The 72,089-nt window shown below is 35.2% G+C and overlaps 1 long non-coding RNA gene across 1 annotated transcript; it reads left to right on the forward strand.

Annotated features, from left to right (window-relative positions):
* The first annotated feature begins 17,150 nt into the window (after nt 1-17,150).
* On the forward strand, nt 17,151-43,103 carry LOC138918763 (uncharacterized). The gene is made up of 2 exons (XR_011428486.1): nt 17,151-17,294; nt 37,581-43,103. It is a non-coding gene; the product is annotated as an uncharacterized lncRNA (long non-coding RNA).
* The last annotated feature ends 28,986 nt before the right edge of the window (nt 43,104-72,089 follow it).

The raw sequence follows: 72,089 nt of genomic DNA on the forward strand, positions 1-72,089 counted from the left end.
CAGCAAAATGAGCCTCTAAAACTAATGATTGAGGCTGTGGCCTAGTTCTATCTCTGCAGCATTTTATGTTAAATTTTTAAGATGACTTATTGTAAATACACTCTCTAATGGCATTTCACTCTAGTCAAGTATACCAAAACTGAATTTCCATTATTTCCACCACATGCCTTCTTGAATAGTCACAAAATAAGAGGTTATACTTAAATATAAAATTGATCATAAGAAAAATATTTTTGGAAAGAAATCTTTCATATGAAATGGAGGCTGTTTTCTGTATTCATTTTCAATGAAATAATCATTCATGCAAAACACATGTTCTTTTTATATTACATGATTTCTGAAGAGTCATAATTTGATGCAAAGCACAGAACTTGTTAGAAAAAACTTGACTTATTTCATATAATATTAATTTCCACCTTTGCTCTGTTTTAAAACGTGCTTTGAAAAAAAGAACCAGAAATCATTTAAGGTCTTATTTTTCTTTCACACACAACAGAACATGATTTGGACAAGAAGTAATACAAAAACAAATGGATAGAAAGTGCCAAATAATAGTGATAAAAACATCTATTGTATTCAATCTATAATGACTAAGAGAGAGTTTTGTGTACTGATAGCGTGTACAAAGAACAAGGGCCATATCCTATTCATATAAAAGAATAGCTGAACTTTACCCCCATACAACCCAAATCAGTTCAGATTGATTGAAGATGAGCTCTAACTTGTTGAAGGCATGAATGTTTCCCACAAGGAAAATAAAACAATGCAGCTTCCACCTAGATAAAGACCTGTCCATTCATTAAAATAAGCAAACAAAATAAGAACATATTTTGATATGATTCCATAAAGAATAAACCCTTGCTCAGGCTTATCGTGTAGCCATTCCTGTATGTGATGCATGAAAACAGTAAGGATGGATTCTATACTAACTACCGGGCGCTTACTCTCCTTCAATTATAATCGTCTTAATGCCTGTTTTAATCAGTATTAACTACCAGCAATAACATGCTTTTAATTATGTTTTAAACGAGTCCTTTATTGGGCTGTTTTGGGAAGCAAATTAGTCAAAAGGAGCTGTTAATCAAAAATGTGTTATCGGCACAAAATAAATGTTCATTTAAGGAGCCATTTGAAATAAACCTGGCTCATTGCCTCTGACAACCTGCAAGGACACCAAGGCCTCCGGAGGATAACTCCGTCCATACTTGCCTGGATACGCCTTGCTGCTCAGAAGTTATAAGGAGAAACATTAGGCAGTTTAGGTCATTCATCAGCTAACTTTTACTACTGTACTCAAGAAAATGAGCCTCTTAGGAACTTCACAGCAGATCTATTCATTCATTAGCTAAGTAATATTGAGAGAGATGTTCCTGTCACTGCGAATGGAGAAATCTATTGCACTGAATTTTAGTGGTATCCCTTTTGTTTATGAGCTGTCTTTGCAAATTCCAAGGTATTTAGGCTGAAAAACTAGCATAATTAGCTCTGAACATTTTTCGTATATATTCATTTCCTTTTGTTGAACGATCTCCGGCCAGAATGTACCACTGGGCAAAATTATATATTTTATGTTGCTCTCCAGTCTTAGGACTGAGTTTTGTCACTATTATCCTTTATTAGCAAGAGGCGAATTGAAATACAACTTTGGAAAAGATCTCAGAGCAATTGTTTTGATGGTTTAATTTCTCAACATTAAAATAACTTAAAATGCTATGAAAAAATATGTCTTGTCTTGGTGAAAACATTCATTTTAAAGTTTATGTATATTCACTTGTTAGCTAGTCTACTCGTCCTTAGGATTTGTTTACAATTCACTATTCTTTTCCACCCTTCATATTTGAAGGTTAAGACTACTAAAAATTAGAAGTCCCTGAGTGAATTTTTTCTTCCCATATCATAAATAATTTTGGAAATCCAACTTTCAAAGTAGAACTACTCCTTATTATATTTGTGGACACTAGCACACACGTATGGACAGTTAGCTCACCACAATGCCTGGCATGCAGTAAGGATGAGTGTTTGCTAAATGTTTGTTCAACATATACATATATGAAGCACCTACTGTGTGTCAACTATTGTGCAAGGCATGAGGGGTACATAGGGCAGAAGACACAGCAGCTCTCCTCACAGAGCTCTGCAGTTTAATGGAGGGTTTAAACAGTTTCCAACTTTTTCAACGTTCAACACTAACCCAATACAGCTTTAAGAAAGCTGAGCAAGACTGCCTGAGGGTGTCACAATCTGTGGTATCTATTGACCACTTTCTGGATTTCTGGAAAGTGTTGCCATATTCACAGACTTTCTGCTGTGGATAGTTTTTGTTTGTTTCTTTCTTTCTCAATTGTTTTGTGTTTGTTTCAGTTTTTCTGCTTTGACTTTTGGTCTTTGAGTAAGAAGAAACAAACAAGAGTGAACCTTCCTATACCCACGGGAGTGGTCCATTTTGCTGACTGGAAATGAAAGGCTGAGAGTGTGTGAGGAATAAAAGCTTGATGGGTCTCCCAAGATGGCTCCCTCTAAGGAAACGGAAAATGTAAGAGCTGGTCTTGTCTATCTCCTCATTCAGGAAGATGGCAAGAAGCTAAGGCAAAGATACTCTAAAATGATTCCAGGATATTGAGATGTTTGATCAAAAAGCAGAGCCTGACACACTTAAACTCTCCAAAGTGATTTCCCCAGTCAGATGAAGAGAAAAAAGTCAGGAAAGTTACTCTGAAGGAAGAAAAGGCAGTCAAGCCAAGACATCCTAAGGTCGACTTGGCCTCCCCAGAATTAACAGGCGTGACAAGGAGAGAGAATCACTAACAGTATGTCCAAAGCACAGCACAGGTATAAAGAACGAAGGTTTTCATATTTACAATCAAACACCAGAGGCTGCAGTCTTGGCACATGTGAGACAAAGAGGGCAGAGGAGGTGGCGGCGCTGTAAACCTGAAGTTTTGCTCCCATAAAGACTAGGAGTGACAGAAAGCCTTGCAACCTCCCCAATGAGTTTAGTATTACCTGACACCCTGGCTGACCCCAGAAAAAGAATGACTCATTAATAGAGCTCATGCTGTGTGCTATTTTGGTGCAAAATGCTTTATGCACATTATCTCATTTAATTTTCTCTCTAGGTACCTCCTTTGCTTTTCGTCCTCAAATTACAAATGATGGAACGGGCAATTTAAAAGATTAGGTAGTTTCTCAGTCACGTCTCAGAGACAAAACTTGAACCCGGGTCTCAAACTCAAAGTGCCAGCTTGGAGAACAGCTAGGGAAAGCTACAAGATCTACATCAGACTGACGTGAGTTAGAAAGAAGCCTTTATTGTGTAACTCCAGTGGGATGCTGTGGTTGTTCTCATTGGAACACAGCCTTTCTTACCCTGAATAATACAGAAACTCCCACCACATCAGATACTCTGTGCCTTCTAAGTATCTGTGAGTTGGATGTGTGGATGAATAAATGAATAAATAAATATAGGCACCTACCAGGGGTTAAAATCTTTATTATCTAACATACTGGCTAAATTTAATTATGATAACAACCCTGGGGGTATCAGACTAGTCCAGACTTTGTAGTATAAAGCTTTTCTCTGCTGCCTTGGCCATATGTTACTTTCTGATGCCTTATATCTATACAGCATTTTTTCCATAAAAATCTGCTGATGTAAATTTTACCATTCTTTTTGTTTGTTTTGTTATCGCCGGTGAGAAAACTAAGGCTTAGGTAATTTTAAGTAACTTGTAAAAGATCACATAATTATTAAATATCAAAACCTAATTTTAAATGCAGCTTTTCTTCCTCAAAGTTAGTTGTTTTTCTTTTTTAGTTTTTTGCACTATTAGAACTTTCTCCAATTGTAGCTCTTGATAATCTGAACATCCTAGAAAATAAATGAAGGAAAGGTTCTCTTTTTTAAGCCTGGTCTCCATTTATTAACTTGCTAATGTTGCAGTGTGAATTTGAGTGATTTAAAAATCATTTCTGTATATAATGGACAATTAATATATCAAAGGATTATATACTTAATCTGTACCATAACAGTTATTTTAATGAAAATATATGTTTCAATTTAAGTTATGTCAATTTAAATCATGCTCTCTATTGACTAATTGCTGTCCTAATGAACTACTTCTATCATAAGATTTTCCTAACAGTAAAACTCATTTCAAACTCTTATCTCAGAAGGCTATATTCAGACATGAAAGGAGGGCAGAAAACTCAAGTCAGACAGGTGTGAAATAGGAGGAAATAATCTCATAAACTCTATTTAGTTTTCCTTCTTGTTTTCATTGATCCCAATTCTGACTTGTCCATGCGCATTCCTGCCACCATCCCACCCTCATAGCTGTCAAAACAGGTGGAGAGGGAAAGGGCCCTTCCATTCCTTCTGCAGCAAACCATGCAGGACCAAAGGAGGAATGGAAAGGTGAGTTATTTTGCTAGTACCATGTAGCTGCTCACTGATACTTGGTAATTGGCTCAACATAAATGAGAGTTAAGAATAGAACGTGTGGTTTGTCATGAATGGATTGGGAAATACTGATTTCATTGATTGCCATTAAGTTCTATCACTATGCATCCAGTTGGAAAAAATACTTTTAATTATTAAACATTAGAAGTTTAATTCACCATTAAGAATGACTCAATTTTACTATCTATTTAAACTCTTTAAAACATCCTCTCTTAGCCAAATATTTTGACAAAATTGAAAAGTACTGATAGTGTCTTACTATGAGTTATTTAATTTTGATTTGTATGAAAGACCCACAGATATATAAACTAAAATGAAATTTTAAATATTTTCTTTGATATTTGAAGGCTGATTACTTTCTGGAGGAATACTTGAATATATCAATAATCATGTTAGGGTTGTATTAGATGGGGGCCTCCCTGTTATGATGGAGATTGGCCACTTAACTTTTTATATGATCATTTTCCTCCCTAAGTGCTATGTTAGTGCATCCCCAGTGATCATCAAGTTGCACAAGCTACAGGGAGAGATTACTTCTGACTCCACTCCATAATTAAAGGAATTTCCAGGTAATGACACAACCACAGTTTGCCTGTCTTAGACTTCTGGAACTGCAGAAATATGATCTTTGTGATATAAAGTAATTTGTAACCTCCATGTCTATATCATCTGGCACATTTGTTTCAATCAATACTGATGGTAACTTTCTTCTGGTTTTTTTTTTTTTTTGCTGAGGAAGATTCGCCCTGAGCTAACATCCATTGCCCATCTTCCTCCTTTTTTTTTTTTTTTGCTTGAGGAAGATTAGTCCTGAGCTAACATTTGTGCCAATGTTCTTCTATTTTGTATGTGGAATGCTTCCACAGTATGGCTGATAAGTGGAGTAGGTCTGCGCCCAATATCTGAACCTGGCAACCCAGGCCACTGAAATGGGACACATGGAACTTTAACCACTCAGCCTTGGGGCTGGCCCCACTTTCTTCTGGTTTTAAATTTCTATCAAACTCTCCTTTCCTTTGTTGTGGGTATAGAGTCAAACACTTTTCACTGGAGGAATAAGACAGGAAAGTCAATGACTAGGCACATGCATGTCTTAAATCAGAACCACCCAGCATCTACTTTTATAGCCAAGTTGGAAGAAAAGCTTATTTGGGAGTTTTTAATATCAAAATAACAGCTTTAGTTTTTTAGTTTTGGCCCTTCTACATGTCACTCAGAATGGAACCAGATGTTATAGAAATTCACTTGTGAAAATCCTATACAGAATGTTTTTTAGGCTGAGTAACTTAATTTTTAAATCTTAATGGTATTATTTGAATCATTTTTTTGAATAAATTTTCATTGTTTTGATACTCTAAAAAACTAAATTTAACTCTCAGATTTGGAGCTTTTCAGGGATTCTGAAAGGGAGTGATATTACCCTGAAGGGGTGATAATTAGTTACTCGGGAGTTGAAAAAAATCTCACTCTTTTTATGTACATAATGTACAGTATGTACACTAAAATGTCATGGGAAGATCAGATAAAAATGCCTAAAGGCTTCTAAGGGAGCAATAATCAACACAAAGTTGAGAAATACTGTGCTATTCTGAAGTATTTGAAGGTCAGGAGAAAAGTCAACATATGATATAAATTTCATAGCAATTCATAGAACTATTCAGTTTCCAGTTGCTGTATTTTATAAATGAAGACAACACTATTACTTAAACTTCCTTCATTTTAAACTACTTTTGATAAGTTATGTTTCAGGAACAGAAACCTGCCAGCTCTAAATTATCCATAAATAGCTTTTTATTTCCTCCTATGGGACATAGAGTTATAAGTGAGATGTTTATCCACCGTGAAATGTTTTGCTTATATCCTAGATACTTTTTTTAATTGAGATATAATTGACATATAACATTGTGTAAGTTTAAGGTACACAACATGTTATTTTGATACAATTATATGTTGCAATATGATTACCATCATAGAGTTAGCTAACACTTCTATCATGTCACATAACTATCATTTCTTTTTTGTGGTGAGAAGAATAACATCTATTTAATATTATACTTTAATATTTATACTACAGTATTGTTGACTATAATACTATGCTGTGTGTTAGATTTCCAGAACTTGCCTGCTAGTTTCAGGTTTGTACCCTTAAATAGCATCTTCCCAGTTCCCCCATCCCCAGCCCCTCATAACCACCAACATACTCTGTGTTTTTATGAACTCAGTTTTTTTAGATTCCACATACAATTGATATCACACACTATTTTTCTTTTCTTTGTCTGAGTTATCTCACTTAGCATAATGCCCTCAAGGTCCATCCGTGTTGTCACAAATGGCAGGATGTCCTTCTTTCTCATGACTGAATAATATTCCATTGTATATATAGCACGTCTTCTTCCTCCATTCATGTGTTGATGAACATACAGGTTGTTTCTGTATATTGGCTGTTGTGAATAATGAGCACAGATATCTCTTTGATATCCTGTTTTAATTTCCTTTGGGTATATGCCTAGAAGTGGAATTGCTGGATCATATATTAATTCTATTTTTAATTTTTTGAGGAACTTCCGTACTGTTTTCCACAGTGGCAGAACCAATTTACCTTCCCACCAACAATGTACAAGGGTTCCCTTTTCTCCACACCCTCACCAACACTTATTATCTCTTGTCTTCTTGACGACAGTCGTTCTAACAAATGTGAAGTGATATCTCATTGTGTTTTTGATTTGCACTTTCTTGATGATTAGTAATGTTGAACATCTTTTCATGTACCTGTTGTCCATTTAGGTGTCTTCTTTAGAAAAATGTGTATTTAGTCCCTCTATTAATGATAATTTAGAGTTTATAGGCGTTTTTCCATCACCACCCTTCTTTCTAGGTGGGTCACTTATTGACTTTGAATAAGCACTACACAAATGCACATTTGGGTACTACTAGTCTCTAACCAGGTGAAACCACTGATTTAATATTTAGTTTTAAGTGATGTGCTTACATGGGTGTAAATTATATACTTGGAATTCTTAGATAATGGACATACTTATTTCCTTCACAGAGAGAAGTTTTGCTATTCTGAGTCCACATTTAAAATATCTAAGAGTGGCGTTGACTGTGGGGAAAGTAATATTTTAATTCACAAAAATTTGAAAAGAACAGATTATTAAATTACTACTAACTATATACATATAATATATAATAGCTATGTTTATATAATAACTAAATATAGTAATCAACAGCAAAAATAATCAGAACTCTCAATTTATTTAATATGTTTGTACTTAGTCTTAAAAGAAAAAAGGCAAGGAAAAAAATTAGAAATTTTTTAGACTTCGTGACATAGAAATTCAGTCTAGGATACGCCATACAGTCATTATAGATTAAGAAAGGTCCCAATCTCTTTTTACCTTTCTTAGCTGTAAGCCAATATATATAAGTATATATAATATATAAGTGCCAAATTCTCTCTCTCACCACATATATATAACATATGCGTATATATTTTTATAATATATATATTACTTACACATATACATATAGAGAGAGAGGGAGAAGAGAATCGACATTCCTACATCATCACCTTAAGGTACCCATGAATACTTCCTTACATTCACAGTATTCTCCTGTCATACCAAAGTAGTAATGTAATTAACATATTATTTAAATACGAGGAACAATGAATATTATATATGGAAAATAAAAGAAAAATTGAGATGATTGGGAGAATGCAAATATTCAATTTCTCAATGACTGAAATGATCAAAGGTCAATGTGTCTTCTAAAATAGTAAATCTTATATATGAAACTCTGATTAAAAATCTAAAAATTGAAGAAAATGCAAAGTTATCTCTGGATTTTTTTTTTTTTTTTCTGAGAAAGACTGGCCCTAACCTAACATCTGTTGCCAATCTTTCTCTTTTTGCTTGAGGAAGATTGTCCCTGAGCTAACATCTGTGCCAACACTCCTCTATTTTGTACATGGGATGCCACCATAGCATGGCCTGATAAGTGGTATAGGTCCATGACCAGGATCCAAACCTGCAAACCCTGGACCTCCCAAGAGGATTGCACTGAACTTAACCTCTATGCCCACTGAGCGGGCCCTCCCTCTGGAATTTGTTAAAAAGAATTTCTAAAAAGTTTCATGGAAAATATTTTGCACCATCTTATGTGCCAAATCATAAAGTATTTAAAATTGTGGATAGGAAAATTGGAGATCAAGAACTTGGTGAGAAAGCAAGAAAATGCTTTCAATCTCATGTCATGATAAGCAGAAAGTATAATTTCCTGGCTGTAGTTTCTATGCACAGGTATTCTTTAGGGTTAATTACATTGTAGTATGTCTTTGAAGAAAAAAAAGGCACACTTTGCAAAATGCTAAATGACTTCTGGTCACCTTTGGACTCTTTTCATTTTTCTTTTTTTAAAGATTTTATTTTTTTTCCTTTTTCTCCCCAAAGCCCCCAGGTCCATAGTTGTATAGTCTTCGTTGTGGGTTGTTCTAGTTGTGGCATGTGGGACGCTTCCTCAGCGTGGTTTGATGAGCAGTGCCATGTCCGCACCCAGGATTCGAACCAACGAAACAGTGGGCTGCCTGCAGTAGAGCACGTGAACTTAACCACTCGGCCATGGGGCCAGCCCCTGGACTTTTTTCTTAAATGTTCATTAATTACTCTAGACTCTGGATTTAGGTTCAAGAACTGGCATAGGTGCCAGAGGAAGACAAGAAATAACCAGAGAAACCGACATATCCATCAGTAGATGTTCTAGGCAACGAAAGCACCTCTTTTTCATTATCAAATTTATAAGCACGGATTTTCATAGACTGATTTTGTATATGCTAAGGTAAGCAGAGTAAAGGGCCTCTAGTGGAACCATTAATCATAGTATAGGATTTGGTAAGACTGGGACCCCATAGTGTTTTAGTCACTCAAGTATCAAATGTTCTCTCGTATTTTGCAATGTCTCGTTGTCACTAAGGATAGCATTCAGAAAGTCTCCAGGGTATTAAGTATCGATATCAATTCAATAGGAATAGATAGATCCATTATATATATTGATTGGATAAGCAACTTACACTATACCAGAAAAATTATTATGTATTAAGAAACTAAATTCTTGAATAACATTGGAAAATTAGAAAATTAAATGGAAAAATAAATTTATAATTTGATAAATGTACCAACATATATTCTGGATCTTTTTTAAAGCATCAATATTTGAAATAGTATTTAGTGTCAAAATAAAAAGTACTTCAAATGATGATTTCTTAAATTATTACCATCATATAACTAGTGCTCCAAAATTACTCACAGAAGTGTTTTTTATAATCTGAATAAAGCCTCATGTTTCTATATATGTTTAATAATTTAGTTATTCTCATGATCTTGCAATCATATATATTATTATTTTTAAAATTTAATATTCCTGTGGGGACATATGACAAGCTGATCAATACTGCATAGTTCCTGGTTATGATCAAAGATTCCAAATAATTTAACTGTTAAAGTGAAATTATGCGTAGGCTCAGTAGGAAGCTAAGTTACCACTTTAATAGACCATAGCCATGCCATGTGAGAAGCTATGAAAAGTTCATTCCAACCAAAGTGGTACCATATTGAATTATGTATTATCTAGTAAAAATTTTTGCCTAAAGCACTATTTTTACTTTTGTATAAATCATATTCTAGGTCTTGTTATCATTTTATTGTCTCATGTAAATACCAGGACTAGGAATACTCAATAACACCTATTTTACTGAATTATGCAATTTTTCAATAAAAATTTTATCATAATTTTCAAATTTAGATACTTTTCAGAGCTTGTTTTGAGCAAAAAAAATTGCAAGATATTAATGGAAAACTACTTATTGGAAAGAGATACTACTTGTTTGATTTACCTTGGTTTGAACTAGAACTTTCTATGTGACCAGCTTAATGTTTAAAGAAAAACAATGGTTTTAAGGAGGAATGATAGAGTAGAAATTATTTCCTGTAACACACTAAAATGAAAACCAAATTTATCATTTTTCACCCCTTCTTAAAATTTTTCAAAGATAAAAAGAATTGTATTTTCTTTGGTAATCTCTATTTTTGTTCCTCTTTAGTTGTACTTAGTTCCAGTTGAAAGAAACCCTAATATAAATACTTTGATCACATCATCTTTTCACATACTTATTTTGATGCCAGCTTCCTCATTTAAAGAAAAAATATCTGGCCTAAATTATCTCCTCATCTCCCTTAAGTCTATATTGATGCAGGGTGAGGCAGTCTTCAAATACAAGATAGTCACCTGCAAACAGGCATTTACTTTTACATGTAAAAATCTACCATGTCCATAATATAAAGAAGAGCCTAAACAGATCAAAAGCTTTGATGAATTTTTGCAAGACTTGAAGCAGATAGTATATTACTGTAGAATAAACCAGAGCTGCGAAAGTTGAAACCCACAAAAGAGACGGCAGCGGCAAAGATGAAAATGTGACACCTGGAAAGAAAAAACTGTGTGCTCAAGAGAGACAGTGACTTTATCATTGAAGATGGGAGACACTTGAGCATGCGTAATTGTTGATGGGGAAGACCCTGCTGCAAGAGCAAGCCCAAAGGAACAGAATGCAAATTGAACAACCATTTGAGGTTTTGACGTTCATGTTAAAATGTTAATGGTGACAATAACATGTTCTGTTATACAAGTTTTTTCACTTCTGCTTAGTTAGATACTCGGGAATGGGTATAGAGAATAGAGGTAACAGGGTTCATCCAGGTTTGAGTTTTCACCAAATATGATGAAAAGACAGATTGTGGAAGTTGGTTGCTAGCGAGAATGTTTTTTAAATCATGGATCATGAGATCTAAAGAGGATAAGATATGGAGGGGGGAAAAGAAGGGCTGAGGAGTGTGTAATTGAAGAATATAGTGACAGAGTAATTGAAAATGCAACTGAGAAGCCTCCACGACATCTTCCATCAAGGATGAAAGCAAAATGATGAGTTTCAAATATGCCATGATTTAGAAATGGTACTGAAGCACGTCCTTGATCAAAAAACTTATTTAATGGCCTCTAATACATTAAAAAAGAAATCTATGGAAGTCAATATAATAGGATCCATAAAGAAATGGAACTCACCCAAAATATAAAAGAAATCCCAGATAGACAGTTTGGCCACGGGTCTGGAATGTAATCAATATAAATGAGAACAGAAAGCTAGAGGGCTCTTAGTTAAATGTTTTCATGAAGAAAGAGGGAACTTAACAAAAAAGGTGTGATTAAGAATCTGGGCATTCTTAGTCATATAACGAGGAGGGCAAATTTCTTGTCTTAAAAATTACAAAGAGAAAGAAAGGAATTAAAGTTGCAGGCAAAACAGAGTTGCCCAAGATGAATCAACTATGAGTCAGATGGAAATAAGGCACATTTTTAAACATTTAATATATGCTACTTGATTCTCCACTGGATAATATGTAGAGCAATAGTGTTGTCAATAATGTCTATGGTTTTTCAATGTCTATGGACATTAAAGAGTAACAAAACATATATGGTATAAAATTTGACAGTGTAAAATAATATATAAAACTGAAGTGTGTCGGGATGAGGAGGAGACTATAGGTAGATAGATGAGAGTGTAGTGGAAAATCAAAAAATAAAGATTTGTTTTATGACTTAAAATATAAAGTTGTTAGAAGAATTAAAAATAGTAACATAACTAACCAAACTTGAAGTCAGGGAATAATGAAAGTGGGAAGTTACGTATTTCATTTCACTTCCTCATCTTCCATGTAGGTAACGTATATCATTGATCAACTAGGATTCAGAGGTAAAAGAATAATATTTAGGATTATTGTTTTTGTAACTGACAGAAGAACTAAAAACAGAAAACGCTGAAAGTTTTAATATTTTGGACACATGAAAGGAGGCAAGGTGTGACAGAGAGTATTACTTTTAATTAATATCTTTTTTAGTCTTTGGGCATTTGTTTATAATCTATTTGTTTATAGCCTAGTATAAAGATAACACACCTTTATTTCCTGGTTCCTTGAAACATTTTGACTCTATTTTAGTTTACTGCAGGCCATTCTCCTTGGGACCTTCCCATGAAGACCACCCAAGACACAGAGGCAGGAAATGGAATGACTGAGTAATTGCTCATTGGTTTAAGTTACGCTACAGCTTCGCATTCCTTAATAATTGCCATTTTACTTTAGATACAATTCAAGGTATAAATCTATGTTTCATAAATCCCTAAATAACTACACTCTAACTGCTTTTGAGATTGTGCTCCACAGTAGGCTCATTTGGAAAATTATGATTAACAAATGATGAACTATGCTTCTGGCAATTCCCAAATACTATCCTTAGGGAGTTAGAGACAGATTGTCTCACATGAAGGACCCACTGTTGTAGAACTCTCAGACTTGGCCATGCCTTAGCGTCATTCTTAAAAGTGTAGTACAAGATTTTTTCTAGGTTTTGGTATATAACTATATTAGTCAGGATTCTCCAGTGAAATATAACCAAAAGGATGTATGTATATATTATATACAGACAGAGAAATTTATTTCAAGACATTGGCTCATGCAATTATGGAGGCTGGCAAGTCCAAAATCTGCAGAGCAGGTGGCCAGGCTGAAGCCCCGTGGAAGAATTAATGTTGCTGCTTGAGTCCAAGGCAGCTAGAGGCAGAATTCCTTGTTCCTTGGCAGATCTCAGTCTTTTTTTCATAAGGCCTTCAATTGATTGGACAAAGCCCACCCACGTTATGGGGGGTGATCTGCTTTACAGAAAGTCTACTAATTTAAGTGTTAATCTCATCCCAAAACTGTCTTCACAGAGACATCTAGCCTGATGTTTGACCAAATATCTGGCTACCATGGCCCAGCCAAGTTGACACATAAGTGTAACCATCACAATGACTATTATGACTATATATGATGATTTTAATTTTTAAATTACCATTTAAGATATCTACCATAAAAGGCACAAACTAAAAGATTAATTACTGCAAATTCAATGCAAATAGAGTATTGAATTTCAGCAATTACCACAGACAGCACTAAAATACCACAAACATGCAACTAACATAAGGCTTGCTCCCTGATCTCCAAGAAATTTTCTTTTTCTACACCTAATATTATATTCACCCTACTTCTCAAGGCTTCTGGATAAATTTGTAAAGGCTGATTGAAAATGAACAAAGTGAACAAATGGAAATTTCTTCAACTTTTCATTTCTTGCTGTAAATTTTATAAGATTACCATGCTTAGTTTCTCAATCTCTGCTTCTTCTATCCTGTGTAAAAAATTAGCCAGTAAAAATATGTCCTCAAATCAATTCTACATTTCGACTTTATCTGTTCCCATATAATGCCACCTTAAAATCTACACACTTAAACCATAATAATTCTAATATAATTTAACACATTGTTCTAACTTACATTGTAGAAATAAATTTTCGCTGTAAAATTTTACTTCTTAATGTGAAATGAGCAAAACTATTCCAGCAATAAGTGGCCATTACTTTTTATCCATTTTCCAGTAAAATTGACAAAAATTCCCACAGACCTGCTAGCTTTGTTTTATGTGCTAACACTGAAGCAGAGTTTAGATAAGATTAGAGATTCTTATTTACTTTCCCTCATTGCTGACTTTGGTGTGTACTTAAATGGTTGTCATGTTCTGATTCTGGCTCAAGGGAATATAAATTTTAGGCGAGTTAATGAGAGAAGAATGTATGCGCATGTAGTCAATAGACACACATTTTGTGTGTGTATATTCATATGTATATCTATGAAATACATGCACAATGATACTTATAATTTACTTACGTAGTCTCTCTAGCCATTAATGTTAGATGCGTGTATTCCATCTGTGTGTACCCTTTTGTGGAAGAAGTCTGCCTTCACTGTTCCAAATGATTCAAGAAAATATGAAATTGGTGTATAAATCTCTGTATGTGGAGAGAAAACCAGAACAAGCATGCTATCAGATTACTAATCTGGGTATGATTTATAACTTGGGAGATAAAATTATTCAGAGATACATTTATAAAAGGTGGAAGTTTGTAGAAAATATACAAAATATCTTGTTGAGACCACTCATTCTAAAGCCAAGGATTCTGCAGCTTGTAAAAGTCGTGTGATTTTTCCCTGATCATATATGAAGTGAGTGGCAGGAGGGAAATTGGAGGTCAACTTTCTTGAAGATTAGTTCAGACCCACATCGTTGTTCTGCTGAGACCCAGCTTTTCATATTATGCTTCATACTTGGTAGATCCCATGTGCAAAGAGATTTAGAGTAAATCTAACAGAACTTGGGGAAAAAAAGAAACTGTTTCCACAAGAACAGACCGATTTTGGTTTTAAGAATAAAAAACAGATTGGTCAGAAAGATGAGACATAATTAACAGAAACTAGTGAAACTACAGGAGACATAACTAATAGAAAATATCCAAGTGGAAGGATGAAGAGAGATCATTTGTTTGTGTGTGCAATGCAGGTTCTGACTCACAAAGCAGTGACAGCATCCATTGTACTGAGCAACAGTCAGCTCCTTCCTGAAAGGCATGAAGTTTGGCTACAGCCAAAAATGTAGCTAGTTTTAAAAGTCAGAAATACATCAGCATCAAAATGTTATGATTAGTCAACAAATATATCTTGCATGGATTTTAAGTTCTGCAAAAAACTTTCCGGAGCGATTTAATAACTACAGTTTTCAAGTAGACCAAGGGCTCTCATGAAGAAAATGGTGAGCAGCTGTTTTCTAACGCCATATATAGGGCACGTAGTTTTATGAAGATATAGCACAATAAAACAGGCTTAAACAATACCATGAGGCTTTGTGAGATACCTGAAAGACAGAGGTAATAGCAGTGTCTGTTATTTTTTTAGTTTGATGAAGAGAGATGATTCTTCTGAGCTCTTTAAAACTGGAAAAGAATCTTGGTGTGAGGTGGATTAAACATGGTCTGCTTAACGAAGGTATTAAGGATGCCGGCTCAAGCTCCTTTTGACTCTACGATTGTGCCATACTTTAACAGTATTATGTCTCCAGAAATGCTTTTCAAAGGTCTCAAATGGAAATTGAATTTTGTTTGACCTCAGGCAAGTTATTAAACTTTCTGGACGTCAGGTTTTCATGTAAAATGAGGAGGTCAAGTTAGACTGGGGTTTTCAAAATGTGTCCTATTTATCTGCAGGCGAAGATACGCCAGGGGGGGGAATTAAGCAAGGCTCACGGACTCTGTCCTTTACCTGCATAGCTCGATCGTAGCTGCTGGAAAAACTGATTCTGAATTTTGTTTGAGTAAAGATCTCCGAGTTCCCTCCCAGGAACAATAAAGCCCAGTAAAATGAGTTCTGACTCTGTTACAGACCCAGGTTCAAATGCACTTGCAATGGTCTGAAATGGGACATGAGACTGAACGTCTCCGAGTCTCGCCGTCTTTGTCTATAGGCACCCGTAATAGCACCTCTTGATGGCAAAGTGCCGCAGAAAATGGAGAATCTTTTTACTTTCAGCTTTATAATCTATGATGCATTGCTTTTGCTTTTCTCTCTGCCAGAATTACTAACATTTCTCTCAAATGTGCCAAAAAGAAGATTTTTTTAGCCAACTGAGAAAAAATAAAAAAAGAAAAGCAACGCTTTCTCTGGTTACAAGACACAGACAAACCCTGTTTGTTGGTATGAGTATATATCCATCCATGTTAGAACCACTTTAAAATATGTTCTTTGAGGTACTATGGGACCATCTTGGATATAATGCAAAGTAAATCTTTGAATTAACTATTGCAAACATTTATTTGACTACAATACAGCCATTACATGTATGTTACTGTATTAACTCTGTGTGTATAAATATAATACATATGTACACACTTACATATGTCTTCTTTTTGTCTCTCACTTTATTTTCCGAATTAAGTGGCTTGAAAAGCTCGACCTCAGCTGTCCAGTACCTCCAGCAAAAGCAAAAACAGGCAGAGAAAAATGTATATTATTGGTAAAAGTAAAAACCCTAGAGGAACCACACTCGTCCATCCTCTGTGTTACGTTTCGTCCTATCTCAAATCTGCTGTTTATCACTAGTTTTGTTTAACTACAGATCTTCCACAGCCTACAGGAGCTCTGGTGAGCCACTAGTAGTTGGTACATGTATTATCAAACTTGGACCGAACATGCAGAGGCTTCAAAGCTCTGAGCTCCCTGTTAAGTTTTAGGGGAAAAAAAATTACGTCAAGCATTTTATAGAGGGCATAACCAATCTGAATAACTCCAAAAGATCATCACAAAAAACTAACAAACAACCCAATGAGGTTTTTTTCAAAGCCATGAGGGCAGATATTTAATAGAAAATACTAAGAGAGCATGTCCGGAGGGCCTGCATGAAATAGCATTAGTCTAGAACTCCTAAATTTTCAGGAAGTTTAATGGAACCCAGGGTCCTTGGGGCAGCCTCTGCTGGGATCTCTGTTGACTTGGAATTGAATAGCCAATTTATCGCCCCCAGAGGCGATCTCCCTACTGTAGACTGCTGGACTCGAATTGGCGTGTGAACATGTTGATCAAAGTTTTATTTTTTTTGTTTTGTTTTATTTTTTTGTTTTTGTGAGGATTGATTTTAGACAAATTTCATTAATAATATTTGACATAAGACAATCTTAACAGGATAATCTCATTTCTCTGTGTTCCTGCCTGGATTTTTAGGAGAAACTAATGTGAAAGCACCTGCAAATTCTGGCTGATAGTTCAGCTAAAAGTTCACTTCCTCCAACCACTTCAAATCCATTAAACCATGGATCCCTCCTTTCAGCAATGGAAAACTCAGATAACTTGGAAAACTGGCATCTGGTAAGTGCTTAAGAACAATAATTGTTGAGAATATAGATAATTATTTTGTCAAAGTTATAGATATCTTTCCTCTCAAAGAATCTAAAACTACTTTTATTATATAAAAACTACATAACAACATAACAAAAAGAATTTTGGAAAATAGCAAAAGGAAAGAAATCATTTATAATCTTGTTTGTGTAACAAAAGTGGTGCACTTTTTACTATTTGACTGTCAGCATTTTTTCATATGGTCATTTCCAGAGTCAAAGTGATAACACAGTAATTTTCTGTATTTCCAGTATCTCATGTTGTGATACTTCTATTATTATCATTTAAATAAATGTATATTTTTTTTATTGTGCTATTGCTAAATATAAGGTAATTTATTTCACTATTTCAAAGACTATTGCAAAGGATAGATAGGCCCTTAGCTTTTCCCATCTTTACTGGTTTTCCATTGGATATGTTACGACACAAAAATGGCGTTCTCCTACTCAGTGCACACAAACATGCCAATTAATGATGGCATCAGCTTTTGGGAAGAGAAATCAGCTTCATTTTGCGAGATTGATGTGCAGGAGACAGGGGCATGTGCCCTCAGATCTGTCTCCTCTATTCAGGATTTGGGGTGAAATGTAAGAGGTTAGGCAGGACAGTCTAGCATACAGAAATGCTGATGGGACAGGCTTTGATTGGTGGGCTTCAAGCATTTATGGTAAGGTTCTAAACATTTATGATGGGGTTCTAAACAAACATTTACGATAAGGTGGGGAAGAAACTTTAACACCAGATCTTCCTGAATGACGGACCCATTGCTTCTAATAAGAATCTGACTTTTTAAGTTCCGGTCATGTCTTGGTCCTTTGGTTCCCTGGGGAGGAGAATCTTTGTTTCCACAGTCATTTCAGGTCAAGACTTCTTCTTCTGCGCATATCTATCTATGTGACTTTGCAAATTTTCTGAAAGACAATTTCTTAGTCATTCTGTTGATAAGAGATGGAGTCTGTTTGAACTGACTCTAAAAGGGCCTGTGGTTACAGATATATTTACAGAAGTGAAATTATTAGGTTAACATGTGCAAAAATTTATATAATTAATTATATACATCACCAAATTATTTCAAAAATACGTTATACTTGATTCATCAGCAAAGTTCTGAAATCCAAATTTTGTAGAAATTTTACAAGTTCTGAAAATGACAAAGTTTTCTTTACTAATGTAATGGTAAATAATTATGCTTTGTCTTTTAATGTATTTCTTGAATTGCTATAGAAATGGAAAATATTTGTTATTATGAGTTATACTTTGTCTATGGTCATTCATAAGAGTAAGTGATGTGTATGTTTACCAGAAAGCAATAATAAAGATTCATAGTAAAAGTTTTGCACACATTACCTCATTTAATCTTTAAATAACCCAATGAAGATAGCATTTTTTTAAACTCATTTTATAAATATGGACACTCAGACTTAGGAAGTAAAGTTACACAGGTCAAACATGCTGCAAATTAAGTAATTCAAAATTATCCAAGGGTCTAGAGAACGGGATGGAAGGTGTGAGTGAGGACATGCAAACTGAATGAGAATAATTAATTTCCTGGAGTCCGAGAAGTCTCCTGACTAACTTTCATTGCTGCTGTTGTTGTTGTATTTGGCTTGTTTGTTAGTTTCATTGTTTTAAAATTCCTGAATACTCTACAATTATTTCTTGAAACTGAACTGTCACTTGATATTCTAAAGAGATCATCATACAAAATTCTCTTTGCCTTCGTTGGCAATGCTGTAACAATCTATAATAGCCTTCTAGGTGGCAGAAATCTTATGGGAGGGTTAAAAGTCAATGTAGTTATGAATTTTTGGTTGAGTAACTTGAGACCAAGCAGGTCAAGTGATTGGCCCAGTCTCAGTAAGTGGCAGAGTGATGACATTTTGTTACTTCACGTTTCCTTGCACTATCTTGCTACTGATTCTTCTTTGTATGGAAATGTTTTCTTTGATGATGAAGACATAACATCAGAGTCTATGGTAGGAATTAAATTTTATACTCTCTCCCAAGCAAGGTGTTACATTTTCCCATTATTCTAAGGCCTCACCTGTGCATTAAATCCTTGTGAAAAGGCAAGATGTGAGAGAGCAGTACATGCTTCAAAGGATAGAATTAACCCCATTCCTATTTGTAGTATGTGTCACATGGTCACATTAAAGGATTTTATTGTTTTGCAGATAAAGATTGTTTGAGGCATCCAATGTTCATCTTGAATTATTCATGAAATATCATTATTTATTCATTAGTTCCTGAGCAATCTTGCTTAGCCCAAGTACCTATACTCTTTTGTTTCCTCTATGAAGATGTGTTAGGATATTAGCCTAATATGAGATGCACTGTATTAAAGGGCAGCTTCTAATCATTTAACCTAGCGTGGACACTTAGAGGCAGGCCTCACTGGTAAGGAATTTAAAAGGAAATGAAGACATGGGATGCTAATTAAAAAAAAGTCAAATCTTTTTGCACTAATGGGCAATTGTTCAAATGCTAGTGTCTCACAATTAGTTGTGCTTATTTACAATGAGTCTCTGAAAGGACTCCAAGACTGAAGGAACTCAAAACATGAGTTTTGGACAATGAGAATATGCAAAAACCTTAGCCTAGAACATATCTAAATGTTCTCAAATAATGTTTTATCAACCTGTTGGCTTCAGAGTAGCATAGGAACTCCCTGGGGAGAATATAAAAGAGTTTTATGAAGGATGATATACCAAGACATGCTCTGTGTGAATGAGGAATTGAGGAGTGAGAAGGAAGAGGATAAAAACAGAAATACAGGAAATATGAGGTGGGCCGGGCCTCAAAAAGGTGCTTACCAGTTAGAAAATACCATTTATGAGAATAGGAATGACTTACGAATGACTCACACAAAACTAAGCAAATGAGATTATAACAAAAGAATCATATGATCTATTTCCCAAAGTAGTTACACCGGGATGACAGGCGTAAACTAAGACTGCATAAAGGAAATGAGGGCATGTCGTTATCCTAAATATAGCGAACTTAAATGAATATTTATAATGAACAGTATTTTTTATTTATTATACCACACTGGAATCTACTGAGAAATAATGTTCATTAGACTGCATTCAAAGTGAAAAGTCTAAAAAAAAAAAGAATAGCTGAAGGAACGCATGGATCATTTAGCCTGTGTAAACAGAGACAAAATAATCATGATAGTCATTTTTAACTAGTTGAAGGCCTATCACATTATCTATATATCATATTTGATATGGTGTCGTGTTTTAGGAAGTTTGAGTTTCCCTAAGTTGGAATCCCAGCTTGGCTGTTCATCATCTATATGATTTTAGGGAAGTTACTATCTCTGTGTCTCAGTTTTCTCATACTAAGGGAGTGACTTCTATAAGGCTATACATGTAGCCTTCTTCTCAAATTCTTCACTGCTAGCCATGTTGGAAAAATCATTATATAGAGAGAGGTGGTTAGAGCATCAGCCTCCCATTCTTGGTTCACAAGATGTCTCTGGGGCCTCTCTCTCTGATTACAGTTATCATCACACCTCTTTAAAGTTGGACACATTGCTCTTCCTTTACCATTTGATCCTATATGTAGGTACATAGTCTAGCTGATACTGGCTGGATATCTATACAAAACTTGAGTAAGGGGTAGATGTTAAAATAAGAAAGAGGGAATAACATGAAACAAGGTAATCTAGTTTTTAGGAAATCGGATATAGGTTCAACTTGGAGTCCTACGAAGGAAATTCTTGGTCTGCCTTCATTGGGCAAGTGCCATCTTTACCAAGCCTATGTCTATCTCTGGCAGTGTGCCGTCACCCTCTGAACTAAAAGGAAAGGTCATTCCTTCAATATATTATGAAGCAGAGTTTTATAAACTTTTCCAAGCAAGTATCCCTGATAGAAGGAGTGAGAGACTAATGGAACTGTGTGAGTGGGCCCATGAAGATTTGGGGGAGGGTAATGTGTGACAGTGTGTGGGTGTCTGCTTACGTGTTATCAGGCTGAAATGGTCTATCAAAAGCGTAATATTTCTTTGGATCTTCCTATCTTCTCTAAAATCCTTAAAAATATTACATGTACTCTATACCTATCTTGTTTTCAAATAAGTATAGTGATATAAAAATAATGAGTACAAAAAAAGTTGGTGATGGAGGAAGATGTGCAGTTTTTCCCAGGGAATCTCGTACACTTTATATTCCTTACAACGTGCATAACATCTGCCTAGTCAGTTAGGGCTGCCCTAATAGAATACCGTAGACTGGGGGGCTTGTAAAGAACAGTTCTCACAGTTCTGAAGGCTGGGAAGTTCAAGATCAAGACACAGAGAATTGGCGTCTGAAGAGAGTTCACATCTGGTTCATAGACAGTCCTCTTTTCCCTGTGTCTTCACATGGCGTAAGAGGTGAGGGAGCTCTCAAGGGTCTCTTTTATAGGGACACTAAGCACATTCATGAGGGCTCTCCCCTCACGACAAAATCACCTCCTAAAGACCCCACTTAAAAATCCCATCACAGGGCGCCTTAGGATTTAACATGTGAATTTGGGGGAACACAAAACCTTCAGCCTATAGCAATATGCCCAAGAGTTCTTTTAATTTAAACGTGCATCTAAGAGACAGGCATGTGCATTATTAGCAGGTAAAGAGGACAGAGAACCCACCTCCCAATTTTATAAACAAATGTATACACTACTTCATTGGAAAGTCTATTGAGGATAATATTATAGTCTAGAAAAATAAAAACTATTCATTGCAAAACACCAGAAATATTGAAAAAATTATTGCAGAAGAAAATAATCAAAAATAAAAAGGAAATCAAATTCAGAGAGACGCCCCTGCGAGGATGCTGTGGGTCTTCTACGAGGTGTGCGTGCAGCGCGGTGGAATGAGGTGAAGGGGCTTGGAAAAGATTTCTGGTCTCAACAACAATGGCAATTGAGTTTGAAGGACATAAAGAGTTAGGACATGAAGCTTTGGACCCACAAAGAAGAGAAATTCAACCCACCCTAGGAGAGAAATTGATCCCCAAATTTCCCATGTTGGATTAAAATATCAGTGAAAGGCTAGACTAGAAAATATTCATCCACAGTACAGGGAGAGGACAAGAATATATATTCCTTTGACCTTAGGCTCCAAGACAGAAAACAAGTTTTAACCTGGAGTCTGCCAAGTTATAACCTGGAAGTAAAACTAATATAAAAAGGGGATCCTGGCTGGTAACATCCCTTGGGCTGTTTTTGTTTTTTTTTTTTTGTTTTTTTTCCTGTATTTGTTTCCTAGGACTGTCGTAACAAAGTACCACAAACTGAGGGGCTTAAAGCAACAGAAATTTATTGTCTAACTGTTCTAGAGGCTAGAAGTCTGAAATCAAAGTGTTGACAGGGCCATGCTCCCTCTGAAACCTGCGGAGAAATCTTTCCTTCTCTCTTTCTGGCTTCTGGTGGTTTGCTGGCAATCATCAACACTCCCTGGCTGGCAGATGAATAACGCCAATCTCTGCTTTGTCAGCGCATAGCATTCTCCCTGCATGTCTCTGTCTTCACATGGCATTCTTTTCATAAGGACATCAGTCATTTCGGATTAGGGCCCTCCGTGCTCTACTATGATCTTATCTTAACTAATTAGTTCTGAGATGACCCTATTTCCAAAGAAGGCCGTATTCTGTGGTACTGCAGGTTAGAACTTCAACACATCCTTTTTTGCAGGGTGCACAATTCAACTCATAACAGGCTCCAAGGAGAAGTAAAAGCAAAATCTCTCCCAAGTTACGTATTTTCCAGCTAAGCTACCTTGCATTCCTATAAATAAAGCCCTTTTAGGATGAGCTCATTAAAAAAAAGTTACAATAGGAAACAATTCATGCTGAGCAAATATAAGCAGACCACTTGGGTCTCTACTCCATTAAACTGTGACTCCCTGTCTCCGTCTGCCTGTCTTCTCCAATCTTTTGGGCAGAAGTTTGCCCCGTGCTCCTCCTTCTCTCTTACAATCTAAGAAGAGCTGTTGATTTTTCAGTCTGTACAGCTTTTTACTTGTTGTTAAGGACAGATTAGGGAGTGGAGTCAATAAAGATCACCTTCTGCACCAGTTCCCCAGGGACCAGACAGGTCAAAGTTCACAACCCAAGTATTTTAAGAACAAAGTCTGTATTAGACACCTGGCACGAGCAAGCTGCACTGGGAACATGGGTTGATTTCAGTACTGCTAGGGAATGAAAGATGGTAGGCAGATGAGCACAAATGCAATGGTCTTATCAAAATGAACCATTTTTTTCTTCATTGAGCAGTTCTCTGATTGCTCTAGTTCTGGATTCAATTTCAGAGTTACAAAAAATCAATTCTGTCTGTCTTTGCCAGCTTATGGTTATTTCAGTGGAGGAACTGAATCTTTGCCCTATTCTACCATATTTTGTGACATCATTCACGATATTGGTTTTGATTTACTCTCTTAGGAAGGGGAAGGGTCTCGACAGTTTCAGAGGTTTCCATCTGGCCTTTCCTACTATGATTATGCTTCCACAACAGATCAGTGGTCCAATATATGATTGTAGTAACTAATAACTGTATCAGTTCTAATTAAGCGTTGAAGGGTTACAGGAATACCACCACATAGAGTGGTGGATCCAGTGGGTTTACTGGGAGAAGGACTTACTGTAGTCTAGTGTGGGTACTGGGAATCAGAACTCTATTTATCATCTACCTTCTATAGTCCTCCATTCTAGGGAGGCTGTGATAATTCTTTGGGTCTCCAGATATCAGTGTCAACTCAGAACCTATGTTCAGTAATCCTTGAAATGTCTGGATGTTCCCGTTTCTCAGTGTATAGTTACCCAAACAAATAGCTGTAGGCTCTTTTGGGGAAGGATGGGGAAATTATCATTTTATATACCTGTCATGGTATTGCAGTTTCTTCCTTCTAGAGATCCAGTGGGCTCTGGATATGAAAATTGGTTCATCTCTAGGAACTGAGCAAAGGACCATGACTTTTAATTCAGGAGATTGACCATGCTCTCCTCATCCTCCATTCTTGTTTTGTTTTTGTTTGTGCTTTTTTATTATAGATGTCAGGAAGCACCCTTGTTGGTCACCTGTCTGCTTTTCCCTCGATGTTCTATGGTCCTTTTGCATAACTCCATGTGAGTCAAGCCTCGTTGGATGCCTCTACAACCTTTCCAGTCTTTACATTAATTGAGTCCTCCTGGCTCTTGGTAGTTAAGCACAATTACTTCCCCTCTATTGCTTTGGGGATCCCATCAAATCTCCATGGATGGTAACAAGCATAGCATTACCTGACTGCCTCTCTAACCACCCTTCCCTGCAGAGAACCATCAACAAACTTATTAGTGATGCTGGCACCTCTCTTATCATCATATTCTTTATGAATACCATGGTCAATTTTGCATCCATTACGTCTTCCCATTGAACATAACCCTTTGGTGGATCTTCTGGCCTTATATAATATATTCATTCTAGCATGCCCACTTCCTCCAGCCTATTTATTATTTCTTTTACCATCTGCCAGGGTTACTCAGGCATTTCCACTTCACTAAAAGTTGGTCATTATTTTTCCAAGATCATAAGAACAACTTTAAGGGCAAGTTTGCACTCATCCTGTGGGATTTTCGCCAATGTATTAAATTCTGTGATCTGCAAAAGTGTCCTAATTCAATGAAATCTTGCTGGCCTAGTCTTATGTTTTGATACTCTTGGTTATGTAGCCTCAAAAATCCAAACTTAGGAGTACTTCCTTCACTTCTGACAATACATGATGCCAGCTAAATCTTGCAATTTTTTAGAGGTAGAGTCTCTATCCTCTCTTATCAAGTGCAGCACATCCCCAGCCAAATTCGGCTGGGATTTAACCCCAGCTTTCTGCCTGGCAGCCATGAGAGCAGATAGGAACAGCTCCTGAGGGAACAGCTTTTCTCTGTGAGAGAGAGACTTCTGCAGGACCTTCCAGCACAGCTAAGTGCTAAGTCATCCTAAGGAAGGGTGAATCATTTCTGCAAGCCTGCAGGGTCCAGGGAAGTTGCAGAGTCAACATCTTTAGGGATATCCAGACTGATACTTACACATCATATTTCGGGATATCAGATTTCCCTCACCCTTCACGTAACAGATCTGCTTTGCTGAGCAGTGAAATGTCTCTAGCACACTATAGCTCTTACAATATAGGTCTTCAGTCTGCTGCTCATCTATGTCAGCCCTTTCATTGCAGGAGATGGTGTTCTCTATGACTTTTACACTAACTCCTTGTTAAGAGGTCTTGGTCTCTCATTGTCCTCTGAAGGACTTCAATACAATGTAGCAGTAACCAGCCAACTCGGCTATCTTTGTAGGCATTGTTAATTCCATGTTTTTCAACTTTCCACAACTTTATACCTACCATTGCATTCCCTTCATAGGGAGATTCTCCCATATTACCATTGATGAAACTTTTAGCAGTTGACCCACCACATTTTTCTAGGTAACATGCATGCCCTACCTATGAACCAAGATGCCATCCTACACGTTGGGCAGTAAATGAGTCATTACTAACTCCCAATCTTGTAGTCTTTTCTCAGATTACCCCAATCACAGTACCACTTGTGTCAACTTAGATCTTCCAAGAAGGAGACATCAAGATGACATTAAACACAGAAGATTTTCACTAGAAGAAAGCTCTGTGAGAGAAAACATGGATGAAATTAGGAAAGGCCGGGAAATCTAGCACACTACAATGCAATTCTCATCCTGAGTGAAGGAGAGAGAAAGAAGGTTGGATGGAAGCATCAAATAATGCCAGGGAGTTTACAAATGGTTTAACAAGGCTTCCAGGAAGAGTTTTAGCCAAAATCTACCATCAGAGGACTCTCCTATTTCCAGGATTGGTCCAGTGTTATTATTGTATTCCTACTATGCTTGGTCATTGGCTAGTAAGAACCTGTGGCCTATGTGAAGCCTGGCCTTGTTGCAAATGAGGGAATGAATTTCAGGGTGAAGCAGTTGAAGCTTTAGAGAATAATGTTCCCTGAGAGTTTGAGGTCTGTAGGCAGTCTTATGGCTGCCACACTATATAATGTATCCTCAGTTCAAGTCTAGCAATTTGTTTTTAAAATTGATCAGGTTGGATTTATCATAAAGATATGAGACTATTTTAGTTCTAGATTATCTACTAACATAGCTAATTAAATTAATAAATTAAAGAAATCAAGAAAGAATTTCCTTTTATTCATAAAGGATGAGATTGTTTATACAGATTATTAGACTAAGAAATTTTAATAATTTTCTATTATGTCTACAATCAAAAATTAAAATTGTTCCTTTAGACAAAAAGCAATTCAAAATTGTAATTTAAACACATATAAAATTTTCAAAGTAATTAAAATATAAATAAGAAATAAATACTAGAAAAAATATTTGAGAACTTTTATAAAAATTTTATGAATTTATTAAAAGATAAGAAGAAGACCTAAATAAGTAGAGAGGAAAATCAGGTTCATGAATGGGAAAAGTTCATCATTTTTAAATTCCTCAAATTAATCTCTAAATTCAATGTAATTCCAATGAAAATTGCAGCAAAACTTTTTATGAACATAGGGGAGCTAATTATAAATTTTATGTAAAAAAGAATAGGGTTATGAATAATGAAACAAATTTTGAAGAGAAATGAAAGTGAAGAGATTTGCTCTATTCAGTTATAAAATATATTTGTAAATCTATGGTATAAAGAGATTGTGGAATTTGTGTAGAGATACAGAAACAGATTAATGAATCAGAACAGAAAGTCACATATATATAGAAACTTTAAAAATGAGAGGAGATCTTCTACTTCTGGCTAAGAAGTAGTAGCAGGGACTGGATTTATCCTCTGTGCCTAAAACATCAATAACCCTGAAAAATATAGAGTCATGCATCACTTAACAATGGGGATACATTCTGAAAAATGCATTGTCAAGTGATTTTGTCATTGTGTGAACATCACAGAGTGTACTTACACAAATCAAGATGGTATAGCCTAGTACACTCCTAGGCTATATGGTACTAATCTTTTGGTAGCACCATCGTATACATAATCTGTCATTGACTGAAATACCATTGTGCAGCACATTACTGTATGAGAAAATCATTTTCAGACTTTAGGCAGTAGAGGACATTGATCTTTGAGAGAGGGAAAAAAAACAAGGTAAGCCCTTTGATTGCCCATACTTACTGCCCAGAGAAAATATCTAAGCCAAAGAGACAGCAGGAGAAAGGAGACCTTGGTTGAGCTTAATTGTCTCCTTGATTTGAAGAACTAATATTGTAAGTCCCCAGAAGCCAAAGAAGCCTGAATTCATAGGTTAGAGGACAAAAAGGAGAGAGGCACACAAAGATAGACTTCTATAGGTCTGTAGAAAGTCACTCTCAAGTCTTTAGCTGAGTACTGATCAGAATTTCTGAACAGAAATTTCCTGAGGCCCCAGAAATATCCATCTAAAAAGATTGGAGGGAACAATCCCTGGGGCTGACAAGGGACCAGGACTAGTTTGTGTTTTCCATCAGCCAGAATGAAAAAACCTTGTAATTGATGAAAAACTAGGGAGTGTACTTATGTATCTGCCTTAATAGTGTCTCAAGTTTATCCCTAGAGTCTAGGCTGCCCTGATGATAATCCTAACAGCAAACTTAAAGGAAAAGTCTTAGAAGGAGCAAACTGTTTTCAAATAACTGCACACAAAGAAAAAACCTAAGAATGTTTGTAAGAATACAAAATTATCCAGCACTCAACAACCTAAACTCACAATATCCAGCATCAAATGAAAAATTTCCAAGTATGCAAAAAAACAGAAGAATATGACCCATGGTAAAGAGAAAAAGTTATTCTGGGCCCAGCTCTGTGACCGAGTGGTTAAGTTTGTGCATTCTGCTGCAGCGGCCCGGGGTTCGGATCCTGGGTGCAGACATGGCACTGCTCGTCAGGCCACGTTGAGGTGGCATCCCACATCCCACAACTAGAAGGACCTGCAACTAAGATATACAACTGTGTACAGAGAGGGGTTGGAGAGATAAAGCAGAAAAAAAAGAAGAGAGAAAAAGTTATTCAATAGAAATTCATTAAATAGTAAGCAAGGACATTAAAATAAATTGTGTGAGTTGTATATTCCAAATGTTCAAGAAGGTAAAGATTGATTACGTTAAATTCTGACATGAAAGATATACAAAACATACCCAAGTCAAATTTCTAGAGATAAAAACTAAAATGACTGAGATGCACAGCACAGAAATGAGATTAACAGCAGATTAGACTTGCAAGAGAAAAGATTAATAAACCTGAAGACATAACAGTGGAAAATGTCCAAAATGAAACCACAGATAAAAGGGACTAAAAATAAATGAACAAATCATAATGAGCTGTGGGAGAACTTCAAGCAGCTTAATACACATCTCATTGGTTTCCCTGAGGATACAATAACAATTTGGTTGCCCAGGGGCAGAGTGGGCAAGGATCATCTAATGATCTAAAGGGAGAGATTACAAAGCAACATGAAGAATCTTGGGGTGACAGGTTCTTTCTCTTGATTGTAGTGATGATTTTATGAGTCCATATATATGCAAAAGCTTATCAGTTTATACAATTTAAATATGTACATTTTATTGCATTTCCTTAATATCTTAATAAAACTGAAAACTTCGCGGAGAATAAAGGGTCTATTGATTCTGGGACACATTGACATAAGGGAAATAAAGTTTACTCACTACCTTATATTGTGTACAAAAATAAATACTAGATATACTTAAGATCTAAGTTTGAAAAGTAAAATGTGTACATAAAGAGCAAGATATCTTTAGGGCTACATGGTAGAGATCAATTTTTTAATGAGACGTAAAAAGTGAGAACCATAATAGTGAAAGATTGGTACACTGAGTTATATGAAAATAAAATATCCTATGCATCAAAAAACTTCATCAGAAAGTGAAAAAATAGGCTGCCCAAAAACTATTTACAGTTGAGAGGATTAATGTATAGAATAAATAGGTAACTTCTTTCCAACCAATAAGAAAAAAAATTTTAGAAAAAATTTTAAATCAAATATTATTAAATCAAGTACTAAAATAGTTGATTCATAGTAGACAAAATTACATTTCCAACAAATATAGAAAAGATCTTCAACCTCAGTGGCAATCAAGAAACTGTAACTTTAAAATAACAGTGAGATTCCAGTTGTATTTCAATAAGTGAAAAAAAGTGAAAAATCTGAATGTTACAGATTATGAAAAAAATTTAGGATAACTATAACTGACATTATTATACATTGCTACTGGGAGTGAAAGTTGTTTAAACACTTTGCAAAGAAATTTGTTGATATCTATTACATTCAAAAATTCATAATACAATTACTTTAGAAATTCCACACCTAGTCTTACGTCATAGAGAAAAGCTCATGCTTAATTTATCAGAAGAAACTTATTAGAACGATTACTACAGGGGCTGGCCCTGTGGCACAGCAGTTAAGTGCACACATTCCGTTTCGGCAGCCTGGGGTTCACCGGTCTGGATCCCGAGTGCGGACATGGCACTGCTTGGTAAATCATGCTGTGGCAGGTGTCCCACATATAAAGTAGAGGAAGATGGGCACAGATGTTAGCTCAGGGCCAGTCTTCCTCAGCAAAAAGAGGAGGATTGGCAGCAGATGTTAGCTCAGGGCTAATCTTCCTCAAAAAAAAAAAAGGTTACTCCACTAAGGTTTATAATAGAGAAAAAATGGAGAAAACTCAATGTCCATCAGCAAGAAATAGATTTTAAAATTGGGTTTATTTATACAATAAAATATCATACAATAAAACAAATAGTGAACTAGTTATGTATATCAACTGGGATGTCTCAAACACATAAGTGACATAAGGATATATAAGCAAAATAACAAGTAAATAATAATCTATATTTCCCTTTTATTTTTTGGAAGATATTTTTGCTAGGTATAAGATTTTGGCTTGATGGTTTTTTCATTTTGGTACTTTAAATAGCAATTCATTGTCTTTGGGTTTGCATACTTTCTGAGAAGAAGTCAGCTGTATTTCTTATTTTCATATTCTGTCTGGCTAGTTACAAGATATTTCTTTTTATCTTTTCTTTTTATCATCAATTTGAAAATTTGAATATTATGTGTCAAAGAGTGTCTATGTGTGTCTTTCTATTTATTCTGCTTGGGTTTCCCTGAGCTTCTTGGTTCTGTGGTTTAATATCTTTCATTATTGTTGGATTTCTTAGCTGTTATCTCTCAAAACTTTCTTCTTCCATGTTCTTTCTCGTCTCTCCTGTGGGGCTCTAATTCGATGTGTGTTAGACTATTGATATTGTATTACAACTGTGTATGCTCTTCTTTTTTAGTTTTTCATGTCAGTACAACTTTTGGATGCTCTCTTTTATTTTTTCTTTGTGATTAAGTTTCAATAATTTTTTTTTGTCTAATTTTCCATTGTGATACTTTAACTGTTTTGAGGATGAATTCTTTGATGGAATTTTTCACTACTGTTGTCTTTTCCTTTCATATCTGTCATTTTCATTTAACTCTTCTATTTTTCATCTCTCTGTTGAAATTCCCCATTTGTTTCCGCATATTGCCCATTTTTTCTACTGGATCCTTTAACATATTAATCATGGTTATTTTACATCTTAGCCCAATAATATCTCGATCATATCTATGTCTGTCTCATTTTCTACCTGTCTTTTTTCACCATGGATGAATTTTTCTTTCCTCTTTTGGCTCGTAATTTTTGATTGAATTTGGTCATAATGTATAAAACAGTAGAGACTGAGGAGGAAAATAGTATTTATGCCTCAAAATGGGCATATTTCTTCTTTCAGGCTGTTAGTATGGGGTGTTAGCTGGTTTCTGTATTTATCTATCTATCTATCTATTTATTTTTCTATGACTACCTTCAGGACACAATAGGCCTCAAATTTCTTTAGTAGTGAGATTTTATTGGCTGAACTTAGAGTGGGAGCTGCAGAGTCAAAAGGATTTTTTCATTTTCTTCCTCCACCCTCAGATTTCATCCTGACCTATGTGCTTGTGCCACAGATGTGGTCTCTCCACTCTCTTGCCCTTCTCCTGCTGATACACTGCTGCTGCTTGTTACTAGATGGATAGCTCAGCTGATGGTGAGGGGCAGAAGGTTTTGTTTGGTGCCATCGTTCACCCTCATTCTTAGGCAGGCCCCGTGTTCTCATGCCTCAAAAGGGTGGTTTTATATTTTGAAATATACAACATAACAGTATACGTTGTTTGTTGACACATACATATATCCTGATGTGTGTAGCCATATGTGTGATAGATTAATACTAAATACAGGATTGTGGTGTACTTTTGAAGAAAGAGGATGGAGAAAATATTTGAGCAAGGGACACAGAAATATCAATAATATATATAATTTATTATTTCCTAAGCTCATTACTTGTTACAAGAACATTATTATTTTATTATATTTTTATGCTTATTTTATGTGAATATTATGCCCAGAAAATTTATATTTAATAAGATAAAAATCCTTAACTTAGCTTGATATTTTATTCTGATTAGCTTTATTTTTACTTTCTGCAAGGATAGCCATCCATTAGGCAGACACAATACTTCTTTGCAAAGACTACTCAGATTTTTGTAATGTGAGATTAGTAGAATATAAATAAAACAAAACATCTTAACCATCTTCAAGAAGAATTACTTTACAAATACTTATGATTGTATTAAATTGAGTTCCATTAATTGAGTGGGAATCATAATCACCACCAAAAAAAAAATAAAGGAGATGAGTTATGACTAGTTGAAAGCACTATTTGGAATACAAAAATTAGACCAATCTAAAGGCTATATACATTTGAAGAAGAATGACCTTGAAAATTATCCCTAGCCAAGTTAGAATCTCAGATTGCCACTTGCTGGTTGCATAAACTTGGGCAAGCTAATTAACTCTAAGTTTTTCTTTCCTCAAATGTAAAATAAAGATAATATACCTACCTTGAAAGAAGGATTAGATAAACAGGGCACTTAGTGTGCTTAACTTTTTACTTTGCACAGACTAAAAAGAAGAATAAGTCATCAACTATTCTGTGATTTTTAGGAAGGTCACTTCCCTTTTATATGCCTCAGTTTCCTTCTTTCCAACTAACCATAATAACACTTTCCACCAATCTAAAGATTAGAAAAAGAATAAAACAAGATAGCATGTAAAACTGGCTCAAAAAAGGTATGCTACTACCCAAAGTTGTTATTACAGTGATTGCAAGTTTGCTTTTTTTCAGACAAATGAGTTCTAGAATGGAAAGACACTAAATTGAGAGAGATTAGAGGCTTACCATTCTTCAGTGGTGAGGTAAGCACATAATGGTGTGCTTAATCAGTCCAAAGGAAACAGAGCTGTGGACAAAAATTTTTAAAAAATAATAACACAAAAACTAAAAAAAGGGCAAAATAACAGAAGTTTGGTGTTTTGTTGTTTTTATTGCGTTTTAATTTTAATTTCATGATTTGAGATTTTGTGAACAGGATTTACATCTTTTTCATTTGAATGGCAGTATGATTTGTAAACAGGTCCGTAATAAATATAAGCCATGGACCAGATAATTGTGTGCATGGAGCTGTGAAGTATAGTAGGGACAGTTCAAATATACTGCAAACTTACAATTTTTGAGCTTCAGGAAAAGTTTTGGTTGTATGGACTCAGTAATAGATATAATTTAGAAGGAATATAAATGTAAATATAAATCCTCTAGACTTTTAATAAATTAATACTTATTAAGAATCTGTGATAATTTTCCAATCTTATAAACATTTCCATTATATTTACTCCCAACAATATTTAAAGTCTATCCCACAAGACTTTTTTTCTTTTTCCCATTTAAAACACTGAAATTATTCTTACAAATCCAAATTAGTGTACTTAGAGAGTTTACATATTTTGTGTGTCTTGTTTGATGTTTGGCAGTTGTCCACCAGTAGCTATTCTGACAAATCGCAATTCCATTCCATGCAAGATTTTTAATGGTGGTGCTGAAAGAGTTTCATAAGGCACGTTGAGAGAATTGTTTTCATTTTCTCAAAATATAAAAAAAATGAAGACATACTTGCAATTTCACAAGATGATCGTATTGGTCATAACATGAGCTCATAGTTTCTCCTAAATGCAAACAATACATGTAATGACTGACTTGGATACCATTTTTAAAGAAGAGATAACATTTAATTGAACCTAGATCCAATTTCAAGCCAATCTGACTTATCCCACTGCAGAAAAAGCCTAACTCTTGAGGGGAAGAATTTAGTTTAATTATCTACCACTTATGTCAGGGGAAAATTATTATGAAAAATTTGAAACTGTTTCTAAAGTTCACCATGAGGCTACAGTTGTAACAGGAAGAAAGCATTAGTGACTTGAAGCTCAACTTACTTAGTTTTCATTTTAGTGAGAATATGTGCTGAAAGTTGAGACATTTGTTACCCTTTCAACAAAATAACTGAGGCGCTGGCTTTTTGACCCTATTTGTACCCGTAGGTGGAAAGAAGAAAAATGATTTCAAATCAGAGCTCCAACATGTAAGCGTGTTTTCCTCCTTTCCCTTTTTGGTTAGTGGCCCTCAGGCATCAAAAGCATAAGGTATCTTGGCCTCTTCTTTTCACAGCATGAAGTCAGTAAAGCTTTCAACAATCTCCTGTGCTTAATAGCTTTCTTTTCCATACATATATATATGTATTTTCCCAAGCCCCAAAGCAGCCATTAAAAGTCACCATCATCTATCCAGTTATAGAAGCAACACAGAAAAAGAGCTGAAGAGAACTGTTAGTCATTGGCATGGAGCCAGGAATTCAAGCCTGATTTTCAGCATCTATTTCTTGAATTAAAGAGATATGTCCCAAAGTAATTGCAGCTTAAGAAACCCTCTCAAGCCAACATATATATGAATGAATAAGGAGAGAAGAAAAGACATGTGAAATGAATTAAGAACTAACTTGATTCTCATATTTTAAAGGCCCTTCAACAATGAGAATGAAATTTCAAAGCTCCTTTGTCCAAGATGTGTACACCTTTCAAATTAAAGTTTCACAGTATTGCAGGATTTGTCTACACCACTACAGAACAGAGTAAGCATGATGATTTACAGTAAGCTCTTTAACTGACTTCAAGCTGGCTAGATAGCAGCTCTTTAAGATGAGTCTAACTTACCATCCCTTGAGCATAGGATAAAATGGACTAAGGTTGACAAAGGGTCCCTTCAATATTCCTCAGATTTCCTAAAGGTTCATGCTTCTGCAGTAAATCTAGGTGTATTTGCTATCAAATATGTGCTTTTTTTAGTGCTGAATTTATATTCTCTCAAAATATGCCTCATTTGGTCTCCACTGTCTTTGAAGTCCATTTGTTCCAGAGCATCATATGCCAGATGTGATCTTATTGTGCTTTATTTTGTTTTGTTTGTGTATGTAAGTACATAAATGTGTGTGTATGTATGTTTTATTGGTCCTTCCACTACCAACCACATATAGCACTGTCTCCAGCATAAGAGAAACAAGGTACTTCAAAACCAAGTCCATTTATAGCTATTTTCCTTGTTCTAAAAAGTCCAACCATATTATTTGTTATAAGAAAAATAAAGTAATTAATTTTAAACTAGGTACTTCTGTATTAAAGATCAGTTCCTTGCTGGGTCCTGCCTGGTGGTGCAGCAGTTAAGTTCACACGTTCTGCTTTGGCGACCTGGGGTCTGCCCATTCGGATCCCGGGTACAGACCTAGCACGACTTGGCAAGCCATGCTGTGCAGGCATCCCACATATAAAGTAGAGAAAGAAGGGCACAGATGTTAGCTCAGGGCCAGTCTTCCTCTGCAAAAAGAGGAGAACTGGCAGCAGATGTTAGCTCAGGGCTAATCCTCCTCAAAAAAAAAAAAAAAAAAGATCAGTTCCTTGCCAAGGGATCCATGCTAGTCTATAAGAGACCTAAGATTGTCCAGTCCTCTGAGAAGTACCATTGCCCATTTTTAACCAGTATGTACCAGTGCCTAGTTCTATTGTCAGTGTCTTTTTCATACTGATTGTTCAATATTGTGATTAACCTCTTAGAAATACTCATCTCTTTCTACTATTCCCAATCCTTGAAAAGCTCTGGAAATTACTAGATTACTACTTTGTTATTCCAAATATCCCTGGCCCATTTGACACTAGACTGGCCCAGAATCAAATATATTTGTTTATTGGCACAAACTGGGAGTTTTATTTAATATTTCATCCACGTGGTGACATTTAACAACAATTAGTAAATATCACAAAAGAGAAAATCAGGCAAAAGGATGGAAAATTATCAAGTAGACCATTTTTTAAATATATCCCCCAAATAGGTACAAACTTTTATACTCCAGGGAATGTAACTTCATCACATCTAATTACTCAGGCACAACTTCTCATATCTCCCCACATGACATTTGGGTCATACAAAAGAATGCCGATTTAATGGCAATCTGAACTATTTCTGAGCTATGACCTTAAGAAAGGGTACACTACAAGATTTTCATACTCTTGGTCACATGCTTTATTCTTCCTGTGTAACATTAGGGTTGGGTTTCCGGTGGAGTATATAAACTATGACATTTTTAAAAGAAGAACAAAACTCCACATGTAGTGAGGCAATTTTCTTCTCAACTACTTTCTTATCACTAAATATATGTTTTAACCCACTATGAAATTTAATTGAAACAGTCTAAATATTTCTTAATTGAAATATTTCTTTAATTGAAAATACTTCATTGCATGAAATAACCTTAAATTTACAGAATATTTTCATGTATTGAATCTGTCACTTGATAATAAAAGAGAAGCAGGAAATCAATTTGATAAACACAGATTCATGCATACAGAATGATGTCTATAAAGCTAATTTCTCCTTAGAAGCTATAGCTAAAAAGTAAACTTTTCTACTGTATTTATTATAAAGCCATTATTGTAAATTGCTCAATTTAACTCTTCTTTGTAAAGGTCTCACTTAAATTTTTTTTAACAAATGTCAAAAATGAAATAAACCCAGATCACTATGTAGAAATAAATCTAAGATCAAGAAACAACTCATTAAATTCTGAATTCCTGTTTGCCTCAGATGCAGTAAGTTATCTCCAATATGTGTGTTCCATTGCTCCCCACAAAGTTATACAATAAAAAAGACTGCAAGCAACTAAATTCTAGTTTTGTTCTTTTAAACGACACATTGCAAGCACATGTTTTGAAGGCAATGAGCTTGAGGTAGGGTGAAAAGAAATTAGAACAATTCCCTGGAACCAACATTTCTTGTATTTCAACCCTAATTTATAAAGTTAGCGAGTCTTCTTCTCACGGAATTGGCATCCAAACAGCAGGTTAAAAGTTCACGGAAGGAACAAAGTTTAGGCAAAAATTGGAAGGCAGTCAAAAGAAGAATGAAGAAGAGAAGAAGGTGAAATAGAAAAGTCTAAGAGAAAGAATGTTCTGAAATATATTGCACACACTTAGAACTAGACTAAAAACCTTCAAAAAAGAAAAGAAAATGAGGTCATTTGCCATTGTTCTCCATGGAGAACATTGTTGATGGAGATTCCTCAGATGAATATCAAAAGGTATCATTTTTATTCAATACGCCCTCTGATGTTAACACGAAAAGTCACCTCCCCTAAATAACATTTTTAAAGTAATTACATTGGTTCATTCAATTAGGGGATGAAATGACCATTTTTTTGGTTTTGAAGAGGACAGGCTAAAAATAAAACACTAATCTTTCTAAGTATTCTTTACATAGAAAAATACACGTGAGTTTTGGTAAATGTAAACTAATAATCTATATTTTATCCTAAAATTAGGTATCAGCAAAACTCCCTGTTCCTTAACCAGAAATAGTTTCTTTGCTTGTTCTCCTGGGTTGCTCCTGGCTCCTCCTCTTTGCTGTGCCTTAATGGTGGGTCTTGACCACCTGAAAAGGGAGCAGAGGGCAGCACCATGAGGAGGAAATTCAGCCTGTGTGAGAGTTAACTGGCCCCAACCCGTGAACACAGCGAGTCAAAGGAAATGAGCTGTATGTGAAGAAGGGCTCTAAAGCATTGTGACTGACTTTGAATAATAATTCAAATTTAATACATCCAGATCTGTGTTACCTTCTTAAAAAGTGTATTTACACATTTTTTCCAATTATCTTGCTATTGTTCAAATATTCCAGTATTTTTTTAAGGAATTGAGATAAAAATTAATGCCAGAAACTATAGTCTAAGGGAATTGCGATAATGGGCACTATTTTAACTTCTCTTTTCAGATAAAGAGACTGAGACTCCAGGAGGTTAAAACCTATGATTTCTCCACCCTATAATGCTGAGTAACTGGGGACAAAACCAAGCTGTGTGACAGAAAAAGAGCAAGAGAAAAAGTGATAAATGAGATCTATAAACTTCAGTTACAAATGAAGTTATAAGCATTTTTTTGTAACCTATGGTTGTACTAAGTACACTTAAAATATCTATATTGAAGGTTCATCTTGTAAACTTTGTAAAATCTGTGTATCTTTTAAAAAATCATTATTACTACTTTATCATCACAACTATTCAATAATCAACATGGCAAGAATCATACATTTTTACTGTCTCCATAAATTAAATGTAACAAATCTTCATGAAGTAAAAAAAACAACTTGATTAATGTTTCTCCTCTTACATATTATACCTTTTGTTTAAAATTCAGGTCAATATTTTTTATTCAAGAATACAATGAATCTAATTTTTAGGCAACATTATTAGCGTAACTTCCATAGACAGTTTCGAATATTGTTTCTGCTCACTGTAAACCCGGGACCGTCAAGGAAGCAATCCTGAGAGTATTGTCTGAATTTCTGACTTGAAAAATAGAAAGATACTTTCCACATCATCCCTGCCTCTTTTATCCCATTGTCTTAGAAAACAGTAGTTGCTGGGATTATATTCATGTATTTTAAAGGAAAATCAGGTACTGAAATGTCTGTTTGCTTGCCTGGACACATTGGTTCACTGTCTTCACATCTCTGAGTGGGCCCTCGATACAGATTGACCTGAAGTGAATTAAACTTCAACATGGAATAAGGTGTTTTCAGCAAGTGAAAAAATTCTGTAAATTTCAAGGCACTGGACATAACGAAGTACCTTATGTGATCTGAAAGCAATCAGGGTATTACAGAGACCTTCATCTAGGTATGAGGAAAACAGTCAAATTTGATACTAAACTTTTTAAGTTCAGGACTAGGAGGTTTTTAGTTCCAGGATACCAAGCACTCTGAAATGACCTGGGCTTTAGCAAAGCCAAAATAACGCACACGCCATCCAGAAACCTAAGAGTCACAGATTTCCAAGACTTTAGAGTCAATAGATGGTATGAGAATGCTTTATTTAATTACATAGAAACTTCACTTTGGAAGTTTCTCAGAATGTAATATGCAGACTACAGACACTAGGAAAAAACTTACATTAAATATTCTTTTCATTATTAGGAAGTTGAAATTTATTATTTATGAATGCAAAATGATATTTACTCATGCTCAAGAGTTCATTGATTATTATCATGGTTATCTGCAAGCTGTTTTCCACTGTAACAGAGATGGCCTTTTTGCCAGTGATTCTCCAAATAACCGGAAATCTGGTCTTCATAAGACAGAAAAATAAAACACGTGACAGATATTAAGGCTGTATCTCAGATTCATTGACCCAGTATAAGAAAAAAGCTTTTTATAGGCATGGGCAAATGTGGCCTAGAGGCCATGTCTTTGTGATTTGGAGAGTGACAGGGTCTTGCATTCATGTAAATTCCGGAGAGGGTTACCTTCTATTTACCTCAGTCTCTGTCTGATAGAAGTGTCCACTGCCTGTTGGTGCCGATGAGTCCATTCCAACAGAGCAGAACCCTGCCTGGTCTTTTTGTGCCATCCTCTCACCTTCTGTGCTATGTCGGACAATGTTCTGCAGGTATTCATAATGTTTGCATGGCCAATTTTTTCAGAAGTGGGCGGCCAGGTCCTTCTTCCCAGTCTATCTTAGTCTGGAAGCTCCACTGGATTTGGAGAGACATCCATTTGCGACATATGTTGTCATGGGTTTTAAAAACTGTCCCTCATGGGTGACCCTGCTTGTATTTGAAACACCAGTGGCATAGCTTTCAGCATCACAGCAACATGCAGCCTCCATAGGATGACAACTGACAGACAGGTGGTGTGGTTCCCTGACTGGAAAATGAATTTCAGTCATGGCGACGAGAGCCCCAAATCAACCACTAGACCACCAGGGCTGGCTGTCCACTGCTTAGAAAGATCCAAATGTACGGGGCCAATATTTACTTCTGATGTGCTGAGAGGTGAGGAATTACAAAGCTTGTCCCAGGTGGAAGCAATTTGAGTTTTCCAGACATTCAAACTCAGTGTTAAGCTCTTTATAGGTGACTATCTTCGGCCACCTGAATATTTCGTCCTGTTAATAAGGTGAAGCACTTTGATTTTTTTTTTTTTTGGCAGTTCAAGATTTAAGTTTATTTGGTCAGTAAAATAACATTCAGCTCCATTACAAGAATTATAATAATCATTTCATGTAACATCCTTCATAGTTAGAAGTTAAATTTTGTTAAAGTAAACTAAATTAGAAAAATGTTTATTGTCCAAATAACTGAAATATCTCAATAATTGCTACACATTTTTATAAGCATATTTTTTTAAAAGGGTAAAATTTGGTATTCTGGAAAGAATAATAAACCATAATAACCATTGAAAAATGGTTTGTTTCAGAAAACAATTTCTTCTGTTTACTTAACTGCCTAAATATCTATAAATGTTTTTGGAGATGTCAGATTAACTAGATAGCTACAGACTAAAATAAAAATGCCTACCACTAGAAAATAAAGAAGGAAGAAGCTAGTGTGCCTTGTCTCATATTCCACACTTTCTCTTGAATGCCTGCTTCCACATGATGATCATTATGATTCATCGCCTTCTCAACATGCAAACTGATTTCAGATTCTCAGTTTTTCCAGATAAATTTGTAAAATTATAAAAAAGAAAAGAGGAGGGCGTGGACTTACATTGAATAAACTAGAATTCTATTTTGCTGGTATGTCCATGGAAATTTACATTAACTTGGAGAAAGATCCATTTGTGACATATGTTGGAGGATGGAGTAAAGATTAGAAAAGACTTCATGTTTTAGACTAAGCGAATGACATATTTCCTAGTTATAGGCCATTATTAATTTCCTTGATCTTGATCCATACAGAAGGAAACTTCGATCTAAAACAATGTTTAAAAAACATTCACATCCAATACAAATGTAGTGAAGTAAGTTGAACACTCAGTGTAAGGAAAGCTTACACTGACAAATACCATTGAAACTCCAGATGAGCAAGGCATCAAAGTAACTAAAGCATTTATAAAGATTTTATTGAAAAGAAATCACTTTATCATATACTCAAATGTACACATGATTTTCTCACAGAGAAATTTTCCTTGGTCTTCTGTAGTTTTTTATAGAGTATCTCCTGCCCTCTTTAGTCCAGATTTTATAACTACATTTAGCAAGGAGATCTAACGCTACAGCATAATCCTGACTTCAGCTTCTCTATTACTTGGTGAAAATAGGTCATTATTAGCCGTTTCTGGCAGGAACAGTTGACAGGAAACAGGACAGGAAATGATATAATGATTCCAGAATTGTATATTTCCTCTATGCCCTGCTGTTTGGGGAATGACCTTACAGTTAACCAGGAAATTGGGACTTGGTACTGAACCTCAGACACTCATACGATGGAATTCCTTTTTCCTGTCCCTTGGTGCTCTTCACTTAAAGAAATAGGTTAAAATTCTAAGACCAATAGAGATAAAGATAAATTTAAAAAAGAAAATATTTGTCTGTCAAATTATACATATTTCTAGATTTTTGAGCAGACTGTTCAAATGATGCATTAATATCCAGTTAGCTAACACAAACAGAGCGTATGTACTGCCTAAATATTAAAACAACAAACTTCAAATGCTTCAATATTTATGGAATTTAACTATTTTCTCATGAAAATGCGACTTTGATGCTATTTATTATTAAATACATAGTTTTTTATTTACAGTTAAATCACAGTGTTTTAAAACTGCTTTTTAAGATGTGTGTTTTTATATGCCACATAATGATAGATTACATTAATATGTAGTCCATTGTTCATTTTTTCTCTAAGATGGAATATATCTCCTGGATGAAATATACCCAATAAAAATGACATGCCTAAAACTCACACAAACACATAGGCACAGGGATACATAACATAAAACGTAAACTCCTCATTTAAAATTTTATGCAAATACAGTGTCAATAAATTCCATTTATACTTTTATGTTGTTTAAAGTTACTTTATAGCTTTAAAAATAGATATCCAATTCAGGACATCACGTAAGACAATTAATCTCTCCAGAAATAAAAAGCACAGAACCAATCACAGGAAGTCCGATGCTCACAGTGTAATCTAAACCTTTTTTGTTACTCTAGCGTGTTATTAAGCCCTTTAATATTTTAAAATACTTAACTATTTTATTTACATTCTCTTAGTCATTAACTTCAACCTGTTTCAAATTTATGTCACTGGAGGATTGAGAATAACAAAGCTGTACAAATTTAACAATTAGCCTTACTATGTAATTGCTTAGAATAAACATCCTGATTAGTCAAATCACTATTAAATTTTAATCAACGTGAGTGGGTGTTTCTATTTTTCATTGAGGATTCCACATAGATTTTCTAAGCAACTCGTTTTTGGACATGAAGTTGATATGTTTTGTCTCTTCATATTGTGCCTAATGGATCGTATCTCAATCTTACATAATGCACTGTTAGTGACTAGTCAAAGATATTTTTCTTTAATATGAGTTTTCTCTTTATGCTGTTAATGACATTTTTCTTTTCTAAATTTATTTCTTTTCTCTTGATGTTTAAACAAATAAAGGTGTGCATGGATATTAAAATGTGACAGTTTGTTATAATGACATTTTCAAGAAATAGAATTTAATCTCATGCAAATATTTTGTGTTATTTTAGGTAAAAAACATCATTTTCTAAAAAAGAGTAATGCTAATTATTTGGAAGATAAGCATTTATCTTTGAAAAAGAAAGAATGCTATGATTTCATCCACACAAAATACAATATCAGAAGATAAGAGATAATATCTAACAATTCCAAAAATTCAAAAAGCAAGTGATTTTTTTTCCAGGAAGATTCATTCCATTAAAAAGGTATATGACTATAGGGTTTTTTTTTCCTGGTTTGACAATCTTCCTATCAGAAACAATCAATAAGCATTAAATAGCATTTTCTGCGTTTAATATTCTGCAGACATCATTTCCGTGGATTTCTTTAATGTGAGGTCTTCAGGTGTTTTGAGATGAATAACTCATTTCCTATCTGTTCTCTTATGCCATCATTGTGAGAGCATTACCCCTGCAGTCAAATGTTTAGAACTACTCAATCTCTTTTAGCATTCTCTGCTAATTCAATCTAGTCTACCAGGGGACAGGTAGAATGGCTTGTGCAGTAACGGGCTCTATTACAAATACAATCAATTCTGTGAAACAACAGGTTTCATTTTTTTCAGAAATGTATTTGGTTAGAAGACTGAAATAAAATAATACATCCACAAACATTACATTTATGAAAATGAATAAAATATTTTATCCCAATCACAAGAATCATATTTTCTAAATGCAGTCTTGGTATTTTCCTTGCCTTTTATAACTCAGCCAGTTCTGACTGTGGCATTACTTTGAAATATCAGAATAAAGCACTATTGAAATGATGTTCTGCTCCTTTGTTACTCAACATACAGTTTGTGCTCCAGAATTTCCATTTAGTCTGTTTTTCTTAATTAAATAATTATTCTGCTTTTTGAAAAATTGTAATTTTAATATGCAACTGCGTAAATCTTCAGATTACTAAATGTAGTTCCACTGTAATTTACTATTTCTAAGAAACATTTGCATGGGAACAATAGAGATCTCATTTTTTTTTTGGAAGTTATAGTGACAAAGTTGTGAAATTGTATTACTAAAGTTAAGGACAAGTTTAAGTGTGCCTTTTGCCTTTCATTTGGATCAGTAAATGGTTAATCCTAACAAGCATGGGGGGAGGAAAAGAAATTAACTAAAGTAAGGCCCTCATGATACAATGACACTTGCTCTATGCTCTTACAGAGAAAAAACATGATGATAAAACAGCACAAAGTGGAGTGTTATGAATTTTATTAATGACTAGGAGACAGTGTGCAAAACATCAAAGGTCTGTGGAAAAGATTAATGACCCCGTGTGAGACTGTTTAATTACCTCCAGCTAATTAGATTCTTGACCAAATTTTTAATATCTGCATTCCTTCTACAGCCTAATTGAGATTCCACATTATTTATCAATCTTTCAAAAAGCCCTTAGTGGGCTGCTTTTTTAGTTTTTCCCTTTGCACTTTGACTCCGTTTATGGTCAATTATTAAATAAATAGCAAAGTAACTATTCCCCACAAATTGTATATGCGGAACACTTTATGCCTGTTTATTTTGACTAGGAGACTATCATTGGCATCTTTTATACATAATGAAGCACTCCAACTAATAAACTGACTAACTCCACTGTAAACAACTTGGATAATATTTTTGTTATCTGGGCTGTGCTCAGGAAATCCTCATGCGGTTTCTGTAAATTAGCCTTTGCAATAGTCAGTTAATCCTTATTTCAGTTTACCTTGGTCAGGACCCAAAGACCCATGGAATGTTCTCATACAAACTAGAGAGAACGACTTAATTCTTCTTTCCTTTTTTTCCCTTTTTTTTTTTTGGTAAATTTAGATTGTCTTTTAGTGCTCAGAAGTTCTTAATTGCTTGACATTTTGCATTAGCAAATATCAAGCAGGTCCTTCTGGAATGCTGGAAACAAATGCAGTTTGTTAGATATATATGTAATACACTATATATTGTATTTTGTATATGTTTATATCACATACCATTTGTGAAGGGGAAACATTTGATATAGCACCTCAAAGGAAGAAAACAGCACTGTTAGGGAAAACCCACCACTCATCCAGAAAATACTGATGACATGGATTGTCCTTTACACACATTGAGCTAAACAAGAAGTCCATACTCAGCAGGGGCCAGCTGAGTCATCTTTGTCTAAGCCACCACTTTTTCTGAAGGATATATATAAGCTTTTAAATTCAAGCATTTTAACAGGATAAATTCATTTGCATAGCAGACAAATATTTCTCTATCATCTATGTACTTATAGAACCAATGAAAGGAAAAGAAAAATTATGGCAATGCAAACACATTGATAATGTCAACCCAACACAACTCGTGAATCCAACAGTGATTCTATTGAGGGATTCCATGTCTGTTTCACCTCTGATTATAAAAACTGGAAAACACATATTGGGCTGTACAATATATAGCAAGTTCTCCACTATTAAAAATGATCATCTTCTCTCTGTTTCTTTCAAGAGATTTATGTTTGAGAGAAAAGAAAAAAATAAAAAAAATCATTGATTCATCCAACATTTATAAAGAGGATAATTTTCACTATTATTTCATAGGAGTTATAATTTCTCCATCATAACACATTTAAGTATGCCCAGAAGAGGCATTCACCATTTCTTTTGGTCACCCTCAGTGCTTGGTACAGTCCGTTATGCCCAGTGTTTCATTTATTCATACTGCTGCTCATCTTTAAAACAAAATAAAAATCTGACAAGATGATTTCTAAGGTTACTTCCACTTCTAAAGTTCTATGATTCCAAAAGATTCTTACATCTCTACAACTCAGTTACTTCCTTCAAGTGTAATATCAAGTTTCACGTTAATGGCCAGAGTCTAGAACCCCATAATAACTTTGCCTTAGGCTTGCCTTACACTCATCTCAAAGATTCACATTTAGGTTAGATTAAGCTTAATAATAAGAAGAAGAGCTCCATCTTTCTATGACATTTCATGGAAGTGAAAATGAAAACAGGGAGCCTGTTGTGCCTCCCTAGCGAGATAGAGCCCAACAACAGTGATAAGATTTAGGGAAGTCCAAGGAAGATTGAACACATGATGGAAATAGCAAAGGGCAGACATAATCTCCCACTGCACCTGAGAGAGCTGTAAGATCTGAGACTAGATCCAGACCAATGAGTCTCTGAACCCCAATACACCCCACCTGCAAGTCAGGGATACCTGGACTTCCATATAGACCCCTTTCCTCTGCAAAAGGTAAACAAGAACGGAGTAGAGAGCTTCTCAGCTGTTAATGTAGAAATGGCTATGGGAGAGACAAAATATTAGCATATCAGTCATTTACACCCTTATAAAACTGAAATTTCCAGCCTTTCTCCAGAGAAAGTTTCAGTGAGAGGAAGGCAGCTTGAGGAGATTGGACACCTAGATTCAAAACATGGGAAGGAGAATAAGAGATAAAGTACAGGAAGTGCCAAAGTAAACCTTGATTTCTTCTTTATCACGTTGACTAAGACTCACCCAAGGACTATCTCGCAGCAGTGTCTGGGATCCTGTCATGGCAGAGGAAAGGGCTATAATTGTACCGTGCCTCGGGCAACTCCCTTTGTTTGTAACACACTGATCAGATGATCTAGTCAGGACCTTCCAGAAGGTTTTAGACCAACAGAGAAACCTCAGAACAGCCACGTCTTCCTAATTCTGGCTTCAGTTAATAGCATTCATTCACTCTCTTAGTCCACATCTTCACTCATTTACTCATTGTTTTAAACAAGCGTGTTGTGAGGGCTAACTATGTAGGTGAGAGCATATGATGATTAATCAATGATGGGTTCCTGTTTTCCAGGAGTTTGCAATTTAGTACGCTCTTATGTATTATCTGTAAATGTGAACAAACCTAGGGTCAGTCTACTACAAATCTAGATCCAAAAGAAATGTGAGTGCTCACTTTCTTTTCACAAAAGTCACAGAAATTCTTATTCTTTTTGTCACTGTATTCACATTCAATTGCTTTTACCATTGAGATTCCTATATTTTATCAATCAAGGCAAAAGGCACTCAGCCAGCAACAAAACTCAGATAATTTTGACATGACACTGAGGATAAGGGTCCTTCTTCCTCAATCCTACATCCACATGGAAAAAACCTATGGAGGACTTAATGACTGGATCAGAGAAATCATCAAAGCCAACTTCCATATAATTATGGGAATCCATTTTATGGCATCTTTCATAGGTTTTCCTTTTGGAGCATCACTGCCCAGGAGTCAAGCCACTTCAAGTTACATTTTAACACATCGTTAGTTGTAATGCTGCCATTCATGCTTATTTACTGTGCAGCAATTATTTAAGCAAACACTCTAAATTTCTCCATATAATTGTTATAATTATAAATTCTTATAATTATGTACTCAAAACTGAAGGACAATCTGGGAATAATTTCTCACCATTAGTTTCCTAGCTGCCATGCTTTTGCTCCATATGAAATCACTCAACAATTTGTTGGAAATACCAATAGATTTTGGTGAGAATTAGGTTGAAACTCTTAGAAAGAAGATTTTTTTTCTACCATTTCATGCAAATTATAAAAGATAAACTTATCAATGAAGCCATCTAAATATGGAATTTCAGGGAAATAAGTACTCTTATACCCTTTGCTATAAATAGTGTATAGAGTAATTACTTAATAGAAAATAAGAGCCTGAAATTTTTCAAGTCTTTTGGTGCAATATTTCCCATTGATAAAATCCAGTAAGAAGAAGAAGAGAAAAAGCACAGATATTCAAACTGATATCAAAATTATAAAAATGTTTATTTCTAAAAAGTGCAACAGTCTATTAAGTTAAAAGAAAATATTATGAAATGATTACATAATTATTAGAAATTATTCTAGTTACCATTATAAGTAAAACAAAAAATTCATACAAGCTTATAGGTAACCATAATTCCATTTGTTAAAAATACACATAGAATATAAACACCTAAAAATCTATATATTTTGCTTATTTTTTTGGGAAAAAAGTTTCAAAAGGTCATGTATAAAATAAATCTGCTTCTTTAAAAATACTTAAATGTCATGCTATTCTGTTATGTACTTTCAACTCATGGGCAAAATCTGCAAAACTATACAAGCTATTAACATCTATTAGTTCTGGAAATAAAATGTTTAGGAATAGTTATTTTTTCAGCATAAGGTTTTTGTGATGTTTGGCCTGTTTACGATAAATACCTATTTTGTATCCATAAAAATACACATTTGTGCATAGAAAAATTAAAACACGTAGACATAAGATAGGAAAGACAGAGCAATAAAATGGTATAAAGGAGTTCTTTGTGGGTCGCACTATTTTTTTGTATTTTTCAAACTATCTAACACAACCATATATTATTTTATAATTACAAAAACTTAAAATAAATTTTAATTAGGATGAAATTATCCAAATAAACATGCCAAATGGATTTATGAATTAAAATCTAACTTCAGATAAAATGCAAAAGAACCTTCTAGTAATAAAGCACATATCCACTAATATCTGAAGTATAACACTAACATGAAAAATGTTTTTCTGATACTGTTATATATTACTTTTGAAGATTTCATACCATTAAGTTTTGCACTACTAAACTAAAACGTCAATCAAATCTGGAAAGATGTGCTTCTGGATATATGAAGCAATCAGACAATTTTAGATCTTTCTCTTTCAATACTTGCTAGAACTGACATCACATTGAATGTAAACTATTCCTAAAATATAAAGTGTTCGATTAATTTTAAACTGCTCTAGATCATGCCTGTTCAATTTATCAATTGTTCCAGTCCTTTCCCTTAAATGTATACAAAACAATAAAATGCACCCTTTGCAGCAAAGCAGATATTCAGTTTAGATCACTGATATCGTTGACATTACTATTTAAAGGATTCAAAAGGAAGATATACATGTGCACGGGAGTGTGTATTATGCCAGGTTTTCACTGATTATTACATTACACCAAACAAATCTTCAATTCTGTAAATAGAAGGAACACTAAACCTTAATCAATAAATTTGATAAAATGCATGTCAGTTATTTTGTACTATTTGCTCTCCAGTTTGGATAATTGCTGCTACCTGTAGCCTAAACCATTAACCTCTCAACCTCAGTAAATTGAGATTCCCTAGCAAAAACCCACATTACCAAAAGGAAGCCACATTTCCAACAGGAGAGAGAGAGCAGTTTCTTAATCAAGAGTCTGTACCACACTGCATTTGAGAGTTCATGAAAAAAATGTGTTGGCGTTTTGTATTTTCTTTCAAAAACAGCTTCTTATAAGCTCCTAAATGGGCTGTCCTTATCCCCAGCCATGAAAAACAGCAGCGTTTCCAACTTTTCACCTTTCAACCAATGTGTCCCTGTAGTATTCACAGTGCTAATGAAAGGGATTCTTGACAATGTCACCATGGACCACCCCAGAAGTGGAGTCCTGCCAATGTAAACCATTATTACAGTACTGACCGCTCATCTCGTGCTGTGAGGTCATTCAGAAACTTCCCCTGCTTCCCACTGCTCACACTGTCTCTGAAGAGTGACATCCTCCCTTGAACCACAGACATTGAGGCAAGGCTGCTGCTACTGATTCTCATCCAGATCGCTATGGACAACATCCACACTTTGATGCTACTGAATGGACTGTCTTTCTTTGGAGGGAGAATCAAAGAACATTCAAAGGAAAAACAACTTGGTGATGACAAAGAAATGTCTACAAACCGATGCAGTCTGTGCTTTGGAATTTTCCTCACATCCTGAGCTTACAACAAGCAATGAAGCTCCTTGAGCATAATTATTTAATAATAAAAAGCACCAAATAATATAAGAGCTATGTTTTTGCCAGAATCACATTTAACTTCTGGGCATGAAAATGATTTGGGTGCAAATTTCGTCTACAGTTACTGACGTGGGAGGATTTAAATAATATGAATTATGGGACATGGTGCCTATTAGTCTCTATTAAATAACAGTGACCTGTCACACACAATTTGTGTGGAGTGCACAGAAAGTTTGAGAAATTGCTATGCAAGGATAAGGGAACATGGATAAACATTTGGTGTTGCTGAGAAACAATTCGTCTAATCATTTTTTCCCTAAAATAACTACCAAGTGTCAGACATTTTCATGCACATGCCCATACCAAGCTAGGTTGCCCTTATGGAGTCAGGGAAAAACGCACTCTTAGTCTGTAATAAAACTGCCTTCCCCCTGTGCCAGATTGAAGAACTTAACCTTCTATGTTCCCACCTTGTACCTTTGCCTTTTAATTTCTTTGCCTAGTTGATAGTGCAATGCCAAGGATGAAGGATTGTCTACTTTACTCACTTACCAGGAGATCAACTCGATTTAGGCTCAGCAGTCCCTATTTTCCATTCATATTCGATAACCACTATGGCCTTGAATGGAAAGATTCACTTAAGGATATATCATCAAGAGAAGAAAAATATTTTGTCTTTGCCTTCATGGGGATAAATCACTGTGTAGACAAAGAGGCAAATGTAAAAAGATAAATAAAATGTGATGGGAAGGGTGTTGATATAAATTATGAATAATTCTTTCTGCCTATAATTAAAGAAAAATTCACAGGGGAGTTGATGCATAAAAAGGGTTTTAATGGATAATTAGGAGTTTTCCAATGGAGCAAGTGGAAGGTGAGTGTTTCAGTGTGGAAGGATGGACGACAGCACATGCTAGTGTGCAAAGCCAAAGAGAGAAATCCCAGCAGGCTCGGATGCAGTGATGTACAGGAAAATGTTTAATAATTGACTCTTTGGAAACAAAAAACATGATATCTGTGAGTGCAGAGTTGGGAAAAGACTCACACCATTCTCCGTTGTGAGCCAGTATGAGCCAGCTTCAGCACACCACTGTAACTGGGCAATATGGTAGATCCCCCATCCTCTTATACTGAAGATATAAACATAATTGAACATTTATGAAAAGACTTACTTTCACCAAGTAGTAATTCTAAACTTTTAGCTTGTGGTGGGTTCTCTTTTTGGCAGTAGGGAGCCTCCTTCAATCATCACAGTGTGTTTTGTCACTTTTCCTATTATATTTATGCTTGTATTTATGATATTACAGCTTTGCTCTGGGCTGAATATAATCAAGCTTGTTAAAATATTATGTAAAGTAAGAGTCACTAGGACCTTTACTGAAGTCAAAAGATTACAATGCGTGACTAAAAGACAGATATTTCTGACAGCTGCTGCAAGGCCAAGGTCTTATTTCCTGGTTCAGGACTGTGGTTAAAATGGTCAAAGTATCCTGAATATTAAACCTCTGATAAGTGGAGTTATAATATATGGATAGAAATATCATACACAAGTAGGTTATTTGCTGGTTTAAGATAAAACATATTGGTTCTTTCATGTTAGAAAAAAGCAAAAGCAACAACAAAAAAGTCTGTAATTATTTTATTAATAGAAAAAAATGCTAGTAAATAATGCTGACTTGTTTAAGTAAATTGCTCATCTCGTTAATACAGGAGCCCCAAGCCAAATCTTTACAGTGTGTAGTAGGTCATATAAATGAATGCAACAGGGCCAAGTGAAGTCCAGCAGAAATAAAATAGACTACCAGGGACTGCGATGGACTGGAGAGGCAGCGGCTACCCCTCAGGCATTGTTGTCACAGAAGAGAGGCCCCTTTAAGAAGAACAGGGATTTCATGTTAAAATTTTCTGATTCTTCAAGGTTGGCAAGTAATTCATTTAAACACACTGTGAGGGCCAAACAAAACACATCAGAGGGTAGGATTGTGCCTGTTGGCCACCAACCTGAGACCTTTGCTTTCATTCACTCTAAACAGTGCAATGTGGTTTGTATTATGCGGTATTGGCAGACAGGTAGTATGTGGGGCTAACGTGCTTGGATTTATTTTACTTATTAATTACTTTATATCCTGCCTTGTTCCCAGATGTATTTGAGATAATTATTTTAAGAATCATACAATAATATAATGAAGTAATTGAGGTGAAGAGAGAAAGGACTCAAACCATAAGAAGAGTCCTAGGAAAAGGTAATATAAAGAAACAAAGAACAGAGTGAAACAGAATTATTTAAGATGAGATAACAACGCTTCATTGAGCTTCATAGCAGCCAAAGCAAAGAGCGAAAAAAAAATCTCAGAAAATGTATTTACATCATGTGTAAGGTAAAATATGCTAGATCATCAAGAGAAACACAGCTTTACAAGGACTGAGGTCAGAGAAAATGTCTGCCAAAGGTCTCTATATTTTCCAGCAATGAGAGAACTTATCTCCTCACATAAATGGTCTGGTTGCCTCATCTCCAGTAATTGATGGCAGTGAATCACAGACTGTACTAGAAGCATAATATTAACACCCTATTTTCAGGGTTCTTTGTCAAAGAAAACTGCCTCTTCTTTCCTGCCTGTACAGATACCCAAACAGAGGAAACTAACCCTATCCCCACCAATGGATTCACTCATCCCTAATATTAGTAAACACTGTGGCCAAAATTTTAGTTAAAATCAAGACGGCTCTCAAAATTAAATTCCATTTGGTATTCATTAAACACCCACAATATGTTAAATATGCTGCTAGGTGTTTGGTAATTTACAAAGATGAATAAAAAAGAAAAAAATTGACTTGTTCTTAATGAACTTTTTTCTTTTAGAAAAGGAAACAGTTTTTCAAATAATTATAAGATGATGTGGTAAGTCATGTTAAAAATATGCACAAAGCTCAGATGTAACAGAGAGAAGAACATGATTATTTCTCTCGTGGAGGTAAGAGAAAAGGCTCCCAAGAGTAAATATAGAAAATCCCTCAAGATCATTTTGAATGATTAGAAATTTGCAGGTGTCTTTGGCAAGGGTAAGGGGCTTCTTGAGAAATGCAAAAATACTTTATCTCTAGCCCAGAGAGACTTTCTGTCAGTCTCTTTCACCATTTCCTTCTCAATTATACTCACATCACTGCTTTAAACAATACATTCTGGTCCCTCCCTTTTATTATTCCCATTACCTCCATATGACTCACTCCTTTTTAGTAATTCTATTCATTCCATCTAGTTACATCCCTCTAGCATACATATAGTTCCAAGAAAATTGGTATTTCCTATTCTGGTTTCCATACCCTATCCACTATGGTTTCAAGCTACATGGCATATATGGCAGCTATACTCACTCTGGTATTGATCATTACCTTGGAAACTCAGACCAGTTGTAACTATCAATTCACTGGTCCCTCTTTGGTCAGATTTCCTGGCCATTTTGACCAGATTTACTTATTCTCCTCTGTTTTCTTCTTCCATCTTTACTCTGGGAATTTTCTTCCCTCATGGATTATGCCATCCCTTCTTTATGGCTAAGAGACTCTCTTTACTCCCTTTAAAAGACCATAACTTTCATGAAAAATTCCATTACTTCTTTGCAAATCCATCTACTTGCCCAGTGTGATGGACATTACTCCTTTTTAGGAAAAATTACATTAGTTTCTCAGAGTGTTATAGTTCAACCAAACTATGATTTTCCAAAATAGTAATGATTGCAATCATTCTATCTATTGCTTTAATATGACTGGTCTTCCCACTTTTACCTCTGTGGCATAAACTCTGCTTATGGAAGAAAACACTCTTAGGAGGATAAGAAATTTTAAACACAGCCCTCAATTGCATTTTAACTTCACATCCTAAGAAAAAGAAAATATTATTTTTTTCTTTTTTTTGGTGAGGAAGAGTGGCCCTGAGCTAACATCTGTGACCGTCTTCCTCTATTTTATATGTGGGAAGCCATCACAGCATGGCTTGATGAGTGGCATAGGTCCAAGCCCAAGATCTGAACCCACAAACCTGGGCTGAAGAAGCAGGGTACACAAAACTTTAATCACTTGGCCAGGGACAGCCCCAGAAAGTAGATTTAGAAAAGAGTATCAGAGAGATTTCTATGATTATATACATATATAAGATTCTTTGTATGTGCATATTGAAATCCAGGGAGGAGAAAAAGAATCAAAAGAGAACAGAAGACAAGCATTGGCAGACCAGACGGACAAGTAAATTCGAAGTCTCATAAAAGTCCATCAATGTTGAAAAGAAAATTAAAAGGTGACCTGAAAGGCACAGGTTCAGTCCTATAACCTCCATTTTGGGGTATCAAGGTGTTTTGCACTCTAAAATTTGGCTATGAGCTCTGCTCTCAGTAAGAGGAACAAGCCCTCACAGGAAGATGTTTTAGACATAAAGGGGCAAAACCTCTGAGGAGCTGGTGTATTTCAATGGTGTCAGATCAGGGGTCTAAAGTTCACAGCAGTATCTTCTCTCAAAACAGAAATTTACATAGAAGCAGCTTGCTCTCATGAATAATGGTATATATTTAAGTTATCAATTTTTGCATCTCTTCATTTGGATTTGTTTCTGGCTATCTATCCATTAGAGCCCTAAATAACTTTCCCCTAAAAAAAGTTTCCAAAAAGGAGAAAGGTTGTTAGAAGCATCAAGAGGGTAATGGGCAATTTCTCCTACCTCAGAGGAAGCGATCAGGGGAGGGAGATTCAAGCAGTCAGGAGCGGCGGGGGAAGACAAGACCCTTAAATTAAAGAGGAAGAAGATTCTTCATCAAGTGATAGATAATAAAACAGTGCAGAATGTGAAGGAATGCAAGCAACAGTTAAAGAATCCAGCACACTTCAGCAGTTATTTCACTTTCCCTAAGCCCATGTCAGGCATGTCCGTGTGGAGCAAACACCCAGCAGGAGCCACAATGGTTGAGATAACAAACACCTATTCCCCATGGATGTTCGAGGATTAGCCCCAGATCCTCCATTTGTACCATGTTGGTGAGGAAGTAACTAGCTCAGTGCTGTTGCTCCAACAATTTCAAAAAGTGGGTGAGGAATAGGAAAAAATGCCGAGTCAGAGTTAGGAGAGGACTGTAGGAGAGGACCAGGTTTTATGGACCTGGGACTTTGCATTTATTTTTTAAAAATTGGTTAAAAATAAACCCATTAATTTAGGTCTCTAAGAACATCTTGGGTCTTTACTTAATAACAGAGTTGGCAAAGCTGCAGTGAGAGAAATAAAAAGAAACAAACTTCGTTTTTCTTTTAACATGCAATTATTGCCCTACTAAATGTAAATTTAATACCTATTTGAGACATGTAATTTAAATTGTGACCGAAAATATTACAAGCATGCTATTTCTAATTAAATCAGGTGGCCTTATTTTAATGAAGGGAGAATTTGGCGGTGATAGCAACGGCAGTAATAAGCCAATGACTTGCTTTTCACCGTCAACATATCATTAGCATTTGGATCCCAGAAAAAGAGTACTTATTTTTTTAAAAACTTTTAAAATTAAAGACTAGGTATATATAACGTAGTCCACTCCCAGTTTCTTTCTATTTTTTTTAAGTGCTATTTGAAATAGACATAGACTAAACAAATTAAAACGTGCAAAAACACACCTGGTCCTTATCTGACCAACAGCTAAACCTTGGTACAAGAACTGCGTAAACTTATCAGCTGCTTCCTTTGCTCGGTTGGTTGTCTTCTGGGTTTATTTTTTAAGACTTGGGGTATGCATGGTCACCACTTAAACGTTTAAGACTTTGTTCAACTTTATGAAATAAAATATAAATTGTTTACTGAATCAGGGTATAAAGAGGAGAGTTAAATTCTCTTTGATTTCTAGACAGAAATTTCAAGCAACAGTTCCTAGCAAACATGTGGGGAACCCACTGGAAATATCGTAAGGTAAATTACTAATGGCAGATGCTGGCATGTCTGGACGTTGTTTATGCTGAAGAGCCCTGCATTCTTTATGTTGTGAAATTATTCTGTTGTAACCGTTTTCAGATTCGTTTAGTTTGGCATCGTATTCTCCTCTCCAAAGGTGTCTGCATTTATGTGACTACAGAAAATATTTACTTTACTAAAGGGCAGCTTAACCTTTGTTTAAATTTGAGGTGAGCTAAAGGTCACTGTAATTATTTGCTGTATTATTTGTGTCAGATTTGAATTACTATGAATACAGCACATGCATTGCCCTTTATTATGAAATAAACTAAAAGAAACTCAACTTCTGCATCCAGCCAGCATATTTTATGGAACCAATCAGTGTTGCAGAACAGTTTCAAGGTTCTCTCTTGGACTGTGATTGACTGAAAGTGCTTGAGGTTAAGGTCCTTTCCCAGAGGGAGGGAAGGAGGCGATTTAACATGGCAGCTCCCTTTTCCCCCTCCCCTGGCCATGTTTTTGATGGCTAGCAGCCAGGATATGGACAGAGTGGGGTTCAAGGCTATTAGTGAAACACTGCAAACAGTCACATTGGAAAAAATATGTAGACAGGGGACTAGAAGGGTGGAACTGCTGAGCAGAGGATGATTTCAGAACAGATACAAAGGAATCCTCAGGTTTTCGCGAAGGGAAAAATTCAAAGTTAATACATGAATATTGGAAAACAAAAGTCAGTGGAAAATACGGAGAAAATGATGGAAAAGTTTTGAACTCAAATACATTAGGGCATAAAAGCAGATGAGACTTCATTCTTGGTCATTACCCTTCAATTATGGAGAGAAAATGATGTAACATAACGTGTTGACCCCACCTTTAAACATACACACACATGTCAACCAAGGATATTTGTGCATGATTCTGGTGACAAAGAAATATCAAGGTTCAATTAGAAACTGAACTATACTAATGACGTGGGGTTAGTTTACTTGGGCGGATGCATGATCTGATGGAAATGGGTAGCATATTCAATATAGTGAAAACAATGGGATTTATACCTCCAAATTAATCGGACGCTGCAGGTGAAGAGTAGTCTTCTTTTCCTATTGTACCCCTTCTGTTATGTTGTGTGTATTTAGAAGACTAATACATTTATACTACATAAGAAGTGCCTGGCAGATAGTAAGAGTTCGATAAATATTAGCTCTTATTTATTGTCACTATCACTATCATTATCTTTGTTACTCAAATATTTAAGACTAACATGCATACCTATAGCAAATGCAGACTTTCGGCACTAGCTAAAGTGAAGTCAACTGCATAGCTCTACGGCAACGGAATTCAGTATGGATAAGACATGGTAAAAAGTCTCATTCAGGACATGGAGAGAACATGTCTGCATAATTAACAGAATGGTCACAAAAATGGAGACAATGTGGTCGGAGCAGGAAGGAAAAATTCCAAATATCATTCAAACGCTTCTCTAAATGCTAGTGATAATGATAATGATTATGGCCCGTGAGCTAGCTAGGATTTTATTTCAGTTCCAGGATAGATATTTGATATTCAGGTATGGCCAAAATGTCTTCCTTTTAGATTCTTCATCCACTACTCTTTGCCACAATAAATACATTCTTTCAAACTAAACTGTCATTAATAGTTCAAATTTTTCTTTCTCTGCTTTAGTTCCCCAAATCCCCCCAGTACATAGTTGTATATCTTAGTTGCAGGTCCTTCTAGTTGTGGCATGTGGGATGCCACCTCAACGTGGCCTGATGAGCAGTGCTATGTCCACGCCCAGGATCTGAACCGGAGAAACCCTGGGCTCCTGAAGCCGAGCACGTGAACTTAACCACTCGGCCATGGGGACAGCCCCTTCAAATGGTTTTTAAAGCAACTTTTTTGAATTTTTTTAGACACAGTAATTTACATATCATAATGTTCACCCATTCTAAGTGTATTGTTCAATGATTTCTAGTAAATTCACAGAGCTACACAGCCATTCCCTCAATCCAAAACTTTTAATGGCTTTATTGAGATACAATACACCTACTACATAATTCACACACAAATTTTACAATCCAATGGTTTTTAGTACATTCACAGAAAGAGTTGAGCAACTATCACCACAAAACATTTAGAACGTTGTCATCATTTCAAAAAGAAACCCTGTATCAACAGCAGTTACTCCCCGTATCTCCCAAATTCCCCTCCCTCTATGCCTAGGCATCTACTAATCTACTTTCTGTCTCTATAGATTTGACAATCAGAGGCGTTTCATACAGAGAGAATCATACAATATTTGGTCTTTTGTGATCGGCTTCTTTCATTTAGTGTGTTTTCAGGGTTCATCTATGTTGTAGCATTTTATCAGTACTCCATTCCTTTTTATTACCAAGTAATAGTCCATTGTAGTCATAGATGACATTTTGTTTATCCGTTCATCAGTTAGTGAACATTTGGGTGGTTGTCACTTTTGGCTATTAAGATCCTGTGGCTATGAACATTCAAGTGTAATATTTTGTGTGAATGTAAGCTTTCATTTTTCTTGTATAGATACCTAGGAGGAGAACTGCTCAGTCATAAGGCAGATGCATTTTTAATTATAAGAAACTGCCAACTTGTATTCCAAAGCATGTACACCATTTTATATTCTCATCAGCAGTATATGAGGTTTTCAATTTCTCCTTGTCAATTCTCCTTATTTTTTTCAATCCTTGTTTTGTAAAAGCCATTCCAGTGAGTGTGAAGCAGTATCTCATTGTGGTTTTGATTTGTGTTTCCTTAATGACTAATGACATTGAGCATCTTTTTACGTGTTTATTTGCCATATGTATATTTTCTTTGGAGAAATGTATTCAAATACTTTGTCTATTTTAAAATTGGATTGTTTGTCTTTTTCCTGTTGAGTTTATATATTTTAGATACTAGACACTTATCAGATACATGATTTGCAAATATTCTCTCTCATTCTGGGGTATATTCCACTTTCTCTTAGTGTCCTTTGATGCATAATAGTTTTAAATTCTGAAGAAACCCAGTTTATCTACTTTTCTTTTGTTGATTGTGCCTCTAATGTCATAGCTAAAGATATCAGTGCCTAATCCAAGGTTATGAAAACTTATACCTACGTTTCCTTCTAAAGTTATATACTCTTAATTATAGCCTTTTAGGTCTATGTTTGATTTTGGGTTAATTTTTATATGCTGTGAGCAAGGGGGTCCAACTTGATTCTTTGGTATATTGATAACCATTAGTCCCAGCATCATTTGCTGAAAATGTTATCCCCTTCCACTCCCCACCTCAACACACACATTGAATTTTCTTGGCATCTTTGTTGAAAATTAATTGAATATAGATGTAACAGCTTATTTCTGGACTTTCAATTTTGTGCCGTTGATACGTCTCTCTTTATGATTCTACACGAATGTTTTGATAACCATAGTTTCTAGTAAGTTTTGAAATTGGTAAGTGGGAATCCTCCGACATTGTTCCTCTTTTTCAACATTGTTTTGACCAGGCTGAGTACATTGAATTTCCACGTGAATTTTGAGAACAGATTATCAATTTGTGAAAAAAATGAAAGCTGGGATTTTGTAGGGATTGTGTTGAGTTTTTAGATCAACTTGGGTGTATTGCCATCTTGTCAACATTAACTTTTCCAATCCATGAACATGAGATGTGTTTCAATTTATTTAGTCTTTAATTTCCTTCTTCAGTTGTAGTTTTCAGAGTGCAGTCATGCATCGCTTAACGACAGGGGTATGTTCTGAGAAATGCGTCATTGGGCGATTTCGTCGTTGTGTGAACATCATACAGTGTATTTACACAAACCTAGATGGTATAACCTGCTACACATCTCGACTGTATGGTACTAATCTTATTGGACCACTGTCATATATGTGATCCGTCCTTGATCGAAACATCATTATGCAGCACGTGACTGCATAAGTGTTGTACTTCTTTTGCAGAATATAAGGTTATATTCATTGCTAATTTTTTTTTCTTTTTGATGTTGTTGTAAATGAATTTGTTTCCTTAATTTTATCTTTGGATTTTCCATTGCTAGTATATGAAATTAAATTTTGTATGTTGATCTTGTACTCTACAATCTGGCTGAATATGTTTATTAGTTTTAATAATTTGTTAATGGATTTCTTAGGATTTTCTATTTACAAGATCATGTCTCATGCAAACAGAAATAGTTTTACTTCTTCCTTTCCCATCTGGATGCTTTTTCTGCATTGTATTGCCTAATTGGCTTGACTAAAACCACTAGTACGGTATTAAATAGGAGTGGTGAGAGTGGACATCCTTGTTTGTTTCTTATCTCAGGGGCAAAGTGTTCAGTCTTTCATGATCAATTATGATGTTAGATGTTGGTTTTTTGTAGATACCCTTTATCAAGTTGAGGAAATTTCCCTCTTTGCAATGTCTTTATCATCAAATGGTGTTAGGTTTTGTGAAGTACTTTCTCTGTGTCTATTAAGACGATCATATGCTTTTTGTCTTTCTTCTGTTAATAAGTTATATTTTATTGAGTGGCCTTCATATTGATCCAATCTCTCAGCCCTGGGATAAATCCTATTTGAGCATAGTCCTTTCTATATGTTGCTAGATTTGGTTTGCTAGTGTTTTGTGGAGGAATTTTTGTGTGCAGTCATAAGAGATATTACTCTGTAGTTTTGCTGTCATGTCTTTGGTTTTGATATCAAAGTAATAATGGCTTCATAGAATGCGTTGGGATGCATCCCTTCTATATTTTGGGTACATTTGTAAAAAAATTAATTGTTCTTTAAATATTTGGTAGAATTCACTAATAAAGCTATCTTGGCCTGGGCTTTTCTTTTTTTGAAGTGTTTAAAAATTACTAATTTAGGGACCGGCCCGGTAGTGCATCAGTTAAGTTCCTGCGTTCCGATTCAGCGGCCCCAGGTTTTGCCAGTTCGGATCCCAGGTGTGGACATGGCACTGCTTGGCAAGCCATGCTGTGGTAGGCGTCCCACATGTAAAGTAGAGGAAGATGGGCATGGATGTTAGCTCAGGGCCAGTCTTCCTCAGCAAAAAGAGTAGGATTGGCAGCAGTTAGTTCAGGGCTAATCTTCCTCAAAAAACAAATTACTAATTTAGTCTTTGATTATAGACATTTTTATTTTTTCTTGAGTCTATTTCAGTAATTTGTGTCTTTTTATAAATTTGTGCTTATCACTAATGATGTCTCCTCTTTAAATATGATTTTAGTAATTTGTCTTCTCTCCTTTTCTGTGTCCATTTAGCTAAAGAAATGCCCATTTTACAGATCTTTTTAAAAAACCAAACTTTGAATTCCTATTTTTTCTATAGTTTTGTTTTTTATTTTATTAATTATCTGATCTTGTCTTTATTATTTTCTTCCTTTAGCTTTATTTAGGTTTATTTTCTCTTTATTCTCTATTGTATTAAAATGAGACATTAGATTATCAATTTTACTTCTTTCATTGTCTTCTTGATTATTTATTTATTTATTTATTTTTGGTGAGGAAGATTGTCACTTAGCCAACATCTGTGTCAGTCTTCTTCCACTTTGTATGTGGGACACGCCCAGAGCATGGCTTAATCAGCAATATGCAGGTCCTTGCCTGGGATCCAAACCCATAAACCCCAGGCCACCAACGTGGAGTGTGTGAACCCAACCACTATGCCACTGGGCCGGCCACCTTCTTTTTTTTTTTTTTTTTTCAATATAGGCATTTACAGCTATAGATTTCCCTCTAAGCAATGCTTTAGCAGTGTTTCAAAAGTTTTCTTATTTTGCATTGTGTCTTCATGTTTGTTCACCTCAAAGTATTTGCTAATTTTCCTTGTGATTTTTTTCTTTGACCCATTGGTTATTTAAGAGTATGTGGTTCAATTTCCATGTAAAAGTGAATTTTTCAAATTTTGTTCTGTTATTGAATTCCATTTCATTCTGTTATGGCCAGAGAACATACTTTGTATAATTTCAACCCTTGCAAATTAATTTAGGCTTGTTTTACAGTCTAGCATATGGTCTGTCCTGGAGAAGATACGCTCCAGAGAAGAATGTGTATTCTGCTGTTGTTGGGTGGAGTGTTCTTAGATGTCTTTGTTGGTTTATTATGTGTTCAAGTCTTTTATTTCTTTATCTTCTGCCTAGTTAGTGGTTCTAGTCATTATTGAAACTGTAATATTGAACTATCCTACTATTGGTTTTGAATTTTCCTTTCTCATTTCAGTTTGTCAGTTTTTGCTTCATGTATTTTGGGCTCTGTTGTTCGGTATATATGCTCATAATTATTATATCTCCCTGATGGATTGACTATTTTTCATTATAAAATATCCCTTAATATCTCCAGGAACAATTTTTTTAAGTTTGTTTTGTCTGATAGTAGTATAGCCACTCCAACTGTCTTATGGCTACTACTAGCATGATGTCTTTTTTCCTATCCTTTTACTTTCAACCTAATTGTATTTTGAATCTAAAATGTGTGTGCTGTAGAAAGTTTAGAATTGAACCTTGTTTTTGTTTTGCTTTGTTTTTAATGTCATCCACAATCTTTTCCTTTTGATTGGTTGTTTAATCCATTCACATGTAATATTATAGATATCTGAATTTATGTCTGCAAATTAACATTTTGTTTTCATTATGCCTCATGTTTTGTTGTTGTTATAATTCTTCTGTTACTGCTTTGTTGGGGAGGGGTTTAAGTAGATATTTTTCTAGTGTACCATTTCACTTCCTTTTATGAGTTTTTCACTATATTTTTCAAAGTTATTTTCTTATGGATTGTTCTCAGGTTTACTAAATACATCTTATCACAACCTACTTTGTATTTATACCAATCTAATTCCAGTAAGATATAAAAATGTTATTCTTATAAAGCTCTACTCTCTCTTCATTCTTTTAATGCTATTATCATTATACATATACATATGTTAGCAAACCCAAAGTTACATAGATATAATTATTATTTTATATTGTTTTGTGTATTTTAATGAAGCTGAGAGAAGAAGAGTGAGAAAGTATATATTTACAGTCTATTATATTATTTACCATTTATGGTTCTCTTTCTTTGTTCCTGTGGAATCAATTCACCACATAATTATTTTTTTTATTCCAATACAACTTTGCCCCCATTCATTTCTTTGTATTTTACTGTCAAATATACTAAATTTCTATATGTTACAAGTCCAAAAATACAATTCTATACACTTGTTTTATACAATTGCCTTTAAATCACTTAAGAAAACAAAGGAAGACATATACATTATATTCTGTTTTTTAACTACATAATTACCTTTACAGGTTCTCTTTGTTGTGTGTGTGTGTGCACATTCAAATAACTGTCTGGGGGGGGCGGGTCCCATGGCCAAGTGGGTAAGTTTGCACACTCCACTTCAGTGGCCCAGGGTTTCACTGGTTCAGATCCTGGGCACAGACATGGCACTTCTCATCAGGCCATGCTGGGGTGGCATCCCACATGCCACAAGTGGAAAGACCCACAACTAAAAATGCACAACTATGTACCAGGGGGCTTTGGGGAGAAAAAGTAAAAATAAAATCTTTAAAAATAAATAAATAAATAACTGTCTGAGGTCATTTCTTTTCAGCCTGAATAACTCTCTTAATCTTTCACCAAGGTGAGTCTTCCAGCAATGAATTCTCTCAATTTTTGTTTATAAGGCGGTAGTTTTTATTTCATCTTCATTTTTGAAAGATAGTTTTGCTGGATACAAGATTCTTGATTGACAGATTTTTCTTTTCTTTCAATGCTTTAAATATTCCTTCTGGTTCCATTGTTTATGATTAGAAGTTAGCTCTTAATCTTATTGAGGCTCAGTTTTACCTGATGAAGTGTTTTTCTCCTTGCTGCCTTCAAGACATTCTCTTTGACTTTGTGTTTCAACATTTTTACAATGATGCTTCCAGGTGAGGATCTCTGTGTTTTTCCTACTTGGAGTTGAGCTTCTTGGATGTGTAGATTATTTGTCATCAAATTTAGGAGGTGTTACCCATTATTTCTTCAAATATTATTTCTGTTTTTTTTTCATTCTTTCCTTTCCTTCTGGTACTCCCAGTGTGTGTATGTTGTTGTGCTTAATGGTATCCTTCACTTCTCCTAAATTCTGTTCATATTCCTTCCTCTTTTTTTCTGTTCATCTTTGTAGATATAGCTTCAAATTTGTGGATTCTTTCTTATTTCAGATCATATCTACTGTTTGGCTCTTCTGGTGAATTTTTCATTTCAGTTGTATTTTTAGAATTTGTCTCTTTCTTCATAGTCTCTATTTAATGAGATATTGTGATCATACTTTCCTTTACTTCTTCAACCATGGTTTTCTTTATTTATTTTTGTTCAATATATTTATAATAGTCTGCTAAGTCTGACATTTGCATTTTTCAAAGGCACTTTCTGTTGAATGACTTTTTTCTTTGTCACACTTTACTGTGTATTTACATGTTTTGCAATTTTAGTTGAGTTTTGGACAATTTAGATAACATATTACAGTAACTCTGGATACTGATCCTTTATTTCCCACCTCAGTGTGAAGCCTCTAATGTTTCTCCCAAGGTTGAAGCCTTGGGCATGAGCATAGTCACCCCAGAATGACAATGATTTTGGCAGAACTCTCTATGCTTAGTTCCCTGTCTCATTTAAATTTCTGCCTCATTTTAGTACTGCACTTGGGCCTTAGCCTCTGCTAACTGCTGGCCTAATTACTCTATTGTTTTTGATAATTTTCTGAGACATAGTTGCTCCTCAGTCTGATCCCATGAAATTTGGGCCCCTTTGTAGAGGTAATATTTCAGGAGGGCTGCTTTTAGCTATCTTTTTTCCAAGCTGTTTCTGGTAAAACTCTCACTGATTTAAGGTTTAGCCTGTTGCTCAAATATAAGCTAACAGCCTTCTCTTAATTGCTTACCTCCATATTCTCTATTATTTTCAACAGCACATTTAGACCTAAACTCCCTCACACTCTGCTCAAAACATAGTCAGTTGTTTTGGGGAGAACTTGAAAGTGCTCTCTTCTTACAGTCTGCTTCTTCCTCTGCACAAAACCTCTGCACCACTGCTCTGGAGCTGGAGTCATGGAATGTGTCTCACTTCAGTTGGAGTAACACTACTGCTCCATCAGCAGAGTTTTGGTCTGGGTCAGGGGGCAGCCTTTTATCTTCTCAACTTGCTTCTCCCAGCATGGAACCTTCACACTGCAAGCAAGTGAGGTAAGGCAATCAGAGAGCCATAGTATTCTCAGCCTGTTGCACCTGCTGTGGAGTTTCTGCCCGTCAAGTTGGAGCTGAGTGGGGAAAGAGAGCCCCATACCTCTCAGCAGCTCTTGCCTAGAATAGAGCCTCTGCAACCTGAAGCTTGGAGGATGAGAAGCGCTGGTTTCTGTCCCTCCCAGGGGTACACTGTAGCTCTTGACAGAGCTAAGGAAAACAGGAGCCCTGTGTTCCTGGATGCACCTGCCCAAAATGGAGTTTCCATCATGCTGAGTTGGGAAGAGAGAGGGAGGTAACTAGTTGTGGATTGAATGCCACAAACTCCTGCTCTTCTTTCTGAGATTTAGTAGATTTTCTTGATTAAATATTTCTGCACTTGTTTTATGTTCTTACAAAAATTTCCAGAAACCATAAATTTTTTTTAAATCATTTTCACCAGTTATGATTATTTCACTAGGGACAGGATCCGCAGGGCTCTTCACACTGCCATCCTGTAAGTCATCTCCCTATTGCAACATATTTATATATATTGTATCACAGGAAAAATACTTAGTCTGGTGAAATAGAACTTTGTTTTTTTAGTTAAGCACACAGAAAGTTGGTCAAGGATTTGTCACTGGAAATTATAATCCAGGACACCATGGTGACTCCATGTCAATAGTGTAAAGCAATGTTCCTTGCCTCAAGAATCATCTAGGTTTGTGTGAAAAGTCCATATTTTTAACACTGACCCCCAAGCTACTGAGTCAATAGGTTTCAGAGAGTCCACCAATTTGCATTTTTAATCAGTGTCCCAGTTAATATTGAATGATGTGGTCGAAGGATTCCACTTTGAGTACTATTGAATTAGGGAAGAAGTTGAAGATGAAAGACATAGATTCAAACATCCATGAGATATGTGAAGGAAAAGGAAAACGTAAATTAAAGAGAGATACATTTCTAAGAAGAAAAGAAAATTGTAAAATGCAGGGAACTTTACTTTGTCACTGATTGGCCAGCCCTGGAACTCAGACTGAAAGAACTGGACTGATTGAAGATGTCTTGAATTAAATGGTGAACTTTAGGTTAAGCTAAGTTGTAAAGTGTTAGCATATTTTTTAAAAACAATATATATACAAAACAAGACAAAAACCAAGAACACCATCATCAACCCAGAAACAGATCGTGAGGAAACTGAGTTTAGCATATAAATCAGTGACCAGAAGATCAGTCTGAGAGCAGAAAAGAGTAACGATATTAATATGATGCACAGGCCAAAGAGTTCTTCATATGAGTTATTGATCAGCTAGAAATACAAAAATCAGTGGGAGTTCAAATAGCATGAAATTTTCAGAATTTAAAAAATAGTGTGGCTTCATATATTGTCTAACTTCCCAATATTTATATAATTCTATTTATTTATTCACTCATTTAATAAATTTTTTTTCAGTGGCTGCTGTGGCCAGGCACTAAACTAGGGGCCTGAAGTATGTCATTGAACAAAATGAATGAAGATCTTTCTCACAATGGAGTTTAAACCCAAGGCCGAGAGAAATATAATCAATTCTTACGAGCTAATTATTGGCACAAGAAGGGATAGACCCCTAAAACTATGAATACTAATTCAGTGTCCTATCATCAGTGAGAATAGACAAAAAATGACACAGACATAGAAGGGATATTGGGTGAAAATGGTGAGAATGATAACATTGAGAAACTCCAGTATTAAAACAAGCATTCGAAAAAGGACCACCAAGAAGAATAACTCAAAACTCAACTGAAAACATTTGTTTCTGCTCACTATTGACCTCACAATAATTGGTAGAGGTCAGTTACCTAATTAAAGCAATAGTGGGTCAGAGCAGTCACAAACTCTTGAAAACAAAACAAAATATAAATTCTGTTTTGGCACTCACTAGCCTTTCTACACATGACAATTCAAGGTTTTTAAAGAATCAGGTGCTTGAGAAATCCCTCCTGGGAAAATGATGATAACCCTAGTTAATATTTATTGTGTACCTACTATATTTCAAGCACAGTGATCCAACTGTATGTATATTACCTTATTTAATGATCAGAGCAATCCTATGTGCTATGGAAGAGTATTTGTCTAACTTTACCAGTGAGGAAGCTGAGGTTTAATTTCTCCACAGTAGTGCATAAACTCAATGGCAGAGGTGGGACTGGCTTTAGAGTGCTGCTGGCTCAACCTCTCCACCATCTTGAGCATCACTATACTTAGATTCATGGAACAGATGGTTCTGTCCTCAGTAGTAAGAAGAAACCATCATGTTTGAAGGGTAGAAAGCAAACAAACAAAAAAACTAAATGCGGTAGGAAAAATTATTGAGCGTATGCAAAATGCCTAAAAGTCATTAATCCATCTTAGTAACCATATGAACATACAGGCTATGTGTGGTTTATAGAAATAGCCAGAATATGAATTCAAATGGTTAACAATTATACCCTTTAAACTTCCTTACATGCCTTATTATATGAAGAAAATTAGAAAGATCTATTTTCTTATACTGGTAAGTACCATAATTGATTATTAATGATTGAGCAGCCTCTGGACTAATCTAAGTAGTAGATTTCAGAACCCTGAAGCTCTGTTCACTTTATTAAACCACACTTCCTCTTCTGGTTTGTTTTTTCATAAACTGAAAGCTTAAGACCCTAAATAACTATAGGATGATTTCAGGATCCCTTAGCACTAAGAAAAGTGACCTCTGTCTCTACCCACAGTTCTTGAACTGATTGCAGCCTCTTTGGGGAGCTGGGTGAGTGCTATGCCTTATTCAATATTCCTGGGTTTAAACTAAGGCTGTGTTTTAATAAATGCTTAGAGTAGATTAGGAAATTTTGTCATATACAGGTGGGAGCATTCTGTTCCTTTGGCTGGAGAAGGATATTAATTCCAGAAGTAAAGATCAGTCAATTTTGTCACAGAGCTGCATGGATGGTAGTAGTCTGGGGTGGGAGTGGGATATAATACACATTGAGAAAATGTCTGCTTCTTGGTGGAATTGCTCTTTATAACTCTATTGTCCATGTAAGTATGAATTTAAGTCAATGTTTCTGGTTTAATGCTTGCCTTTCTAGAAGGCTATGCTGTACAAAGTTATCAATTCTCCCCATGACAATACCAAAACATGAAAATCATACTAAGAAGATGGAGAAGAAAAGGTTACAGGAAAATGTGTTAGAGTGAGATAATGGCATTCCCACATCAGCATATCAGATTCATGTGATCTCTCGAACTTGTAACCCTCAGTACAATTGCAGTCTTTAACAGCAAATAGGCATATAATATTTGAGCTCTGTTAAATTTTAGGACGTGGAACCAAAGAATAAATTCTGTCTCAGTGTGTTGTTGTAGCTGAAATGAGGACCCAACAGATGAAGCAGTCTCCTCTTTTTAGAAGAGGTCACGGCACATTTGACAAAAGTGCACATCGGTTGCACTAGAGTTGAGCAAATGCTTAACTACGGTATGGTTTCTCACATTGTATATCCACGTTTGTTAAAATAACAATAATAACAACAAAATCTTGCATTATGAATTGGAATTCAGGGTAAAGAATAAAAAATAAATATGTTAAAAAGCTTTTAGCAGATGGAAGACCATTTTAAATTTATAAGGATGCCCAACTTGTGTAAAGGGAGCAAAAATGATAAACTCAAGAGACCCAGATGTTGTTTTACAGCCAATCTAGTGAAGGGAAAATAACCCAGCTTACTCTGTAACTGGGGAAAAAAAGGCAAGCAGTGTGAAAAGCTAATGTTATAGAACTCTTTATCAAGTTATTTCTGTAGTGTATAAATAGGTTGTTTAGAGCCAGGAGATATAATAAGAGACATAGGACTTTGTCTGCTAAGCAAATTATTAGCCATTTAAATAAGCTCACTTTGAGAAATCTTATGAACTAGAAAAAGGTCAAAAGGTTATACCAAAACCAAATTATGTTTTAAAACCAATATCAAAGTTTACAGTGATGCTTCACAGCATTTTTTTCTCTTATTAAAATTAAGAAAAAAGGTCCACAGGCCACAGACTTTAAGTCAATTTGCCCAGCCTTAAGGAAATGGGGCAAGGCAAAATGAGAAAATGAGTCAAAATTCAACCTGTACTTTAGCAATAACACCAAACATTTCTTGCTAGACTATTAGAGTCATGAGATTGGCAGCTGCCATATTCATACTTTGTAATAGCAATTATTCCAGGCATTAGAGTCATTATAATAATATAATTAATAGAATAAAAAATCTGGAAACGAGTATAGTCTGGAAATTGGGGACGCACTTTCAAGGTTGCGTAAGGGTGTAAATGACAAGGAATGAGATCAGTGCTTGTCTAACTTTCTCAGCCTGTACCTGCTACTTCCATTTTTCCTTTCCCAATCAGTGAAGAAATACAAAGACCAACAAAAAGACACAATCTTTCCTTGTCTATATTCACCTTTGACTGGGTAGAGATTCTTCACTGTCATCCTGTTCCCTCTGCCTGTAACAAGTCTTCTACTTTCCTTAATGTGGACAACTCTTCTTCAAGCCTTAAGAATTTAGTGCGACATTGTATCTTAGGGAAACTATTTTCTAGACTCCACGGATTGTGCTGCATGACTCACTCTAGAAACCTTCACGTTATCGCATTATATGAAAATTAAATGTGGATATCTTTAAATGTTAAATGTAAAATTAAGTGATGACATCTTTAAAGCTCCTCTGGAAACCTCTTGAGGAAAAGGGGCTATGTCTTATTATTTTGACACCCCAAGTACCAGTGCTTAGCGTATTACAGGCCTTCAGTAAATATTCAGTGAACTCTACTAAAATTCGGAATAGGCTTTTGGGCAGCGGTTAACTCCACAGTGAAGTCTTAGAAGTATTACAAGGACGGTAGGGCTACGTGAATTTGTATTCCTCTGACTGAAAACATTTGAGCTGCTGACAATGGAGACAGTATTCTGGGATTCATAGCCAGCATCAACCCTTAAACTATTGTGGTGAACCTTTTTAACCTCTCTGAGCCCTGGGTTTTTGAACCAGGTAATAGAGATATTGATAATACTTAGTTCACTATGTTCCTTATAATATAATCATTATAAACCTCTTATCTGACTCATTGTAAGCACCTATTAAATAATACCTGCTTTTGTTAATACTATCATTGTTGTTAGGACTGGTAGCCAGTGTTCCACTGGTAGTAGTAATTAAGATTAGGAATCTACAAACAATACTCTGTGTGCATTCAAGATGGCTAATGCATTTTAATATGCTTAATCAACATCACTGTAAATGGTATGTGCCTTGGAACTGTTTTATGAAAAGTTTTACTTTCAGAGGTAATTTTCCAGTTTCTTCTTTCAGGCTGAGTATACACCCACTTCTTCTGGCCACCAGAAAGTGACCAGCACATTCAACCTCTTTCATTACTTGACTTGGATGTTTTGAAATATTGAAATTAAAAAAAAAAAAAATGCTGTCCTTAATATCCTAAAGAGACTGCAAAGTTGCAAACATTGTCCATTCAAAATTTAAAGGAATAAAATGAAAGACATGATCAATTAAATATGCTCATCTGAGTCAATATTTTTATGGCAAGCAGTAAGGATTTTGTTAGCTAAGGAATGATTGCTTTGGATTGCCATTTATTTTAAGAAAATAAATCTTTTTCAATTAATAATGCACTTATTGCATAAGGACTCTACTCAATCTGTGAGTAAATATTCTCTAGTTGATAACTTATGGGAACATTTCAAAAAATGTTTGTCAAACATGAAAGTATATACCCCTCTAAAACAGGTTATTTTTCAGTACTTAGACTTAAAGGATTTTTTTTTAATTGAAAGAACACATTTGCTCTCCTCCTCCCTTATGATAAATCCATAGGTTAATCAATTTTTTATTAAAATATTAAAATATCATCATGGAGAATTTAAAAATAGAAAGTAGCTGTTAAAATATCCTAGGCAAATTGCAACCCTTAATACAATCTACTTTAGTGACATACTATTTATTTTGTGAAGATTGCTATAAATCCAAGTGACTCGATGGGTAGTGTATACTCACATTGTGATTACGATATGGGACTAAAGTATCTCTCATTGGTTTCAAACATATTGGAAAATAGCAATTTTGTCCTTAACTGTAATTTCTTAAGTATATTAATCATAATTGCATGTTCCTGTCTATCTAAACTTGGAAGGTGTAAACTCAATGAATTTACATCCTGTTTCATTCACAAATGAATTGTGCTCCTGAATTTTAACATGCTATTCCTAAAACTATTAGCTGTGTGTCTGCTTTATGGGATGTTCCTACATAAGCTTGGCTGTTCATCAATTTGGTGTCCATACATTTCTTTGAAAGCTATATTATAATTAGAGTTTAGGTTAATACTATTCAGTAACCATAAAACAGACATAAAATAATTATAACTCATTTAGTGAAATTAGAAAAGGAGCAATTATTAGACTCCCATTGTGAAGCTTTGCTGTGAGGGATAGATAATCTATCTGCAAGATGTACTTTAAGAACACCATTTCCAAAGAAATAAACTAGATAGATTACTGCTTTGTCTTTGTGCACTTGAGGCAGAAGGGGTGGAACTGAAGTCAGTTTCCTGAACTTTCCTGAAGGTTTACAGGCAAATTAACAAAAAAAAGGTCTAGGGATGTAGATGCTTAAGAGAGACTTCTGCTCATTCTAATATTTGTGAACCTGAGAAATTGTATGTCTGAGAGTTTGCAAATATGTGACACAAATTAATTTGCATTTGTAAAATACATTTCCCATAGATTTGCAAAAAAAAAAAAAAAAAAAAAACAGTGTAAGGCACTCAAACCCTGTCTGAATATCTTAATGATCTGTCATTTTTTTCAGTGTGCTCCAGCATGATTGATATACTTGAGTGCCAAGAGAAGTGTATTAGGCTTTATAATTTGCCTTATTATTCAATCATCCACCACTTGGCAAAGGTATGTTCATCTATTCAGAGATAAATGAGAAGAGATGATGTCTGAGACTTGGGAGTTTAAAGTGGAGAAAGTAACAGGCTTTCTCTGCATTCCTCTTCATTAAACCTTGTTTCGTCTAAGTAGTTTTACTGTGATATGAGACCTCTAATGTCCAAGGAAGAAACAATAATACATATATGTACATATGTTTTATAGAAAATAAATCAGACAAATCTAGTACATCTGCACACTTAACATCTTTCAATTGTTTCTGAGAAGAATGTCTGAAAGCAAGAATTCATATTGCTAGGCTGGGTGAAATGGCACTTTCTATGAAATGAAAGGTCTTATTGACACATCTACTCCAACTCCATCTGGCCCTGAGAGGGAAAATAAAGTCTCTTGGCAATGGATTTAAGAAATGCAAGAAGGCCCACTCTTTCTTTCTTTCTTATTATTCTTAAAGATCTGCTAATATTTGCCTTTTGTTATAATATTGTTAAATCTACAGTTTAATCCCCCCAAAAACAAAAAAATAAGTTTTGACACATATTGTGATTGGGAGGGCATTGGGGAACAAAGCAAAAAAGTGGGGATAAAGAGTTAAAAAGAGTTGACTTCTTCAGTGATTTTATTTGGTTAATAATATGTAACTTTTGTTTTGATTCTTGTTCAATGAAAGCAAAGATGCATCCAGAGAATTATCTCTGACAGCTATGAACAAAAAGAAAGAAAGAAAGAAAAGGTTTCCTTCTGAGAGTATTTTTCTGTCATTTCAGCCGTTTACATGTTTCTTTGCTTTTACCTTTCTTGCTTGCTTTCTGCCCACCAGGGATCCAGCGTTAGCACAGGGTCACTGGGGCTCTGTCCGGCTCTAGACAGATGTTGCCAAAGTCAGGGTTTATGATGACGGAATGAGATTT

This window comes from Equus caballus, chromosome 18 (assembly GCF_041296265.1).
Source record: "Equus caballus isolate H_3958 breed thoroughbred chromosome 18, TB-T2T, whole genome shotgun sequence".
Lineage (NCBI taxonomy): Eukaryota > Metazoa > Chordata > Mammalia > Perissodactyla > Equidae > Equus > Equus caballus.